Below are 64,578 nucleotides of genomic sequence, written 5' to 3'. Positions count from 1 at the left end.
CTGTCATCATAAGCAGCCAGACCATCAGATTGTCACCTTTTCCCCTGCCTCCTGCTAAAGAGTCTGGGCCAGGAGTGGATTGGTGACGTGCCCCATGACCTCCCCAGAGATGACACCTCAGGGCCCCGAGTTTCCTCAGCTGTGAAATGCCAGGCTCTGGCCAGGATGACGTCCACCCCGAACACCTGGGTCAGTGAAAGGCAACGCAGCCTCATCTGGCTGGTTCAGGTATGAAGCCCTCATTCTCCCAAACCCCCAGGTAATTTTCCACTCAACACCACAGGCCAGAACCATGTTCTCACATTCAGGATCCGGTCTCTGTCTGGGGGGGTGGGTGTCCTGGGTGCTGCCTCAGCTACAAGTCGTAGCCAGGCACCCAAAGGCTTCCAGGCTGGCACAGGCCCCAGAGCTCACCAGCCAGTTCATATAGGCTAGGCACCAGAAGTCACGCTCGTTCATTCATTCATTCTTTTATAAGTCTTTCATGAACTACCCACTATGTGCCAGACCTTGTGATAGGCACCTAGGGGACAAGACGAAGCCAATCGGATTACATCCTCCACAGAAACGAAGCAAAGCAAAACCCCCACTGAGCTTAGAAACGAGACTTTCACGAAAGTCACTTGAGAGCAGAGTAGCAAAGCAATGACAGGCGTAGAAGGGGGAGACGAAGTGCTGTCAGAGTCGATGCCACTCGCAAAGCCCCTCAGGCCCCCCAGGCCATTCTCCGCCTCTCTCATGTCCTCGTGTCCAAGAAGCAGCTGCTGGGGACCAAGAGCAGACCCTAAACCTCAGGACTAGTTGGACCATCTTCCTGAAAAAGGGCTTTTCTCTATGTTCCTGTGTCTCCGGGGCTATAAGGAGGGCGTGAGACCAGAAGATGCAAAATGTACCATCTTTTCCCAAGCATTCCCCAGCCTGGGCCCAGACAGGAGCTGGCGCCGAGCTCCTGGCTTTGCTCAGAGCCACCGCTTTGCTCAACAGTGAGTGTGGGACGGGAAGCCTGGGGCCTTGAAACAGGCCAGAGCTGCCCCTCCCTGTGTGATCTGGCTGGTCCCCCTTGTCCCCATCTCAGTGCCCCCTCACCAAGCTGAGGCCAGCCTAGACCCCAGACCTCAGGTCCAAGTTGCTGGAAGGAAAGAGGGAGGAGGGTCCTGGGTGAAGAAGTGGGAGGTGGGGGCCCTGCTGGCTGTGAGTCCTAGGTCTGGGCTCTTCCCTCCCATAAACTCAGGCCCAGAGGTGGTGACAGTGGTGAGGCCTCGGGTACAGGCCTCACCGCCCTGACCCCTCATCCCATTTGCTTTTCCTTCAGCTCTCCTTGGAGGGTAGACAGAGGGTCTGCAGGGGTGCAAACATAACGGAGGGGAGCAGGTGCCACCCGGCAGCCAGCCTGGGTAGCTGGGAGTGGGCGCAGACCCAGGCCCAGGCTCAGACCCATCTGAGCACGTCGCCTGCTGAGAAGCAGAGTCGGGTGAGGGGAGGGCGGGGAGGTGAATAAATAATAGGAAATAAAACTTCATGAAGCAGAAAATAAAAGGCAGATTATACAGATGTGGCAATTTGAAGGATCATTGCCTCTGTCCTCTTTTAACTGCCGCATCTGGAGTTTTGAAGCAGCATACCGTCTCCCCACTTTGCCAGGTCTCCGCCTGGTTGGAGGCCCCCACGGGGATAGCACCTCCAAGGGCTCGGCCGCTGGCATCTCCTCACATCCACGCTGCTGCCCAGCCTGGGCAAGCCTGAGGGGCCGGGTGGTAGGTGAAAGTGGGCCAGGTGTTTCAGGGTGCAGCACTGAGCGGGTGTGGCTGTGGCTGTCTGCGAGAGGGCAGAGGGTAGGCAAGGCCGAGGCTGGTCCTGGGAGCGTGCATGGGAAGGAGCAAGACTGGGTGAGGATTCTGGTAGGGCAGGAGCCCAGGGGGCTGGGACGAGGCATAGCGAGAGCGTGAGGTCTGAAGCTCTGTGTCTTCATGCGGGCAGCTTCTTTCTCATCTTCATCAAAATTCACTTGTCAGGCCTCAGCTTGACGCTGTGCCAGGTGCTGCACAAACAGACATGGTCCTTGCCCTTAAGGAATTTCCAGCCTAAGACACACACACTGACATTTTGTTTATCTTGTTTTAAATATTAATGTATTCTCCCACCTTGTTCCACAGAGGTTTTGAGACAACTCATAGGAAATGCACACAGTGAATCAATCAAATCCGAGGGAGAAACAAAGCGTCAGGAACAAAGCAACATGAAGTGGGGGGTCTGGCGGCCAGGGCAGCTGCAAGAGACTGCCTGTGGGCCTCAAGTGTCTTGGTGGCCAGGTGAAGGGCTCTCTGGTCACTTACCTGGCTCATTTGCTGGATGAGAGAATCCTCGCTTCTCTGTCCATTTACTTCCCAACCCTGCCTGTCACACCAAATGGAGACAAAGAGACCAAACAGCAGAGAGGAGGTGAAGGCCCACTTGGCTCTATTCTGCTCACCGCCCTGGTGCACCATCTCTCAAAGCAGGGGACGGACTGTCACAGGACCATGAATGCAGATGGGAGTCAGAGCAGACAACGCTATGTTCAGACCTAGGTGTGAGAGTAGCACCTGTCCCAACTCGACCATCCCAGGAGGGTTTGCAGAGGGGCCCTGTCCCATGGACAGTTAGAGCTCCAGGTCTAAAATTCAGAACGAAGATAGGGCAGCAGGCTAGGTTGTGAGAGGTCCCAGAAGCTCTCTAAGCTTTGTAAACAGCCCCTCATGGGGAGGCTGAGCCCAGGGGTGGGAGGAGCGAGAGGAGTAAAGACAGAAAACAAATGTGCAAGACAGCAGAGCCAGGAGCACGGGCCGCGCTGGAGCCAGGAGAGTAAGGCTTGAGGCTCATGGTTCTACTCTAGGTGTCAGCCCTGGACAAGGCCCTGGGAATGCAGCGGAAACCAGCCTACCTTTCCTACCTACTCTCCCGGGAGCAGGGAGTAGGAAAGGAGGAGAGGCGAGGGGAGGGAGGGAGTTACAGATTCACTGTGAGGGAGAATAGCTGGAGAAGAGGGCTCAAGGAAGGCTTCCTGGAGGAGGTGGCATCTGGATGTCAGGAAGCATCGCCCCTTCCAGCTCCTGGGAGAACTCGCAATTTCTCTGCTGCTGGTCCCAGTCCCCATGCTTTGGTGGGTTTGCCTCCAGCCACCCCAGTCCCTCTCAGAAAATGAGCTCCGACTGCCTGATGCCCTGTTCCTAGTGGCAGGCTCAGAGACGGGCACATGAGCCAGGCAGGCTGCTCAAAGGAGCCCTACTCTCGAATTTGAGTTTGCAGTCCTCACAGGGCAAATGTTCTCTGTGTGCTAGATTTGCACCCCAAAGAGGGGGTCTTGGGAGCTGCTGAGCCATCATGGTACCAGGAGCGAGCCTCACCTGTACAGAGACCGCCTAGTCCCTGAGGCCAGTCAAGGTCCTTTCCTGCCAAAGCCCATCTGAGTTGAGACTTGTGACTTGCAGCATCCAGGCTAGAGAGCAAAGTGCAGTGGCACAGCCTGAGAGAAGACTCTGTGTCAGAGGACCCAAAGGGTAGAGGCCCTGCCAGCTCTCCTGCTGTGCTCTTGGATATTTACATGCTTCCCTGATTCCAAGGATCCCCCTGAAGCAAGCGGGATTAGCATCCCATTTTATAGGAAAGCAAACCGGAGCATGGGAGGCTAGGAGACTGGCCCAGGGTCAGACATAGGGACAGCAGGGACCCACGCCCAGGCAGTCGACTCTAGGGCCTGCTGCCAAGACCTCATCATGGTGGCCTTGTGCAGGTTGTGAGGCCAAGGGCCAAGGTCCACAGAGAGGGGAGGGACAAGGCTGAGAAGACACTCACTGAGGGTGATCAGTAGCACTTAGGGAGGGTGGTGTTTTAGGGAGGGTGGGGTGGAAGCCAATTTGCCAGGTGTGAACAGGAACCAGGTGAGGGAGGAAAAGAGCTGGAAAGACCACCTTTTTCTTCATGATAGTGATACCTAAAGGTGTTCGCAAGGTAAGATAATGAAGCAGGTAGAGAGTAGGCCCACAGGCCTAGCTGGGACCCCCTGAGGGCGGCAGAGAAGTGGGCAGTGGTGTGCGGGCTCAGGGCAGGGGTCAGTCCCCACAATACAGAGATGCAGGAGCAGGAGAAAGGAAGAGGAAGGGACAGGTAAAGGCGTGAGCCACGGGTAATGGTGAGGGGCCCTCAGGCAAAGGCACTGGCAGCAGGGTGGTGGAGAGGCACCGTCATGGACAGCGTGGCAGTCAGCAAACGGTAAGAGTGAGCACGTGGGGAGTGAGGGAGGAGGGGGCCAGGCGTGGGACCCTCCAGGGCATCCTAAGGTTCCAGGCCACTCTGTGGACTTACAGAAGAGTCTTGCAGACAGCACAGATGGTCTCCAGACCACATTCGGACCCTGCCAGTTGGCCTTGCTCAAGCCATTTCACTTTCTTAAAGCCAGGCCCCCAGGCTGTCTCCCAAGCCATGAGCCAGTCCCTCTTCCACTGGGAAACCACACTCCTGGCCTGCAAGCAAGGGCCTTTCCAACCCTGCCTTAGCCTCCCGTTCCTCTGCAGCCTCCCCTGACCTCCCCTGCCCGCAGCCCAGCTCCTTCCAACCCTTACTTGTTGCCTGCATCTGACTCTGAGCCCCTAGAGGAAGGGACCCAGGCCTGAGCCCTAGAGACCGTTCCCTCTTCCCTAGTGCCTGGTAAACAGACAAATGATGTCACCAGCAGAAAGCCAGATGGAGCAGAGATGTGAGAGGCCAGGTGGTTCCACCTGGGGTTCCACCTGGGCCACGGCCCATGGGAAAGGAAGGTGGGGAAGAACAAAGATCAGATGTGGGCCTGTGGGTCCGTCCTGCCCCACACGCAGGGTGGGGGCTGCTTCCACTTTTGCAGGTCACCTGGGATGATCCTGCAAGGCGCTCTAAGCTAGCCCCACAAGCTCCAGAAATTTCCGTCTGCTCATCTGCAGGAAGATGCCATAGTCCCTCCCTTTGCATGGTAGAGATGTGTCCGTATGTGGGAGGCCCCGCCTGGGCCATTCCTGGTTCTAGCGATGGCAGGACAGACTTCCTGCCGGCTGCAGCTAGCTGGACGCCTGGGCCAGGAAGCCAGGGAGATGCAAGCCTGCCACCTGGCGGCCACCTGTCATGACTGCAGCCCACCAACCAGCTGTCCACCCCCCAGGCCTCAGACACAGCAGGCCTGGCAGCCACCACGCCCTGGCTCTGCAGGCCTCTTGTGCCCAGGTGAAAGAGAGGTGTGGTTCCACACGAGCAAGGAAGCACCGAGTATTACACACCCGCACACATGCACACAAACCTCTGCCTTTTATTCTGGTTTTAGAAATTAGAATACATGTTTGGTGAGGTCCCATAACCCCACCCAAGACCACCTAGCTACAAGCTTCAGTACTGGGCGGAGTTATGTCCAGCCCAATAACACGGACAATCGGACTCCGCTGTGCTGTTGCCTGCACTGCACAGTTACCCAGAAGGCTTTAGGAGTGCACATCCACACCCAGACCCAGAACCAGTGATCCAAATCCTGCGCGCAGGCAGGAATGTGTCAGCTCACCTTCCCCGCAAGATGAATGTGTCTCTCTGCTAACATCTGGGAACCACAGGGCAGAACTGCCACCTCTGAGAAGTCACGGGTATGTTCAATTCAGTTTTGAACCCCCGAGTACTGGTCCGTAAAAAGTGGCCTGGATCATTTGTGAAGTGAGTAAATGAAGGACCTGGTGAATATGATTCTGAGGTGCCCTCCAGCTTTTGACAGTTTGTAAACGTGTGACTCCTACATACAAACACACAGTGCTCTACACACATGCACAAGAATGCATACACACACGCAGACATGCATATACACAGACACAATCAGATGAAGACACAGAGACACGCAAATACACATGCACACACAGATACACAGACATGCATATAAACATAGGCATACACAACTGCAGGCACACAGACACACATGCAAACGTTGACACTCACAGATACACACTCACAGACATGCATACACAGACACAAATGTACATTTGTAGACACGCATATCTTCACAGACATACGCACACACTCGCAGACACACATACTCGCAGGCACACATATACACTCAGACACGCACACACACGCAGACACACATACACTCGGAGATACGCGTATGCCACCGGGCAGAGGGGAATGCAGCCCGACACCATGCATGTGGTGCTGCTCAGAGCTGCCTGATCCTTCCCCCCTACACACTCGTGCACACCTCCTTCTTTACAGGCCATATTTACTGCACACCCATTGGGTGCTTGGCTCAGCCCCAGGCCCGGTCAGACACTTCTTGTGCCCCCACTTGGGGGCAGTTCCGGCCCCAGGGCTGCTTACAAGCACAGCCGGGAGGAGGGCCGCAGACTGGCTGTGGAGGCAGCCATCAGCCAGCCAGCAGGCTGCAGGCGGCAGGGAGCAGCAGAGGCCCCTCTTGGCAGGCAGCCTGTGGGCACACTTGGGTGAACAGAGACAATGGTGGCTGCTCCTCCAGCCCAGCCCCCTTCCCGCAGGCACGGCCTCGGGTTTGGGAGTGTCCAGACTGCCTGCTCCACCCCCAGGGCAGGCCCAGCTGGGAGCGGCCAGAGGGCGGCTCAAGGCGGGGCGGCAGAGAAGCCTGTGAGCCCATCAGAAGGGAAGGGATCCAGAGGATCCTGGGGATGGAGCTTTAAGGAAGGAGGTGTGGCAGGGATCCGGGCCTCCCTAGGGGTCTGAACCTCCTGCCCAGCTGGCTCTGGGGACACAAAGGCCCCTTGCTCCAGGGCTCCCTGCATAGCTCTGGGAGTCCCCACCCTTTCGGGCCATTGGCCTTGCTCTGTTGGTTAGCAATTGGGCATGAAAGGCAGGCACTCTTGGCCACCTCAGGCACAGGGACACAGGGATGCAGGGATGAGTCTAGGGAAAAAGGGCCCCAGAGCCCTACCCAGAAGGCTGTCCCCTCCGCGGCCTGAGCGACCTTGCTCCCTCAGTCACAGGAGGCCGGCTGAGATCTCCCAGGGCCTGGACCAGTAGGTCACTTGATTCTCCTCCAGGGCCTCTGCTGCCCCAGGCTCTCCCGGAAGCCGAGGGCCCACCACTCTGATTCTCAAATAAAGGCCCAGGAACCATGGCCACTTGGGCTTCTGGAGGGGTGGAGAGTGGCATAGGACCAACTGCGAGTGTAACCAAATCCTTGACCTACACGCCCCCCTCAGGAGTGTCCAGGGACCAGGGCAGCCGAGGACCTGTCACGGGGGCGGGCATAGCAGTACTGGCAAAGCTCAGAGCAGGAGCCTGTCCTCCAGCAGAGGTGGGGGGCCTCGCCCTCACTGTGGGCCACTGATAGGCTCCCCACAGGAGTCATCCCAGGGACTCCGAGCGGGCCAGTCTGCCCTGTAACTGTTTCACAGCTGTTGGCGGCCCCGCTTAGGGATGACCTTCCGGTAGGTTCTACGCTCTGAGACATTGCGCTTCACCTTGGCAGTGGTGGGTGCCTCGTCCTGGTGCAAGGATGGGCTTGAATGTGACTTCTTTAGACCGGGCTTGGGCCCCTGGGTGGCTCCGACTTCCCTCCCCAGCTGCTCCTCCCACAGGTCCAGGTCATCTGCAGGGCAGTGCAGACGGGCCACCAGCAGCTGTACGTATGTCTCGTAACGGGTTTTCTGCAACACAGGTACCCCCACCTTAGCACCACCTGGCTCCAGGTGGGAGGCTGGAATCGCGAGGACAGACCGCTCACGTGTGCAGGGAACTACAGCGATAAGGGATTCTGCAGAAGGAGGGTGGGTGATAGCTAGCGTCTGCACTGCGCCTGAGCAAACGGCCTCTGTCAGACACAGTGAAGTGTGTGACAGCCCTGCCACAACCTGGACAAGGTGACAACACGACTGCTGACATGGCGGAGTGCTGGAACCAGCAGGTCCAAGACATTGAAGACCCGTGACCCACCGGTCTGAGTCCTGAACAGAGGTGGCTGTCCACACTGACCAGCATTTTGACAAGTGGCAGAGCAGGGTGCCGAATGCCCTCCCCTTGTCTGCTCAACTCCACTATGGCCTCTGTGACTCACATCCTCCAGGCCTGGTTCACAGTTTGCTCAATCAGAGTTCTCCCTCCTCCATCCCAGTGGGTCATCATCCCAGCCTGGGAAGTCAGGTAGGGCACTGTCTCCGCTTATAAAGAGAGAAAGGTGACCTCATGAGGGCCAGTGGCTGCTGAAGGTCCTGCTAGTCAACTGTGAGGAGGGGCTGGAATTTTGCAGGCAGAGCTGGGTCCTATCGGCCACACTGGGGCTCACAGCCATGGATGCAACAGAGGGACGGCCAGGAAGGAAGAGGGCAGCGCGAGGGCCCAATGGGCACAGCCAGTGGCAACACTGAGGCTCCCTTCTCTGGCATCTGCCTTGGAATGGCCTCTGCCCCCTCTGTTGTCACGCTGCCCCTCACTCACCCTTCCCGATTAGGTCTCAGACAGTGCACAGGTCAGGCCAAAAGCAGAGTTGGGAGGGCGGGGTGTTCAAAAAGTCTCTGCATCAGTCAGGGAGTGAATGATGGTCACTCCTTAGCTAAGGCCGTAAATGACTGAAGGAGCACGCAGAGTCACCACTGGACAAGCTCCTTGCTCTCTCTAGGCCTTGGGCTCCTCATCTATGAAACAAGGATCATAGCCCCTACCCCAGCCCACTGGGATAACTATAAAATAATCCAGGTCCCCCGCGTACACCCTGTCACTATTAGGTAGGCACTATGGGAATAACTCGCTAAGATAGCTTTTCCTTCACCTTAGGAAAAGCCAAGTATACCATTTAGAAGGAAAAGATAACCGTGGCGTCCCCTGAGAATGTGTCAGCCAAAAGTCTGCTCGGTCCGAGGACATGAGGACACCTTTTCTGTCCATGGCACTTCTCGGCCTGGGGGCACAGGCTGCAGGCAGATAGATGCTCACCTCATGCTCCAGATGCTCCTTCCGCAGGCGGTACTCCTCCAGCTCGCGGCTGCGGCTGCGCCCCTCCGGTAAGTTCCTCTGCAGGTCCAGCAGGTCGTCGGAGGCAGCGTCCAAGCAGTTCTCGTGGGATCGGTGCTGCTCCTCCTGCAAGCCCAAGGCAGAGAGGAAGCCGACAGGGACACACGTGCACAGCAGTGCCTCCCCTAGGCCGGCGCCCGGCCCGCGCCCGGCCGAGCTCTGGTCCTAGGGTCGCGCACACCCCGCCCACCCGCCACACGCACCGCTCTGCGGCCCTGCGTACCAGGGAGCTTTGGGCGGGGCCCGCGGGCAGGATGGGCCGCACGAATCTTCGCTGGGAGCCCACCGCGGCGGGGAAGGGCGGCGCCGAGTGCGTAGCAGCGGCCAGGTTGATACGCGCGATCCAGGAGCTCATCTCCTTGGCGGTGCTACAGGCGCAGAGGCAGTGGGTGCCTAGGGCCCCAGAGTTGGCCCAATCCCCGCCCCCACCTCCTAGGTCCTCCCAGCAGCTCAGGCCCAGGTCCCCCAGAGCCAGAAGCCCTGCCGCTGGCAGAGTGGTCTACTTCTGCCAGTGGTTTTTCTCATCCACCAAACAGGGAAGTCTGAGAAGGCAGTTGGTGTATATCTGATGCCAAAGAATGACGATGGGAGTGACTTCCTGGAACTCTCTGTTCTCAGCGGGGAAGCTGATCTGGGCTTGCAAGGAGCAAGCACACAGGGGCCAAGGGGGCAACGGGCAGGGAAGTGGGGTGCAGCCCCAGACCCCCTCCAGTTGCCCATCTAAGCTCCCAGGGCCAGCAGGGCCAGAGGTGAACAGGGCTCAGGGAACAGGGGACTGGAGCCCCCTGCTGGTCTCCCAACCCGACTCACGGTGCCTGAAAGAGGTAGAGGCGCCAGTCTGCAGTCCGCAGCTGGAAGACGTGTGGTTTCTTGGTGTAATAGGTGGCCGGGGTGGCCAGCGAGTGGTGCACTCCCACAGGCTCATCAACCATCTGCCCCTCGGGACCGTAGTCCTCTCCCTGCCACAGGGTACAGGGCTCACAAAAAGACCGTGTCAGCAGTTGCCCACCCTCCCAAACATGCGAGCCCTTCCTGGTTCCCCACCTTGCCCATCAGGAAGGAGATGACCGCTCCCTTCTTACCTTCAGGAAGTAGAGGGCCATTCCTCGCAGCAAGGTGTGGAACATCTTCCAGCCACGCTTGCCCCATGGCGCTGCTCCAGGAGAACACACACAGGTGGGTGGGCCACCCCACTCAGACACCCAGGCCCCCTCCCCCTGCAGGCGCACATAAGCACGAAGAAGCACGCACACACAGTCACAAATAGGCAAGGACCACGTCTCACACACGGAACTAGTTATGACACTCAGATAGACAGACTGTCCCCTGTCCTGACACAGCCACCCACGAGCACAGCCCCTCTCAGAAATCATTCTGGCCCTTGCAAGATGATCTTGGCTTTGGGAACCTGTCTGGAGTAACACAGGGCCTGGCCCTCAGCCCGCCTTATTCGCACAGGCCCCAAGGGGTGCCAGATTCCTGGTGGTGTCCACACTCATCTTCTCTGAGACTTCATGACTGCTCTAGTCACCTGCTGCCCTGCTCTAAAGCCTCTACCCATCTGGTCTGTGAATGAGACCGGAATGCAAATCCGGATGTTCTGGCCTAAGTGCATCATTCTCTTTTACATGCCCCACATCTGGAGCAAACTGCGCCTGCTCCTCTCTCTGTGGGGGATGCCCTCTACCCACCTTCAATTACCCAGACCTTCCATGGTTCAGCTCAGATACCATCGTTTCCCAGAAGTCTTAACCGTCCTGTCCCCCACAAACACATCCCACCCCCAAAATAATCCCAAACCTTGCCTTCCTCCATACATCTCCTACCTGACTTAGGCCTCTTGACACCACTCAGCCCCTGCCTCACCTTGGGGGCTCTGGGGGCAGGAATACTAGGCCCCTCCTGTGTCTGCACCCCTGGTGGGCACCTCACACAGCATCTGGCACATGGCCACCATTGAGGAAGAAATGTGGCTGCCTGTCCTCAACCTGTGCACAAATGAGCAGGTGCCCCTAAGCAGAGTCCCCCGCACGCCCCCGTGCACAGAGGCCCCACACAGCGGCAGGCACCCACTCTTCTTGCCGTCTGCATCATGATGCATCTTCCGAGCCAGGACGCCCTGCTTATAGGTGGGCACCGTCGGGTCCTGGACCAGCTGGAGGAGGGGGTTGCTCGTCTTGCTGGCCAGAGGGGCCGGCCGGGCCTTCTCGTGTCTGGCTGCGTCCTCTTCGTCCCTGGACATAGAGAGCCAGGCTGCTGGGGTGCTGACTGAACAGAGGCCACCAGGAGGCGCCTGCCACTTCAGAGCCCCCACCCTCTGTCTTGCTGGGAGCCACACTCAGGATATCCCAAAAAGGGTCCTTCAAAGCCAACCAATCAGTTCCTGTCATTTCCCCCATCACCCCTCTCCGGGTTCCTCCAGGTGTCACCTGGGCCCTTAGAGTCTCTCTGAGACTGGCCCAGGACCCTGCTTCTAGCTCAGCCCCACTCAGAGGAGCCATGGCCCAGGGCCCTGAATCTCCCCTCTCAAGTGGGCTGGGGAGGGAGAGGAGGGAGGAGAGAGGAATGAGAGGAGAGGGGCCCTCACTCACACAGCCCACTCCAGCTTCTCGCTCCGGATGGACCAGTACAGGGCCTGGAATAGAAGCACACAAGTGGGCAGGGGAGCCTTGGGCTACGGGCCCCAAACTCCATCTGAGGGGGTTGCTGCAGCCTGTGTCTTCCACCACCAACACAGCTGCCCTCCTCCCTTAAGCTATGGGGAGCTTGTCCCCACATCTGTGCACACACACAACTTATGGAGAATTTGTCACACACTGCCACATGCCAGGCACTGTGCTGGGAGCTGGAGACACGGGGTGACGACAGCAGTCCTCATCCCTGCCTGAGCTCAGGGAGGCCTGACCTGGTTCTCTCAAAGGGAAATGAATCACCCACATGCTGTCCTTCCCGGAGGGAGCTGACAGCAGGAAGGTTCACCAATGGGGCGGTAAATGCAGGGTGAATGAATGAATGAATGAATGAATGAAGCACTGAGCTTTGAGATGATATAACAGAGTGCTCATTTGTACATCCGCCAGCTTTCATACCCCTGGCCATGCCTGGCTCCTAGTAAGTACTCCACAAATGCTGACTAAATAGATAAGGACAAATGCTACAACTGCTGACGGTGCCAAGTCTGTCCCGGACACTGTGTGTCATGGTGACACCAACACTGTAAGTGCCTCTGCCCCAGGAAGAACTCGAGTCTCTGAGGGGTAAGTTGCCAAGACCAGGATTCAAACCCGGAGCACCTGCCCACCCCACCACACACAGACTTTCGTCTCTTGCAGCTCTGCCTTCCTTCACTCAGCGCTTCTCAGAATTTGCAGGCCTTAGAACCACCTGGAAGCATCATGACCATTTTGGGGGTCCCAGCCCAGCAAGCTGGGTCAGTAGGTCCAGGGTGGGGGCTGAGAACGTGCACACACTAAAAAACCCAAGCTGACACTTCAGTGCCCTTCACCGAACAGGCCCTGCCCTCTGAGGACATCTGGGCAGAGCCAGGCCCATGCTTAGCAGGGAGCCGGCGCCTGGGCATCCTTCTGCTTCACCTTCAGCAGCTCCTTGGGGAAGTTCCCGCCCTCCTGCAGGCCGTTCAGGTTGCTTATGAATTCCTGGCAGCTCATGCTCCTCCCGATGTTCTGTAGCCATAGAGAGAGGAGACAGCTGGCACTCCAGGCCAATGGGCACCCCCACCAGCCACTCTCCCATCCACAGGGCCATCCCTAGCCTGGACCCAGGCCAGCCCCGGTGCCACAGGCGCCTGTCCAACTGCTCACCTGTCCGTGTAGGTCCGTGTTCAGGAGCATGGTAGCGCAGGTCAGGGTGTGCACAGAGTCTGCCCCCAAGGGAGGTAGATGGAGAAAAAACACTGAACCCAACCCTGCGAGTTTCCTCTGCCCGCACTGGGCTGGGTGGCCCCCAAATGCTTCTGTTTCTCCGCAGCCCCCAATCACCCCGCCAGCCTTCCTCCAGGGAGGTCCTGAGCAGGCCCAGGGGCAGGTTGCGCCACCCTCCCGGCACCCGGAGTCCCTTGCCCGCCTACCCACTGAGGGGAAGAGTCCAGGGTTGCAGTGATGGAAGCGCCTGGAGAACTGGTACAGGACGCGCTCCCGCTCCTGGGTCTCCCCGCTGAGCACCAGGGCCTGGAGGAAGCCCCTGGAGAGATGGCCAGAGTCAGGGCCGCACCCAGACCGCAGGCCCACAGGCCCAGGCCAAAAGCGGGCCCCAGCCACCCTCCCTCCCCAGAGACCCAGGCGGTACCGGAGGGCATGGTCCAGACTCTGGCCACCAAAGTGGAAGAAGGCAAGGTACTCCTGAGCCACAGCCCTGCTGAAGTCGTTGCTGTGGAGAGGAGTGGGGCAGAGTCTGGGCTGGGGGGGGGCAGGGCTGGGGGACCCCAGGGCCTGCACACATCCCGAAGCCTAAAAGGTGGGTCCCGGGGCAGAGAGGGCAAGGGTCAGCCAGGGTCTGGTCTGCTGGGTGGGAGAGACACCTGGAGTCAAGGCAGAGGGGCAAAGTGGCCAGTCCAGTAGCTCTAAGCTGGGTCAAGAGTGTGGAGAAGGGGCGACACCAGTGTGACTGAGAGGAAGAGGCGGGCACAGCAAGGGTACGGGAGACAGGGGCCACCAGGGCAGATGCGATGGAGTCAGAGGTCAGCAGAGGGGCTGGGGGGCACAGCAACAGGGAGGGCAGCCAGGGGAGCAAACCCGCATGGCCTCACCCTGGAGCCTCGCCCAGGCTCAGAGCCCCTTACTTCTTTTGCAGGTGGGCAGCCACTTCAGACTTCCGGAAACCCTCCAGGCGGTAGAGGCGGGAGGCCAGGTCCCAGGCCAGCTGGTGGGTCCTCACACCATTAGCCAGCTTGTCTCCAGCCTGCGGGCTCTGGCTCTCCTCTGGGGATGGCATGTGGGGCGTGGGGCTCTCAGGAAGCCTGGAAAAGTCCGTCAGCCCTCAGACTCTCACTTGGATGGACACAAAGGGGCTCTGAATCAAGTCATGGAGGGGCCCTCAGTGTACCTATCTCCCCGCTGCCCTCCAGCTCCAGCCTCCACCGTTAGACCTGGAGCCAAGAAAGCTGCGCTCACACATGACGGGGGAACCGAAAGCTAGACTGGCCTTAGGAGTCACAGCAGCTGGGGCTCAGGTGGTTTCCAGTCTCTCTTCATACCAAGGGGGACAGGCAGGCGACCCGTTATGCATTGACACAGGCCGGCAGCCCCCACAGAGTCTGACACTGAGAACCTCGTAAGTCATGCCCCACCTCTATCTGACCCTGCAACATCATGACCCAGGACCAGTGGCCTGGCGGTCTGGGTGCTCATTACCCAGCTGCCACAGTTAGTGACTGCAGGGAGCAGGACTTGTAACAGAGAAACGCTCCCTGATAAGGCACTCTCTGCGCTTAACACGTCCATCTCTGGCCTGACGGGGACGGTGTCTTTTTTGGTCCCTGCTCATTGCGTCCTGAGGCTCATACACGCCTGACAAGCACGGCAAACATAACGGAAACCAGTTGAGAAGTGAAATCACAAATCTTGCAAAAAAACACTGGGGTTTTTCATAAAGCCCACGAAAGTGGTGCTGTGAGACCAGGGATCACAGGGAAAGCCACAGACTGGGGGAGCTGGGAGAGCGTGTCCACTGAAGAGCCAAGCGCAGGAAATTAAATGACTCACTTGCCCCCCCTAAAAAGAACTACTTGGACATTCAGCTGTCGAAGCCATGAAACACTTTTACAAAAGTGACCTAGTCAGCGTCGTTACCAAACCAGTGTCCAGGTGGAAAGGCTTTGGGAAAACACTGGGTAAATGCAAGTCAGCAGGGGACTGGATGCTTTACATGAGCGCATCGTAGGGCACATGACTCTATCTCAATAAAGCTGTTATTACAATAAAATAAGAAAAAACTTTATGGTCTCGCCGTGAAAGTCCAGCATGAAAGAAGGGTGTCTCACTGGACCAGCAAGCTTATGCCGGGAACGTGAAACTTCCTACGTCATGTTAAATACAAGATTCAATGAACTTATGGAATATGTGGTATACGATTTACTATGAAAGTGCGGGTCTCACTTTAGGTGTGTTTACTTATTTTATCTTGGGTTGAGTTCACTCTAATTTTGAGACAATGAACCCTCTCTGCTAAGAGGCTGGGAGATTCATCTGGTGACCCAGCCTCTGTACATCCACCTCCAGGAGCAGTTTTTCAGAGGAACGAGGGGGACGGCTCTTCGATCCTGACACTGACAGGTTCTGCGGCCACATCGCAGGGACACCGAGATGGAAGTGGGGTCAACCCTGAAGCCCATGACCTAAACAGTCACTGCTTCCCCCGGCCTCCTCAACATGACCCTTCATTAACTGACCAGGGAACAAATCTCCCTCCAGTGTAGAGACCCCAGAGGCCATCTTCACATAGCATCCAGCGGGCAGAAGGAGGATGGTCTCTCACTTGGCCTGTTCCCACTCAGCCACAGTTCGGGGCTCACTGGACCCTTCTCTGGGCCCCGACTTGACCTCTGGGTCTCAAAGCCCCTGGTGCCCGGCTTCCCCTGAGGTCTAAGTGTGAGTTTTTCCTGGATGCCTCCTCAGAGTCAGAGCAAGTGTGATCCCACATCGCGAGCTCTGACCTCCCAGACCCATAGCCACCTAGTATGACTCCAGCTCTGGGCACATGGCCCTGGTCAGTTCCCTCCCTGGATACTGTTCAGCCTTGGACCTGTCTCTTGGGGCCCTGCTTCAGCACACTCAAACTCTGCCCCATGTGTGACTGTCTGCTCTTTGCTTTCTGGTGCTTTCAAAGCCTCCTGTCTTCCTCAAAACCCTGCTGGTGCCTGGACACATAACTCTGGCTTAAGTGATGGCAGTGTGTAAACTCCCAGCATGCACTTCTCTGCTCCCAGACCAGGGGCCCTAGGCGCATCCATGAGCAGGGGCCAGAGCCACTTAGTCCCACACTCACCCTTCAGAAGCAGCCACAGACACGTCTGGCTGGCCGGCTCTCTCACTCTTCACCTCCTCTGCTGGCCCCAGGGCCTCCTCGGCCTCCTCTCTCTCCAGGGAACTCGGTTCTGCCTCGTATGTCTCCAGGAGTGAAGGACGGGCAGCATCTCCTGTCCACTCAGGGAAGATGCTGCCGGAATGGCTGCCCTGGGGCTGTGGGCTGCCTTCCCGGGAGGACTCGGGGCTGGGCCTGGGACTGGGGCCTCTGCTCACAGATTCAGGGCTGCCTGGCTCTAATGAAGAGGCTGGGCACTCCCAGGGGCCAGGGGCTGAGGTGCAGGGAGCAGAGTCCTGGGGACGCTCAGCATCTCTGTCACCTAAGGAAGAGCATGAAGTGAGGCTGGCAGGGGGCAAGCAACGGGCCGAGGGCCCAGGGGCCTAGCAGAGCCAGGACACCCTGTGCCTCCCCCCAGGCGCCCTCCCTGGGCCTCCTCCTTTACTGGGCAGCACGTCCTGTCCCTCCTTCAGGCCGTGACCTCCCACACAGAGAGGCAGAGAGCAGAAGGCTCCCAGGACTCCAGCCCCGAGGTGACCAGGGCTCAGGACTCACTAACCCACTAAGACCCAGGTGCTGAGTCTCCTACACATTTGCTCACTCACTCCAGGAAGCGAGTATTTAAAACCCAGGCTCCTGATGGTGTCACAGCGGCTGAGGCAGGATTTAACCCCAAGTCTAGCTCCAACACAGACACCGAGACTCTTAATGACGCCCATAGATCCAAGAGTGATATCTATCCCACTCCAGATGCCAAAGCCTCCCACCACCCAATTTCCCAGACCCCACAGTGGATCTCACTTCTGTCCTGGGAGATGAGAGGCACCTGAGGCCAGGAAGGACCTCGTCCTGTCTGCCAGCCCTCGGCACTGGGCAGAGCCTGCTGAGAGAGGCACAGGGTGTCCGTGAGCCCTGGAGGCCCTGAGAGGTGAAGGGGGTACAGGCGGGGGCGAGGAGCATGACTATGAGTATAGAGCCCCACATCCCGCCATTCTCCTACCCAACCTGAGCCCTGAGCTCAAAAGAGGGTCCTGGACAGGGGAAGACCCACATCCCAGGGGGCTGGGGCTGGGCCCTGGATATCACGGGGTCATGTCTCTCTTTATAGGTGGAGAAGATGAGGCCTGGAGAGGGGAAGTGACTTGCCCAAGGTCGCACTGGATGGGAGCCAGGGCTAGGGTCAGATCCAACATGTTCTGTTTCCCAGGTCAATGCTTTGTCCACAAGGGATGCTTCAGGGTCAAGACTATCTGCCAGAGAAGTCTAGAGGAAGAAAGGGGTGGAGAGAGGTACCCTGGGGGACTATCCCCAGGGCTTTTCCCACATCAAGGCCCTCCAGCCCCCTGTCCTTGTCCACTGAGTTCCAGTCTTCTCTGCCTGTCATCCTCCCTCCAGCGTCCCCCAGGTGAACTGCCTCCTGCAGCACCAACTCAAGGAAGGGCTGTTACAGGGAAGGCAACAACCCCAGGCACTGGGCGGAGTTGGCCACCCAGGTGGACCAGGTCCCCAAGGGCTCCACAGCCGCAAGGCCCCACCCACACCGGGACCCCGGACATTCAGCAGCCTCTCTGATCGCGGAGTGACAGGTATGCACTGCCAGGAGACAGGACAATCCCAGCCCTGCCCAGCCATCCTGAGCTTCCTTATCTCTCCGCAGAGGCCACCCTGGAACAACCCTGCTCCTTGGTGCCTCCCACACTCGTCCCCATAACGCGTCCTACTTGATATCAAGGACCTCTGCCATTGTCCTGTGGGCCCAGTCTGCTGCCATGGGCGGGACAGGGAATGAGAGGTGGTGAGATGAAAGTAACAAGTGCTGAAATCTCCAAGAAAAAAGGACGGGACTGACAGGCATCTCCCGTCAGGGGCAGGGCCACCCTTGGTGCTGACCCAGCAGCTCCGGCTGGGAGGTGAAGGGTTGGGATCTGAGGAGAACCTAGAACAGGTTACAAGGGGAGGAGCTGGCTGTTCCTCAGTGTGTCCAGACACCACCCTCAAGCTGCGGGACAGAGACACCGTGAATATCACGGCTGCCGTGTTCAACCAGGGTCATGGCATCTGCAAACTCTCCCACAACCCTGGAGCCCCAGCGGTCCTGCTCTCCTGCCACCTTATTCCAGGGCTCCCACAGGCCCTGGCCTCTGAAGGGTGTCCTGGGCCGGTGACTGCAGAGCAAGGCCCATCCTCTCATGTCTCCAAGGACAGCTCCAGGTCAGTTCCCAGGGCCCGGCTTACCTCACTATCTCCCCAGCCGCAAGGTGCAGTGGGAGGCCTGTCGGTGGTGGCCACTGGGGCCCAGCAGTGTGGCTGGTAGATGGGTACAGGAAATGAGGGGGTGGTGCACCCACTGGAACCAGCTGAAATGTCCCCCGAGTCTGGCTCATCTCCCAGCCCCCACGGCACCCCATCTCTCAGGAGTGGAGGCTGCAGGGTCTGTGGACTCTCAGGCCCCTCATCAGTACAGGTGTCTGGGAGCTCCCAGGAGAAGTGAGGTACAGAAGCAGAGTCCGAGTGGGAGCTCTCCAGGAAGAGGGGGTTGTCGAAGAACACTCTCTCGTCCTCAGCACCCCACTCCAGGGAGGAGCCTGGGGTCCCCTCGGCCGGCCACACAGGGTCCTGGCCCTCACCCTCAGGCCCGCTGCTGTCCTCCCCCAAAGCCTCCTCTGCAGGTGGGCTGGGGAGCAGGCCCGTGTCCAAGGGGCTCCCCCGGCTGGAGGAGAAGGAAGGGAGGGCAGCAGGGGCCATGGGGAGGCAGGACCGCAGCTCAGCCCGGAGCCCCTCTGTCTTCTCCAGCTCCTCCTCCAGGTCTAGGACGCACATCTGCGCCTGTAGGATGCCCGCCCAGAACACCACCTGGGCGGACGTGCTCCGGCTCGGGTCTGGGTTCCGCTGGGAAAAGCCATCCCCCAGGCCTGTGGGCTCCGCGCCGCAGCCCCCAGAGGGAGTGTCTCGCCTCACAGACTCAGGGGGGTCAGACGCCCAGGTCTGTCCCCGGAGAAGTTCAGGCGGGTCCGGATAGCTGCACACTCCCCTCGGGTGCACTCTTGGGTGGGGCTGCAGGTTGTCTCCCAAACGGACATTGAGAAATTCCACGGGGCTGGGATGCTCAGAGAGACTGTTGTCACCCATCATTCACAGAGTGCACGGGTGTGGGTGCCCGGGAGTGTCCGCGTCACAATCCCATTGTGTGGCTTAGTGGGAACCGGCCAGGGTGCGCTGGGAACCACTGTGCCCTGGAAGTGCCCAAAGCAAATGCATGTCAGCAAGGGGCCGCCAGCCCAGGGAGCTCGTGCTAACGTGTCCGCCGACTCTGCAAGTCCCTGCCATGTCCATAGCCCCACCGGAGGGGTACACCACATCTGCCCTCTGACCCCACTGTCTTAACAGTTCATTCTAAAGACATAAAGACACCCATCTGTGGGCTGACAGTGGCCCAAGCCGCTTACTGAAAAGGCCAGACCAGCCAAATGAGGCCATGCAGGACTTCGGACTAGAGGGCGGAGGCAGCTGCAGCCCCAAAACAGTGCGAGATCAGCCAGAAACAGCCGAATGCAGAGCAGGTGGCACCCAGACAGACCAGAGTCAAGGAGAACAGTCTCATGGCAGAAGCAGGCCCCCAGGAGAGATGGCCACGGCCCGCCATTGTCCACAGCCTGAGGCTCCTGTCTTTGGGGCCTGCGTCCTTCACAAGGCTGACCAGCCCATCCTTGTCCATAGCCTGCAGCTTGGCCCAGGTGGAAGCAGGTCAGGGTACCCACTGACCTCTAAGCTGGGCCTGGGCTCTTGGGTGGAGACTGGGGACACACAGCCACACCCGCCCGCCTTGGGCTGCACCACACCTGCCCGGAGCTGCTGTGTTCCTGCCACACCAGCACTGGCTCAACGGGACCGTGGGAGTGGGGCTGCTCCTTCACACGAGTAGCTGCTTTGATCCCCTGGACACTGAAACCGTAACTGAACTGTCACCCCTACAACGGGTGCTCAGAAGGTGCGGGTTAAGCACATGGGCCCCGTGGCACACAGCTGCAGCACCAAACACACCCCAGGCCTCGTCACTTGATCACCTCGGTCCCTTCACTCACATGTCTTTCTTAGAAACTGTGTGCCCGTAAGCCATGCTGAAACTTGTGGACAAAGGTGTGAGCATACACATGCTCCCAACCTGTACCCATGGGTCTCTCACCTGTCCACAGCCCACCTGACACACCTATAAGAGGGACCCTGGAGATGGAAAACCAAGGTCTGCAGGGGCCTGGAGTTTGGGCCCCAGAAGGCTCAGCTTGGGAATATGGGCCAGGACCGCCCTGAGTCTGTTTCCCTTCCTCTTGAGACCATCCTCCAAAAAGTTCCGCAAACACAGGGCCCCTTCCTGGGCTTCCACCTGTGCCTTTGTCCCAGCCCTATGCTCCTCACTTCCAGCAGGGATCCGAAGCCACTGGGTAGTGCCTCTATCCTCAAGTTTCGGCCCTGGGAGGCACCAGCCAGTCTTCGGGGCGCAGCCGTGGGCTCTCAGCCGTGTATTCCCGCTCTGAGTCAAAGCGATCAGAACCCACTTTGTTTTTCCCTGTCCCCTGGGGGTCTCCCAGTCCTAGCTCAGCCTCTCCATGAACCCCTTCCCCAGGCTGCAGGCAAGGGGTCACATGGTTTGCTCCCTGTGCCACCTACTGGCCAGGCCGGCTACCCAGGTCCCCAAGCCACTGTCCAGTCAATACTCTCCATGCTCTTAGAGCCAGAGACCTACTGTGGTCCTGTTCCTGGGGCCAGACAGTGAGCTCAGGACTGTGGTCTGTGCCTAGCAGCCCCTCTAGCCTCCTCTCCAGACCCCTCAGATAAAGAACGACCAAGAGGGAAGAGGCAGGTGGCCCCCACTGCAGCCTCCCTCAGCAACCATCCAGCAGAACCCCGAGATACTGGGAGGGCAGCACCACTTGGGGAAGGGGGCACAGGGACAGGGAAGCACTCGGATCTGAACATGGGCATCCCAGTGCCTTTCCAGACCCTGGCTGAGCTGCCCCTTCGGCTCCCCTGGGTGGGCCCTCGCCCCTCCACCCCCGCAGCTGCATCTGAACGCATCTGGCTTTCAGAACACCCCAGTGGGCACGAGACGACATCAGACCCTGTAGTCACTAGTGAGCTCACATGACAGGAAAAGTTCCGATGCCAGTAAGCAGTAATGGGATGAGTGCTGGGTGGGGCAGGAGCAGGGCGTCAACAAGTTTGTAAGGAGGCATCATGGGCCTATCTTTGCAAATGTGTATGTACTCACAGGCGCGAAAAGGCACACAGAGTTTGTTAGCTCTGTGCTACACCCTGGACATGCTCCCTGAGAGAACCAAGGCAACGAAAGAGAAACGAGCTCTAGGCCTGGGATGGGAGTCAAGGCCATGGCAGGAGAAGCAGACAGATGAGCAGACAGCCAACTCTGAACCAAGGAAATTCAGCCTGGCCACACCCCATCACTCCCAGACCACTTGCCCAACGTGCAGTTTCAGCAGGCCTCCTCCCCCAGAATGTAAGCACCACCGAGCAGGTTCTCGCCACACTCACTGTCTCACTGGGGACATGCTGGGTGACCGAGCCACGCTGGTGACCCGCGATGTTACACCCACTCCCACCTACAGCTCAAGCAGATTGGAGACATGAAGCTTGGTGTGGCTGTGAGACGCGGGGTCACGGAGCCTAGTGGGATGGGTCCTGGCTCTAGATGGCCAGGCCACGCCACGGCAGGGCCACCATGTTTAGCAAGTAAACATACGGGACACCCACCAGCCCTTTCCAGTACTTGGGACACACAGCAATAAAAATTACTGTCTGAAAGTGGGCACCCTGAGTTTCCGCTGCCAACCCAGCACCACAGGAGGTGCAAGGGACATGCAGTCAGCCACAGCACAAAGGAGACAAGCGGTGACATCTCCTAATCCAGACGCCAAGGCTCAGAGTTTCAGAAAGCAAGAGCACAGCAGGGAGGCAGAGGCCGGGCTGGAAACCCAGGTCAGCAGCTCCCGTGTCAGTCCTCCCTCTAAGGTCACGAACTCCCTCTGGTCAGCCCCTCACACCCATCTGTCCCCACTGTGCAGAGGAGGACCCTCAGGGCTCGCAGGTGTTTGTGAGCAAGAGGAAGGAAGGTCTGGCGGGGTGGGTGGGACTGAAGGGCACAGCCTCAACCACCTCCCTGGAGGCCTGGGAGCCTGCCACTTTGGAGAAGATTCAGCAACATTGCAACCTCAAGACCTGAGGGCAGAGCTGTCCCCTGGTGCTCCTGCCAGGCTAGCAGGCAAAATGCTCACGTGGGGCCCCACTCCCAGGGCTAGCTGGACAGAGAGGGGAGCAGAGAACAGGTTCATCTCATCTGCGCCCTCCACCTATGGAAGGAACCCTGCAATGGCAGGTTTAAGAAATGTTTGTCTGTCTATCCTCTATTATCTATTTATCTATCATCTATCTATCAATTTCTCAGTCATCTATTATCTATCATCTATCTATATCATCTATCACCTATCGATCATCTGTCACCTATCAATCATCTATGTATCTATCATCTATTTTCAATCATCTATCTATCTATCTATCTATCTATATCTATCTATCTTTCTATCTATCTATCTATCTATCTCAATCTACTTCCCCGCCTCCTACTTTTCTCTCATTTTTCTTTTAAATTTCTCCTCCCGAATGGAGGGATGGACCTGATCTGAACAGTGAGGTCGCTTATAGCCATCAAGGCTGTCCTACCAGTCACCTGGGTGAGGGCAGCTTGACCCAGCAAGAGTCAAGGAGCAGGGGTCAAGGAGTGACCGGCCTATTTCCAGGAGGTAGGATAGCATCTCTCAGGCAGAGGTGGGCCCAGTCTCCTGCACCTAGAATTTTCTTGGTTTACTTTTTCCCACTCGGGTGTTTTGTGAAATCTCAAGATCATAGCAACCTTATAACAAAGGAGGGAGAGCCTGCCACAGGCCTCCCAGGTGGGCTCGTTAGGTCTAGGTCGTTAGGTCCTCACCTCTCTCACAGCATGAGGGTGCAGAGCGCAGGGTAAGTGCTGGGAGAAGTAGGATGTCTCTTTGGAATCCAAGAAAATGCCTGATCTCAGGGAGATGGTGAAGGGTGGGCACTGAGGTGCAGGGAGAAGGCTGAGCACACTGCCAGGGTCTTTCATGGAGAAGGAACATGCTGGCTGGGTAGAGGACACAGAGACTGGCCTGGGGGACAGGAGGACGAGGCCAGCCACACCCTGCCTGGGCTCCAAAGAAGCTTCTCTTTGATCTGGGGGAGGGAGGCAGCCTTGGATTTGCTTCCCTCCACTCTGCTCCTTCCCTGCAGGAGGCTGGAGATAGCCTGCCCAGAGGGACAGGTGACAGCCTGGGTGTCCTGTGCCCCCATAGCTGAGGATTACAGACTGGACTCAAAGCCTAACTACAGCTGACCAGCCTTTGACTCTGGTCAGAAGCTTCAGCTGGTCCTTTCTCTGTAAACCAAGGGAGTGGGCCACAGCCAGCTGGTCCTTGGGCCTGCTGTAACGGGGGAGGGGTCTGTGCCTAGAGCTGGGCCTGGGCCTCACTGTGTCCTGCCCCTTCAACTCACAGCTCTGCAGGGCCGCTCAGAGAAGTGAAAACCACCGACCAACAAGCCACCTGGCAGACAGCACCAGCGGCCAGCAGATCCCTGCTCTCGGGCCCCTCCAAGCCGCCTGCATCCCCTCTCTCCTGTGAGCTTCCATATTCTCAGGCATTCCCTCTTCCTGCCCAGAACTTCTCTTTCCTATGGAAAAAGCGGAGGCTCCCGGCCTATGGGGACTGAGGAAGTGACCCAGCCAGTCCTGGGCAGCCGTGGGAGCCATCTCAGGGGTGTCTCCCCTGCGGGCAGGAGCTGAGGGTGGGGTCGTCCATTGGAGCCTCAGGACTGACACCCTGCCAGAACCTGGGCCCAAGCACCGCAAGACATGCTCAGGACAGGCCCACTTCCTGCCCACACAAGGAGCAGCATGCAAATGTGCAGAGAGTGGAGGGGCCCCCGGGGTGCTAAGAACTAGAGGGTGCGGCCAACCCATTAGGTCCAAACAAGGAGCCCCCTAATGGCCGAGCTGGCCCTCCTGCAGTGACTGCACCCAAACCCTTGCCTGCCTGGGGTCCAGGTTGAGGATCAAGGCTCACCTGAAGCCTCTGGCCCCAAGTGCACCCATGGGCACCGAGCCAAAGCAGTCACCACACACCCTGAGGCCTCCTCAGCCCCCCACCTTCTCTCCTGCAGACCCCAGGGGCTAGTGGGAAGCCGAGGAGGAAGCAGAGAAAGGGCGGGTGGGGCAGGTGGGTTGAGGAACCAGGGGGATGAAGAGAAGGAAGGGGAAGGGTTGGGGTGCCGCCCGCCAGGCATTCAGCAGGTACACAGCAGGGCCCACAGCTCCTGCCTTCCTACCCACCTGCCCCTGCCACTGGGGCACACATGACTCTCGCACACCCGCTCCCCTAGTCCCCGCCAGGCCCAACCCCCTGCCCCAGGCCCACCTTGCTCACCTCTAAAGGACCCAGGAAAGGGCCAGTGCCTGGCTCCCAGGAAGCAGTCTCTGCTGCAGAGTGTCCGCCCACGAGTGGTGAGCGTGGCGGCTGCAGCTTCCGACTTCCGCTCCCCTTGCCCCCAGAGACTCTTACCAGTCTGCTCGGCTCCCCAGCTGCTCTGTGCCTCGCACTTCCTGCCCACAGAGGGGAGCCCCCATGCCCAGGCCAGTGCCCAATGGGCCCTTCCCCATGCCCCCACTCTGGCCAGAGAGAATCCGCCACCCTTCTCCCCCCAGGGCCGGGGACAGAAAGGGGAAGGTGAAGGCCCTGTGCTGTGACAGACCCCACCCCTTCCTGCCTGTGGTTCTGTCACCAGGTTCTCAGGCCCCAGTGGCACACAGGAGGCCTGGGTCGGGCAACTGTGCTTGTGTTTTTAATAATCAACATTCAGATTTTCATGGCCTAATACAATTGTCTCATGTCACAATGTCTCCTAGCAGTGACTCAGCCACTCCTCTCACCTCCTTAAGAAGCATTACTGTGCCCATCACACCTGTCGGGATACGGGCTCAGGAAGGAGAAGCCACTGCCCAGGGCTGCTTGGCAGGGAGTCACTCAGCCGGGTAAGCACCCAGAGCCTCTGAGCACACGGACCGACTGGTGTCCGTGCCCCTACATGTCTGCGGGACAGGCTCAGGTGCGCGTGAGTATGTGACGGGCTGGGGCACCGCTGTCCCATGCCCCCCGCACAGTCCACCTCTCCAGTCTCTCCCACCACCGCCATGTCTGCTGAGGGTCCAGAGACCCGCCAACTTCATATGTGACTGCCGTGAGGCCCCTCCCACCACAGCTCCAGCCTCCGCCAGCTACACCCGGGGCGGGGCCATGGGCCCTTCTCCACATGCTGAGCGCCCGGAGCCTGGCATTCTCCGCCTCCCGGGCCCATGTGACCTCTTCCTCCCACCAGGATGTGGCCTCGCTGCTCCATGCAGACGGGCCACCACTGTTCTCCTGAGCTAGAAATGTTAGAGGCGCCTCACGGTCCACAGGACCAAACCGGGTTCACCCCCCACCTACAGCTCCTGCTGTATTTGGGTGCTTACAATGTACTCTACGTGTATGCCAGAAAGCTAGTCACTGAGGCCTACATGCAAGCCCTCCACATGCGGGCCCCCCACATGCAGGCTCGCAACGAGGACTTGGCTCTCCAGTCCCCACATGAGGCCCCAGCCCTCAGGGAGCATCCAGTCCACTGGCAAACAGTGACTAGACAGCAACAGATGAAGCAACGCCAGATTTCAAACCGCACCAAGGCCGGGGAAGGAAGGAGCAGGGAGGACAAGGAGGACAGGGGAGCCCACCCGGACGGGCTCAAGCTCAGAGTGGCCACATGAGAAGAGTGTGGAGCAGGCAATACAGGCAGAGGGGCCTCCAGGCTACGTACCCACCCAAGGCCAGAAAGGCTCCCTGAGGCCAGAGGAAGCAGGAGGGCCGGTGTGGCCTTAGCAGCCACCCTGGGAGCCCGAAGAAGATGGGGCCGGAGTGGCAGAGCCAGGTCCCAAGGGATCCCCAGTGGTCAGCAGGGCAATGACAGGTCTGGGAGTATTTCTGTCCAGTGTTTAAGGACGCTGGCTGAATAGGGAGGACGGTCGGGGGCTTGATGACCAGGGGAAGCAGGACATGGCAGAGGAAGGGAGACAGAAGACTTGGGGTACACACTAGGGCGCTTGGCAGGATCTGTTACTTTAGGACATGTGAGGTGCAAAGGACAGGGGAGCAGAGGCCACTTCTGGCTGGAGCGACTCAACCTAGGTGATGGAATCTGCTGGAATGGGACAGAATGGGAAACATGAGACCTAGAGGAGAAAATCAAGAGTTTGGTTGTTTTAAGTACTAGGTTTGCAACACCTGTGAGACACTCGGCAGGCCACTGAAAGCCATGCTGGGACTGGGCGGGCGGGGCAGGCTGGGGAAAGCATCAGAAGGAGGTCCACGCTGGGGCTGGGGGTGCCCAGGGAAGGCTGCTCTGTTGAGGAGGTGAGAGAACCATGAGTACAGTGTCGTCACCGGACAACAGAGGAGGTGAGTCTGGAAGAAGAAGTGGTCAGCTCTATCGAACGCCACTGCGAAGTCTGGGGAGATACACAGAGACCCCTGGGAGGCTATGGGGAGTTTAGGACAGTGGGGTGTAGGGCGAGTGCGATGGGAGCAGGATTTAGGTGACCATGCATGATGACGGCCAGCCTCCCAGCCCCCACCCCAGGCGCTCCATCAGCCCCGTGGTCCTGGCTCCCAGGGCTGGACAGTCCACCTGCTCCTTAACTACAAGCACAAGGTGAGTGAATGTCTCGTCCCCTCCCCCTGACCACATCCTGACCCGCTCATGGGGAAGGCATCTGCCTCTCCTTCCCCTCCAGGCCATGACCTTGGATGTGACCATGTGTGTCTGGGGGCTCCAGGCTGGGGTGCTTCCAGCTCTCAGCAACTCAAGAACAGACCCCCAGGCTCCTGCAGCCACCAGCTCTGTTTCAGCTCCTGGAATTTTATCTCCTTCCCAAGACAGCAAGGAGCCAGGCTGGGGGACCCTGTGTGCCAGTGAGGGGGGAGTGCAGCTCCCTCCAAAAGCCCCACCCGATTCAGCTTTGATCTCATGCACCCCACTGCTGGGGTTCCCTGCCTGGCCCGCAGCCCCTCCCCAGGGCCCAGAGGGCACGCACAGCCGCTGCACAGACCGCCCTGCAAGGCAGCCCTTCCTGCCGCCACCAGGTAGAGACTTCCTGTTTGCCTGCAGAGGAAGCCGCTGGGCATAGGTGAGAGATAGTGTGTGGGACCTGAGAGCAGCAGAGGAGTGGAGCCCACCCCCAGGAGAGGGGCTCTGGGGGTTTCCGCACAAGTCCTGCCTTCCCAGGAGCAATAGAGGATGGGGACGGCACCTGGCTGATCACTGCTCTTAACCAAGGGGCCCTCGACAAGCAGTGCCTCCCTCCCTTTGAGTCTGGGCAGGTGGGGGTCGCTGAGCCCATCCTGCAGACGCATGAGGACATGGAGAGTCAGAGCAGGTACTTGGGCTGGATCTGACCCCAGGACTGCAGAACCTGGCCAGCACACACCCTGCTGTGGAGATGAAGGGTCGGGCCTTCCTCTAGAGCCAACAGCGTACTAATGGGGCAGCCTGACGCATCTACCCCGCTCAGAGTTTATAAAACTCTGGTGCTGAAGGGGCTCACGCCGTGCTTCCAAGAGGGCCAGCTCCCAGGCAGCGTGACAGCCAAGCTCGGAGAAAGGGGCTTCTGTCTCTGAATGCGCAGAAGGCATAGCATGGGGTGGCCGCGCCCTGATTCCTACAGAAAAGGCTCATCCCTGTCAGATCAGCAGGAGGACACCTGCCCCGCAACGGGCAGGAGGACACCTGCCCCGCAACATCCCTCTACCAGGTCACAGTCCAGCTGGCCAGATCAACTGGACTGCGGGCTCCCTGGGCCAGAGCAGAGCTGGGAGGCAGGGCGGGCTTAGGGTGGTTAGTGACTGAGCCCATGGCTCCGGAACAAAGGTGCCCCAAGGCCTGTGATCTCAGGATGCGGGGAAGATATGTCTCTGGCAGGTCAGGGAGGAACAGGGCCAGCCCAGCACGAACTCTGTCACCAGCCTCCAGGCATATGCTGGGCTCCAGTGCTGCCCTGGGTTTCCTGGGGCAGGAAGTGATTTCGAAAGTGAATGACGAGGTTTAACAAGCTTTTATCTCTTGGACCTGGTTGCCCAATCTCTTAGGCACAGTAGCCTCGGGACTGTCCCTTTTCTGCCTGTGGACAGATGCCCAGGCCTCAGCTCCCTAGCCCAGCCTGTTTCTCCCAGGCTCCCTTCTCGGTGAGTTTTTAGCCCAGCATCTTACCTGCAGCCACCTGTCATGGGTCTGTCCTCATGCAGGCAGTGACTGGGGCTCTAGAGTCATTCTCCTCCGTCCCCAAAGCCCCCTTGGCACCCAGAAGCCGCTCGGAAAACATCTGCTGAAACACACGGCACGAAGTTACTGATGAAGGAAGGATGCTCTCCTGTCAGCATCCACAACTGGATCCTGGGTAGACAGACGGTGGCACAGCCATATGGTGAACCTCGGTGGCCTGGGACCACTTCACTTCTGCAGAGCACTTAACGAAGTGGAAACATGCTGACAGGGCATCATGAAGTAGGAAACCCAATGATACATTCAGGAAGACTTCAAGTTTTAAAACCTTGCTTGTGTGTTTAGGCAATAAAATACCAAAACATTGGTTTACGGTGGCTATCTGTTGTGTGTACACAGTTCTTTGTGCTTTTTGGTGTGTATCTGATTTTTAAAAATATGTATTATGTTTATCATCAGCAAAAATAGAGATATTAGAAAATTAAATTTGTTACATTAAATAATGATTGAATATTTCTGCTCACTTTGAAGGCTAGAAGGCTCTTTGTCAACCTCCGTCCCCTTCGATGGCGAAGGCTGAGCCCCGTGTGGGCCAGGAGAGGGCATGAGAGGCTCTGTTAGGACCCCTCACTGTCACCGTCTCTCAAGTAGCTGCCAGTGTGACCTATGTGATGTTGGTGTGGGGACCCACTTGGATCCAGAGTTGGTATGAAGATTATTTTAAGTCAAAGATGTTTGACATTTGCCAGATGTGAAAAAGCAGCCTACTCAGAGCCTCCCCTATCTGATTAAAAAACAAACAAACAAACGAAAAAAAAAAACAGCAACCTCTGGAAAACAAGCTCCAGAAATTCCCTCTCCAGGGCAGTCCTCCTCCCAGTGGGGAGCTCAGTGAACCCCCCAAGTCCCTCCTCCAGAAGACACTGAAATGGCACACACACCTGTAGGCACAAACACCACCACAAACTTCCTCAGCTCCCACTTGTTCTCAGAGCCCATCTGTGTGTCCTCCCTGCCCCGTCTCCCATTTCCCCTGCTGGGTGAGGCACATGCACCTCTAACTTCAACATAGTCAAAAGCCAGCCACTTTGATTGGTCCCGTGTGCATGCCAATAAGCCCTCTTCTGCTGTTCACCTGTCTTTAGTGAGTCTAATTCGCAGGCCCCAGTCACTAAATCTAAAAGGGCCGAGGAAAAGTTTTTCCCTCGTACACAGTAGAGATCATCTCCTCACTCGGAATCCAGGGCTGAGTTTGCCTGCGTTTGCCTTGGAAATGCCTGTCTCCACGTCCCTATCCAACCCTTACCTGGGTCCCCTCCGCCAGGACAGGACAGAGTTCGAAAGGGCAGCGGCCTCCCTGGCTGGTTGGGCCTGTCCATCCACTTCTCCCTGTATACTTGCCCCTGGCTCTATCCCCAGGCTTCCCCACCCACTGCCACATGCTCACCTCCTGCCTTCTCAATGAAGGTTCACAAACTCTTCTCTAGCCTTGAGAAGCCCGAACTGCCAGCGGAGACCCTTCAGCCGGGTGAGCAGGACTTCAAGTTTGGAGGCAAGCCCAGCATCATGGCCATGTGCCCACGAGTGCCCTCCCTGGGCCCAGCCCGCCCCTCCTGGGTCCTGTCTGTGGTGTCACATCGACCCCCACCCGCCAAGTTCCCCGCCTGACCCACTTAGACTCCTGCCTCCCGAGCACCTGGCCCAGGGGCCCTCCCTCCCCTGCCCCACTGCTCCCCACTCAGCTGCAGATTGCATAAGGCAGGGCCCTCCACCTCCCGGGTCCACATCCACAGTCCACCTGGGGATACTCCTGCCCTCAGAAACCTCTGCTAACTGTCGCCCAGTGCCTTTAGGGAAAGCCCGGCCCTGGTACTTGCAAGCCCAGACTCTCCTGGGACCACAGGCCCTCACCCCCAGGGATCCTCCGAGGGTCCCGTACTTTCAAGTCAGGTAAGCACAGCTGTGTGTCTCCATGCTGCCTCTTGCTCAGCCCTGACCCCTTCTCCGCCTTCCTCCTCATGTTCCCAGGCCCACACTCCAAAATGCCATTTCTCCAAACCACCTTTCTGACCACGCCAGTGACAACCAACTGTCATGATGATGCCACAACACCTCCAAACGTGGAGAGCTGTGCATCCACCAAGCTCACAGGTGGTCAGAGATCTTTCCGAAAACAGTATCCATTTTAAAAAGTAAGAAGACCACGATTTGCAGCACAATGCAATGTAAAAGACACACGTAAAATGCACCCAGATCCGAAGACAAACCTCTTGTAACTATGCCAGAGTGGCCGCCGCTCCCTAGCATAGGGACAAGTGGTGAGGGCCCATCTGTGGGACTAGAGATGAGAGATCGTTATAATTCCGTGACAAAAGACAAGATAACAGCCTAGTTTAAGCCACAGGCCACAGACATGAATAGTCCACAGAAAGAGAAAGACAAATAGCTTAAAACGTGTGAGACTCACAGTGCCGCTCGCTCTGAAGAAACACCTATGAAACCACAACATGAAGCGATTGATTTCGGTCAAACTGGCAAGAACAAGAAGCTGGTAACACCCTGACTGGTGGAGCCGCCAGAAACAGTCTCAGAACCAAGCCTCACTGTCTTTGGAAGCAGGTTGGCAGCTCCCACCAAAACCTAAAATACACAAGGCTTTTAAATCAGTGAGTCCACATTTACGGATCTCTCCTGCTGAAACACACAGAAGTGAGTGAATATGTAGGTACAAGGATGCTCCAGGCATCACTGTCACTGCAAAAATGTGAGGAAACAACCAGAAAGCCAGAGAGGACCGCTAGGCAAATGTGGGAACTGTGCTCATGACAGGTTTCATTTATTCGCATTTATTCAACAAGGATGAAGTGCGAACGCATGTCCTGACTCTGGAAGGTAAGTGTATTAAAGAACAAGTTTAATTAAAGTACAAGTATTCCTGTGAAGAAAGAGAGAAGGAAGACACACGCACACATGCTTGGCTGCAAGTGGAACCCGTTCCTGCAGACACCGTCTCAAGGAACAGAAGGGAGAACTGGGCTCCGAGGATTGGAGGGAACGAGATGTCGCTCTGTGTGCCTGAAGGGCTGTTTGAATTAACATTTGTAAAAATATTTTTAACACATGCAACCGTTACCTTTAAAAATATTTTTCAAAGAAATTCTAACTCATGAAAATATTAACTTAAAAAGAAGAGAAAGGTGGAACAGGCTCACAGCCCCTGAGTCTCTCTAAGCTCCCTGCCATTGGGACAAACATCTCCACTGTGACCAACCTCCAGTCAGCCACACCTCTCCTTGCCTTTCCCTGGAGCACTTGGCTCTAAGACCACCTGACTGCAGCCCTGACCTCTGCACTCACCAGCTCTGTGAAGGTGCCAGCTGTCGCACCCTGGGCCTCGGTTTTCTTATCTGTGAAATGGGAGCAGTGATGGTGCACCCTGCAGACTTGCTGTGAGGGCAACGTGTGTCTGCACATAAGGCAGTCTGGCACACAGCGTATGCCCAATAAATGTCCTGTTTTCCACGTAAGCCGACTAATGAGATCGCCAGATTAGTTTAAGAAGGAAAGATTATTGGAATTTTCCGAGAATGCTACAGTTCTCCCTGTCTCTTGTTTCCCAAGTTACTGATTTTAAAAGCTCAGGTTTGCCCTCACTTTAGCTCTTTCTTTGTTGGCTCATGATTTCTGGGCGGGTGCTGGATGTGGGAAAAGCAAATGACACTGCTCCCATCTCTGGTGGTCACCTGTCACCTCTTTGGGGTAAACCACCACCTCTGTTCCTGAATTTGCTTGGGAGCCCCATCTGCTTTCCTGGGTGTCTATGGCCTGAGGCCAGCCTGCCTCCTCTAACCAGAGGCTCTGGGAGGCCTACTAGCCTCCAACCTGTCCCTCCAACACAGCCAGTAGGCTCACGCCCCATTCACGCCTTGGGGCCTTTGCACTCTCTGTCCCCTCTGCCTGGAATGTTCTGCCCCAGATAGCCATGTGACTGTGTCTTGTCTATATTCAGGTCCTACTCAAATTTCACCCCTCAGCTCCATCCCTCCTGACGTCTCTCTCTCAGACTACGCCTCCCAGCAGGACATGCACTCTCAAGACGCAGAGGACAACCCATCACTCGTCCACCCGTCGCCGCTCACTGTCCCTTCCAGGCAGCTCCTAAGTCTTGCTCACAGTAACGGAGGCACCTCACGCTGTGACCATAGGGTACCATTCCCTGCCCCACTCAGCAGGTCAGCCTTCTGCCTCTTCCCCCTAAGGACCATGCGTGTGAGCCACCTGTTCCACCTGGTGCCCACCACTGCCCTGTTCTGCTCCACTTTCACTGCACTTGCTGCCCTGAAATAATGGGCATCTGTCTGGGTGATTCAGTCTGTATTTGCTGAGTGAGTGAATGAGTGAGTGAATGAATGAATGGCTCTTCTTCACATCCTGGGCAAGGAAGAAATGTCATGTCTGGGAGGAAGACTAAGCCGGGCAGCAAAGGCTAGGGCCTACACTGATCATGGCGATTCCTACCGGGAGGGGCTCACAGACACCCATCTGGTGGCTAAGTACACTCATCAGCTGGACGAGGAGCGGGGTAAGGAGGTTCCAGGGCAGCAGCCTTGGCTTTGATGCTGGTTATTTGCACAGGGCTCCAGCAAGGGCACTGCGGAGAAGGCAAGCCTGGTCACTGGTGCCAGAGGAGTGGGAGCAAGCCCTCAGGGTCACCCGGGTCTAACACCGGATGGCCATGGCCATAAGGGCATGGTGCCCAGATCCACTCGCCCAGCTGGTGGAGCCGGCAGAGTCACCCACGCGCGCCCCGGCCGCCTCTCCCCATGGGGCACGGCCGAGAGTCCCCTTGCTGCTCCTGCCCCGCCACTAGACCAGGTTGGATTCCGAGAGACCCCACTTGCCCTGGGCTCTTCTGCAGCCTTCTGTGGCTCTCCTGGCTCCTGGCCCCCTGACCCCAGGGTTCCAGCCCAGCCCCTGGCAGGTGCTCCAGCGGCGCACCGAACCCCGTCGGGCGGCGGGACTCCCAGCCGGCCTCCCCACGGCCCTTACCCATTTCCCGCCAGGCTCCTGCTCCGGCCACATGCCGGCTCGGGCGCCCCATGGCCAGGTGCTCAGGTGCCCAGGTGCGGGGGCAGCGAGGGCTGCGGGCTGTGGCTTCAGGGGCTGGGCCGTCAGCTCCGCGGTGTGCTCACGGGAGAGACCAGTTCCCGATTTGGGTGGAGGGCGCGGCCAGGGGCGGGGCCGCGCGGGGGCGTAGCCGTCCGACAGGTCGGACCCGGGCCGCGCGGGGCGGGGCAGGGCCAGTCTGGGCACGGCTGGTCCCTGCAGGCGCCTGTGTCTGTCCCGAGCCCTCGACCCCCACCCCACCTCCCCACGCCCCCCGAGGGCACGCAGTCACACAGGACCCAGGGCCCTGATGCTGGGTGCTAGGTCGGCAAACCTGTAATTTATCAGTAATTCATCCGTTCATTCTACCAGCATTTGCTGCGCACCTACTGTGTGCGTGTCAGGCACTGTGGGGTAGAATGGGCTGTCTTCAAAGATTGCTGCCTGGCCCGGGAGGTGCGATGCGAACTGTTGCTGGGGGTGGGAGGACTCCCTAGAGGAAACCCCTGGAAAGGAGGGAGCCCCTCCACCTGCACACACACTGCCCAGCAGATCTGCAGCTGACTCCTGGGTGAGCACGCCTGGGGCGAGAATGTAAACAACCCAAAGGAAAACAGTTAGGCGGACATGCCTGCAGTGAGCTGCCTGCTGCCAGGGGAACTGGGGGCTCAAGTCCCGCCCTGTTAGCCCGACTTGGTGAACACTTTGGATTGTCCGCTAGGGACCCAGGATGGCCACACTTATGGAGCAAAGTCTATGTCCCAGGATTCAGGGATATATCCTACAATTAGGGACAAAACCAAAAGAAATCCATTCAAAATCTAAAATCAAGACTCTACAAAACCAAAGTGAGGTTCCAGGAATTTAACTTCCTGCTAAAACAAAGCTCGCACCCTTCAGAGAAAAATAACAGAACCCAGAGCATCCATCCACAGTGTATCATCCACAATGACCACTATACAACAGAAACTAGGTATTGTAGCAAAATATCACCCCATCACCTAGGAACTCACAAGGTTTTTTTTATGAGCTCCATGTCAGGAATGGGGGGGGGGCAAATGCCAAATACGTATTTTTTTGTCATATCTCGGTATCACACGTGCGGAAAAATAAGATGTTAGACTCTCAGGGTAAAAAATTAAAAATGAAAACTATGACGAAGATGTCAAAAAGGCTACAGCAAAAGATGGATATAACGAGTGGAGAGATAGGGAGTTTCAGCAGAGATAGAATCACCATGACTTTAAAAATAAATAAGCAAGTAGACTATAGATAAGCCTGCTCCAGGCAGGGGAACCTCCCTCTGCATTACCCTGGAATGGAGACACACCTCAGTATTTCCCTGTCAGAGGGCCACAGGTGAGTTTCCCAGCATAAAATCAAGGCTTCCCAATTTGGGGGTCCTCTGCTGCAACTCAGCCCACTGTCCCTGCAGGCGGCATCTGGCCCTCGTCATGTCACCCTGAGGGAATTGGGGTCAGAGACTTGTACAACGAGGTTGCTCTGCTATTGCCATGAGTCATAAAGTGTCTCATCTTCTGCTAGTAACGATGTAAGCTATGACATGCCAACTCGCTGGCTTACTAGCAGAGAAAAGTCAAATCTCAGGTCCTTTCACACTTCCTGACTTAACAGAGATAAAGAGAAAAATCTTATAAGCAAATGGGGCAGGAGAATACACACTGCATACAGGGACCCAGTGATAAGAATGGCTGCTCGTTTCTCATCAGAGACAACATGGACCAGGGGACAATGGAACATCTATGTGAAATGCCAACAGAAAACTGGATACAGTTCTGTATCCAGTTAAATACATATTTTAAATAGAAAACCAAATAAGGACATTCTCAAATAAGCAAAACCACTGGCAGACCCAGACTACAGGAAGAGGGAAGAAACAGGATAAAACTTAGAATCTACAGAAAGGGACAAAGAGAGCTGGAAATGATAACTGGAGGAGTAAATTGAAAAGACTTTCTTGTGTTAAATGATTTAAAAGTCAACTGACAATTTAAAGAAAAAACAATAGCATGTTGGGAGTTAATAACGTGCACACAAGTAGCTGAATGACAAGAAAAGCACACAGCACGGAAGGGAAGGGGAAACACAAGCACATTCTTATACGTGCAGCTTTATACTATCCACACAGAGTGATGTACAGTACGAGATATAAAAACAATGGCTGAAAAAGAATCGAGAAAATAAAGAAAAAGTAAGCAAAAACAAATGGGATATATCAAACAAACAAGCAAGATTGAAAATTATCGATAATCACATTAAACACTCCAATTAAAAGGCAGAGCTTGTCAAAATGGCCAAGAAAAAAAGACCCACCTATTTGTTTAGAAGAGACACATTTTAAATATAAAACACAGACAGGTTGAAAAGGATGGAAAAATATACCTTGTAACCAGTCAGTGAGCCTAAAGTTTGGTGCAGTTATGTTACATTTGGACAATTATCCCTGACCGGGGTGACAGTACAGACTTCAATACAAGGAATATTCTCAGAAATGAAGTGTCATAGAGATAAAAGGATCAGTTCATCAAGAAGACATAGCAAACTTAAATATGTCTGAATCTAGCAACAGATCTTCCAAATAACATCAGGCAGAAAAAGACAGAACCAAAGAGAGAAATATAAAATCCACAATCGGAGTTAAATATTTTAACATCTCTGTCGATAATTAGTAAACAAGGACACACAGAATCAGTCGGGGTGTAGGAGATGTGAATGTTATCATTCATCTTTACCAAAATGAAACTATGGAATCTGACCCCACCAACAGTAAAACACAAATGCTTCTCAGGTGCACATGGAACATTACCCAAAACCAACTATGCAGACTGGCTAAAAACAATCTCTGGATGTTGTGAGTGAGAGTCACGTAGATCCTATCTTCTTGGTTATGGTGGAATTAAATTAGAAATGATCAACAGCATTTTATCTAGAAAATACCCTACTATTTGGGAATTAAACAGTGTACCTCTAAATAATCCATGAGTAAAAGAAGAAATCACACAGAAATTAGGAAATGCTTTCGTCTGAAATGGGGTAACGATAAACAGATCAATGTAACAGAGTTAGTGTCTAAATGCAGGCGCACACATTTATGGTCAATCGGCATCTTCCAACAACCATGTCAGGTAACTCGACAGAGAAGGAGAGTCTCTTCACAAGTGTTTCTGGAACACCTAGAAATCTGCATGGTGAAAAACAACCCTGGACTTGCATCCAGATGTGTAAAGACGTGTTCCAACTCAACAGAAAGACAAGTAACCCAACTAAAAAATGGGCAAGGGATCTGAATAGACATTTCTCTAAATAAGACATACAAATGGCCAGTAAGCACACAAAAACGTGCTCAACATCATTAGGCATCAGAGACATGCCCATTAGAACCATGAGATGCTTCTCAGCTGTTAGTCTGGCCACAATGAACAAGAGAGTAGCCAGTGTGGGGAGATGGATGGAAAAGCTGGAATCCTCACGTGCTGCTGGGGGAATGGTGAAGGGACCCAGCAGCTTTGGAAAAACAGCATGTGGTGGTTCCTCAAGAGTCAGACATGGGATCCACCATGGGATCCAGCAGCCACACTTTTGGTGTGTACCCAAGAGAAATAGATATACAAAATGGACATGACCCAATGTCGCCACTGATGTGTAAACAACAAGTAGAGTGGCCACACGCTAGGATGTTACTCCACCTGACTGAGGTGATGCTGCAGTGTGCATCAGCTTGCAAAACATCATACTCGGTGAAAAGCTCCATCATGAAAGGCAGCATGTTGCCTGACTCCACTTACACAAAACATCTGGAAAAGGCAAATCAATAGGGACAGAAAGATGAAATGTCGCCCAGGACTGAGGAAAAGAGGGAAATGGGGCGCGCCAGCTAAAAGAGGTGGGGTTTTCTATTTTTGGTGATAAAAATGATGAAATTCATTGTGGTGAGGGTTGCACAACTCCATGAATACATTTCTATTCATCGAGGTTCTCCAGAGAAGTAGAACCAAGAGGATACATGCAGACATGTATGAAAGGAGGTTTGCTACAAAGCACCGGCTCACCATCTGCCGTCCACAAGCTGGAGCACCAGGAGGGATGGGTGTGAATCCCACTCTGTGACCAAGGCCCGAGAATCAAGGATCCGATGTCCGAAGGCAGGAAGACTTGGGCATCCCAGCTGCAACAGAGAGGGCAAATGTGCCCTTCTGCCTTTTGTTCTGTTGGGGCATCAGTGGGTCGGACCAGGCCCCCCTGCACTGGGGAGGGGTCTGCTTCACTCCTCAGTCACCGATGCAAACCCAGTCTCCTCCAGACACACCCCGAAGTCATGGGTGTCAGCTCCCTGGGTTCCCTCAGCCCATGTGAGTGACACTTGAAATTAACCATCACGATACTAAAAGCCATGGGACTGTACATTTTAAATGGGTGAGTTGTGTGACATTGAGGATATCTCGATGAAGCTGTTACAGAGAAATAAAAGAAACTTATGCCACACATAAAAATGAATTCAAAATGGACCATTGACTTAAGTATAAAAACTAAAACTATAAAATATCTAGGAGGAAACAGGAGGAAATGGTTTCTTACAACTTGATGAAAAGAATTGATAACTTGAGTTTTATTTTAAGTGTTTTAAATTATGTCCATTAAAATACCCTGTTAGGAAAATGAATAAGCCCCAGATTGGGAGGAAATATTCACAAAACGTAAACCTGACAGAAGAACCATATTCAGATTATATTCAAGTGCTACTAATCAATAATAAAAAACAAAACATTCAGTTACAATAACAGCCAAACACTTGAACAGACACTTCAAACAGGTAAATAAATAGCCAATAAGCATGTGACAGATGCTCAATGACATCAGCGCAAAATAAAGCTGTGACGAGACACCACTTCACCCCACAAGGAAGGCGACAATTTAAACACTGGTAATACCAAACACCGGCAAGGAAAAGGGGCAAGTGCTGCCCTCACATTTTGCTGATATAAATGGTGTGGCCACTTTGGAAAACAACTCGGCAATTTCTCGTAAAGCTAACACGCATCTACCATTTAACCCAGACGTTCCACTCCCCACTACTTACCCAAGAGACATAGAAATAAATGTGCATGAGAAGACTTGTCCTAAAGGATATCCACAGCTGCTTTATTTATCATGCATGAGAGTGACAAAAACTCACGAGTTCATGGACACGGTAGTGAAACTGGAACGCTGCTCAGCAAGAGAAAGAAGCCATCCACCGACTCCCCTACGACAGCTGCGTGCATCTCGCAGACACTGTGTTGAGAGGAAGAAACCAAAGGAAGAGCCTGCGGTCTGAGCTCCATTCCAGGAAGTCCTTCGTAAGGTGGTGGGGCCAGGCTGTGGGTAGAGACCAAGCAGCGGCTGCCTAAGGTGGGGAGTTGTGATTAGGAGACAGAAGATTTTCCCGTGTTATGGAAAACTTCTGCATTTTTCATGAGATGGTGGTAACACACGTGTACATTTGTATGTACATTTGTATGTGAGTGGTGCAGACAGGCTAAACACTGCTAAGTCATGCAGGATGTTGCTATAAATTGTACCTCAATCAAAAGTGCTATTCAAATCCTTTTGCCTTTTAACTTAAATCCCCCTAATGGCTCCTGATGGCTCAGATCTAACTCCCTCACATCCCTAGGAGGTCATGAGTGATCTACACTCTTACGGGATTCGGTGGGGAAACAAAATGAATTTATATCACAAGAGAGAGAAAAGGAGTGCCACCTGATGTGAATGCCACTGGCTTCACCCAAAGCCACCCAGTGAGCAGGTCGTAAGTGTAATTTCAGTCTATTCCCGACGAACTGGGAGAGGGCTGAGCAGAGTGAGGGATGCAAGGGTAAACCGGTTCCTTGGCAATATTCCTGGGGGAGACTCCTTGTCACAGAGCTGGCAGGAGAGAGAGAAGCACCAGCCCTGAGGATGGAAGTCAAAGCCTAAATGAGCCCTTGGTCCCAATGTTCTTGAAAGCCTGGTGTGGTCAGTTGAAAGAGAAGCTGTCACGTCAGAGCAGCAAGCAGTTTGTCCTAGGAAAGTGAACACTTGGAAAGGCATTGGGGGCAGTTGGATCCTTTGCTCTGGGCACAGAATGCGGCATTTGGTTACGTGTGTGCGAAGCAAAAACTATGCTCCCAAAGGCAGAGATTCAAGAGCTGTCCTGGGGCAGTGTGAGTGGTGTAGACAGTGCAATGGTGTAGGTGGTGCGAATGGTGCAGACACAGAGGACGGTGTGGACAGCACGGGTGGTGTGAATGGTGACGCGAGGGAAAGGGTGATCTGGCACGTGGATTTGCGGAATGGAAAGTGGATGAAAGCGTGGATCGGCGAAGCGGTGGCTTTGGGCTGGCGGCGTGAATGTGGCGGGCAGATGAAAAGCAGATCTGGCCGTGGCGGCGTGGACTGAGCGGGTGAGCGGTGGTGTGGATTGCGGTGAGGGAGTGAGTGCAGATTGGTGCCATGGCGCGGGCGGTGGAGCGGGAGTGGCGTGGATTAGTGCAAGAGGGTGGCGTGAACGGCGCGTGATTGCGGATCGCTGGCGATGGTGCCGGACGATGGCGTGAACGCAAGATTATGCAGATCTACGCGGTGGCGTGATTGAGCGGTGGCGAGCGTGGATTATGGTGAGTGCGAACGAGAACAGCGCGATCCATCGGGTGGACGGCGCGGTGGTGTGATAGTGCAGGTGGCGGATAGCGCAGGTGGTGAACGGCGTGCAGACTACGTGGCAGTGGACAGTGTGGCAGTGTGTGGACAGTGCAGGTGCAGTGAATGGCGTGAGACAGCAGATCTGGCTAAGTGGTGGACAGGTGGTGGTGCGGATTAGTGTAGGTGGTGAATGGTGCAGACAGTGCAGACAGTGCAGACAGCATGGGTGGTGTGGATGGTGTGGTGGTGTGGACAGTGTGGCCGTGTGGACGGTATGGGCAGGAGGCGAGGGGCCACATCTCAACACACAGCTTCCATGTGTTTCTCTTCTCATCTGGTCGGCCCATACCACACCTGCACATGTTACATCTGCTTGGAAGCGAGTGTCCTACTGAAACAAATGATCCTAGGCCAAGTTTCTCACGGGGACTGTCGGACAGCATTGAGTGCTGTCTGGGGACACAGGTACCACCTAGTGGTACAGAGCTGGAGAAATATTCTCTTATTTTCTTGGAACCCCCTGGGCATCTTGAGAAAGAAGGCTTGGGGATCATCTGGAGAGATGGCCCTTGGTGTAGACACGGATGGATAAGAGGGGACAGTATGGAAGATCTGGGTGACGGGCCCCATGGGCACGAGTGAGGGCCCCTCTCTGGGTCACCCCAGAAACACTGGGTGGGGGTGGTATTACATCAGGACCAGGACACTCCGACAGAGTCATCTGCTTGGCTTTCTTCTGCAGCCGGAGGCCCTGGAGACAGTGGCTTTACAGAACACATTTGCACAGAGACTTTCACATGACAACTGTCAAAACAGCCCAACAAGTGCTGTGACCTCGGTTACCAAGTGGAATGAGCTTTAAGAAGCTTCAGCAGCCTGTTCAAAGTCACCCAGCTGCTGGCCGTGAAGCTGGACCTTACTTCTGGGCCTTCAGACTTCAAGTCAGAGACTTTTTTCTTTTATGGCGCCCAGCCACCCAAAAGTGGGCTTTTGGACACCAGCCGTCCCTACTACTGGCTGCCCTCTTCCCTGCTCAGGGCAGCACACACTCTCCCCACCAAGGGCCTCAGGGTAAAACGCACTTTCTCCAGGGAGCCGCTCTGCTCTGCAGGGGTGGAGGTGACTGTGACTTCAGAGCTCTGCTCTCCTGAAGCACACGGACATTTTGTTTGGATACCTACCGATGAGCCTGGACCTACTTGGTGTGAGGAAGTCACAGGACATGTACAACAGAAACAAGAATTTGGGAGCTGGTGGCCCACCAGCAGCACGATGGCCTCCAGGGAAAGAGTGGCTGAGAACAAGGTATAGGCCGGGCCTTAGAAGCTTGCCCAGGTGGCAAGGCCCAGAATGTTTGGGACAATGGCCTCTCATACTGTTCTCATTGTGGCTCATGCAATCTCTGCTGTGAGCTTGAATTCCTGTTCATCCTTCTCTCTCTTTGTTTGTCCCTCCACACCTCCCCACTGAGACTGACTTTCACAGCGATGACGCAGATACCCAGTTAGTGCACCTGAGTCCCCGCGTCTGCCACAGTAGAAGGAATTATTCGCCCTCAGCATAAGAGAGAGACACAATGGAAAAACACATTAACTGTGCAGAACACCACCACACACGCTGTATATGTGAACAGGCCCCACTCTTGGCCTCTGTGTATGGACTCCATGGCTGGATGTGACATAGAGCTGCTGCTCCATGATGAAGGTTGTGGAGTTGACGATAGGACACTGGTGTGGGGGACCACTCCTGCCATGATGTAGCAGGGAAATGGATGTCGGCAAGCAAACAAGCAAACGTGCATGATGTCAGGGCTAATATTGGTAGAAATAATAATAAAGTGAGGCACAATGACAAGTCAAGGAGATATAGGTGGCTTTGGGGCAGATGCCACCTGAGATGAGTGGTCAGGAAAGACCTCTAGAAGGCTCCATTTGGGCAGTAGCCTCGGCAGAGGACACGGGCCAGGTAGGTCTCCAAGACAGAGAATTCTGAGCAGACAGAAGAGTGGGTGGGAAATGCCCACGGAGCCTACACAGTTCACGACATGTCTAAATGAGCTCAGTCAGTTTCAGGTAAGAGGCCAGGTGTTCCAGAGGTTGCAAAATGCAGAGTGCTCAGTACCTATATTAAGGGTTCAAACAGCACCCCTGGAAGGCCCCATAGGCACCATGCAGATGGGGCCTGGCCATAGTCCTGCTGGGGGCTATGAGACCAGGCGACTGAGAACCAGCAGGGGGCCTCCGCGTCTCCCCGGGAAGTCACCCCAGAGGCTGGGTTTGTAGGCCACGTAGGAGTAGTCAGTGCCTAGCAAGGGATTATGTACCCTACGGAAGGCAGGCGGTGAGGGGTTAGGCTTCAGAGTGTCCCGGGCCTGTTCATGCTTCACAGTGGCTATAACATTGACTGTCACTGGCCGGGCTGGCAGGATCTGCCCCTGACAACCTTGCCCCCATCCCCATGCTCCAGCCACAGGCCAGTGACAAAAGCAGACTTCTGCAACTCACCAGGACACCACCGAAGAGAAAGGTGGAGGTGCCACAGTGACTCCAACCGCCTGGGAAGGCCACCTTGACACTGGATACAGATGGTCCTGTCCCTTGGCAAGGAGATCCTCGAGGGGAGGTGGAGTAACAAGGGGACACAGTTTGAGGTCACTGTCACCCAGATCACCCTCTGCTCTGATCATCTGACTCCGCGTGGAGTCCCCTGGGAGAGGACAGGCATGGCTGTCTCCCCCCGACCCAGTCCTCCCTGTAAGGAGAGTCCTGGCCTTTTCGTTTATGTCTTTTATGTATGCCATCCACCACCCACCAATGACAATGACAAAGCTCACGTTTCCCCTTCAGGCATGGCCTTGGGTTCTCATGTGGGCAAGGTTGGCGTGTGTGCTCCTGGGCTGGGGTATAGGAGCGAGTCCACAGGTCAGCCACCTGGCACTTAAGTCAGGAGCCATATGGTCCAGGGGTCCGGGCCCTGGCATGCTGATGTCTTGGCTTCACCCTGGCCACTCTCAAACCAGCCCAGTTGGGATCAAAGAGCAAGGCAGGGTGAGGGGTGTAGCCCACCACTCAGCTCTCCTTTAGGGGTGTGCTCCCAGGCACTTGGCAGAGGGGCCCAGGGAGCTCCATCTAGAAACCCCGTCTGAGTCACACTGTCCTGAAACAAGCCAGGTGGCCAAGATTACACTGCAGCTGGTGGCCCAGCAGGGGGTTCAGGTAGGAGGGAGGACAGCACCCCACTCGCAGACCATTTGGGGGATGTCTGATGAGCAGTGGCTCCTACACGCTTGCACATGCACCTAGTGGGGCCAAATGCGACGTCCCCCCACCAACTTCCTCCCCCCACCCTTGTTTCCCAGGTGCCCACTCCCTCACCCCCCAGGTGCTGACCTTTTATCTGTGGACATTCCAGAGTCATGAAATATGACACAAACACACAGAAGACTGGCCGGCAGCATCCATGCCAAGATGTAGAGTGCTACCAGGATCCTACAGCTCCGCTGCTCTTGCCTGACCCCTCTACTCCACCCCGTGTCACGCAGTCCCCACCACCAGCCTTCGGGGACAGCATGGTTTCCCCTCTCCTCATGCTCATCTGCATAGCCTCCACACGAGCTTTGGTTGTTTTGAACTCTACATGAACGAGCCGTGCTCTCGGCTTCTGTGAGTGGGGCTCCCTGCTCCACTGCGGGCAGCTGCCGTAGTCCCATATCGGCTGTTGAGCTGCATCATATGGACACAGGCCACCAGGTGTTCTGTGATGGGGGTTGTGTTGTTTTTGGTTCAGGGCTACTGCTGCTACACACCTTTCTTCAGGGAGGCACGTCCTCATGTGTCCAGGGACAGTGAGGCCCCAGGAGGGACGGGCTCAGAGGAAGGCGCCAGGCCCGTTGGATGAGAAAGCCATCAGCCTCCCCTTCTCCCTGCACCCTCTGCCCTGAGCCTGGGGCCACAGACATAGCTGGAAACATAGATGCATTTTCAAGGTTTTATTGTAAAACAAAGAGAGCTTAAGTCACAAGGGGCAGAAGACGCTCCACTCGACATATACGACCCACCTGTGAGCACCTGTTGAGAGTCAAGCACGTGCTCGGCCCTGCGACGACCTGAGACACATGCAAGTCACAGTCCCTAATCTAGTCTGGCGGGGACAGACAGACGCACACGCATCTCTCCAAAAAGCCTGAGTCAGAAGTGCTGAAATGGCCAGGAGCAAGTCAACCCTGAGGAGGTCAGAAGGGACTGGGGCCAGCTGCACTCTGCTTTGGGGACTGGAGCTTTGGGGGCGCTGCTGGCAGCCATGAGAGGTCTGGAGTGGAGATGGTGCTCAGGACCAGGGCAGCAGGGTCTAGACTCAGGGAACACTTAGGAAAGAAAGAATTAGGGACCAGCACGGAGTGTGTGCTTTCATTTTTACAGGTTAGGCCATCACAAAAACAAGGAAGAAAAAGGAAAAGGAGACCTGCTCTCTCTACCGTCTCACAGGCACAGGACGTCTTCCACCCCTAGGAAGGATGCCGTCACCAAGCGAAGAGCTCTCATTCAGATTGCTTGGGATGCGCTCCCACAAACACCAGGAAGCCCTTGCCTGCCGTCGAGCCACAGACCTGGAACTACTGCTTCCCACAGTTTGCAAAACAAGGTTGGGAGCCACTTGGTGAGAGGTAAGCAAGTGGCTTGAGGGAATGGGGGGAGGGTGGACAGGAGAGCAGAGGACGTCACACTGGCCAGGAGGCCTAGGTGTTCCCGGGAAGGCATGGATGACACTGAAGGGCTTTGAGCTGTGCTGGTTCAAGCTGCCCCTTAGAAAGGCTACTGCAGGGGCAGATGAGGGGCTGGACAAGGGTCCCAATGCCAGGGCTCCCACAGCCCCTGTGCTGGCAGTGGGACGGGGTGGCAGCTCCTCTAGTCTTGCTGGAAGTAGAACTTGGTGACAATGACGGCCTCCTCGGGCCTGTTGGTGAGGCTGACGGGCTGGTCTGCCTCCAGTGCCGTGCACAGAAACCAGCCCGGGCAGGCAGCAGACTCGAAGCTGGTGGTGGTGCCGCTGTCCGTGCGAATGAAGGTGAAGCGCTTGCCCTGCTCCTGGGTCCTGCTCAGGTCAGTGATGTCGACTTCCTGGGAGCCGGGGTAGACAGGTGAGGGCTCCGGTGCCACCTCCCCCTACCCCACACTGGGGTCCAGGCACCCCACAGGACCCCACAAGTCCAGGCCTTGTAGGACAACAGCCACATAAAGAGGCTGCGGCATTGTCACACCCTGGCTCGGGAAAGCCTGGCCACTCTCGCCAGGGGTCCGTGAGTCTAGTGAACACACAGCACATGAGCAGAGGCAGTGCCTCAGCATGGCCACTGTGGGTTAAGATTTGGTCCATAAGCTCCTGAGACAAAGCTGTCTGTCCCCACTGCGGGCAGCCCATCATCCTGCACGGGGCCACGGGGTACAGGGCCCCAGGTGAGGGGGACAGCCCATGGGTCTGAGTCGACAAGGACTGAGGAGGGCCTAGACAGGACTTCATGGGAGGAAGGAACATCTAAGAGGGAGCCCTGGGACAAGAGAGTGGCACACAGAAACTGAGGGCCCCACAGGAACCTCCTCCTGGTGCTGACCCCATGTAGCCCCTCCCCCGCTGAGGCTAGACTCAGCCATGTGACACAGGCTTTAGCCAAGGAGACATTAGCAGTGTGATGCAAGCAAGCGTTTCATAAGTGTTTGTGGTTCTGGAATAATCCCCCTTAGAAACCAGCAGCTGTGCTGTTGGGAGGCACAAGCTGCCCCCAGAGCTCTGGGTGGCCACGCAGAGACAGCCTGAGGGAAGGGAACCGTCCGGACGCCCCAGGGCCCGCCGAGCCCCAGCGCCCCATGTGGAAGGGGAGGGCCAGGTCCTAGCTGGCCCACGAGCCATGAGGAAGAACATGAGTGACTGTTGTCTGGGCAAGTCCTCACCTCCAACTGCAGCCTGATCTCGTCTCCCACCTTGACACAGGACAGGCATAGCTTCCCTCCATGGATCCCCAGGAGCATGGCATGCGGCTCAACCGGCACCACATTGAGCTTCTCTGAGGGGAGCAGAGCAAATGGTCAGGCTGTGGGGATGGAGAGGCCAAGACAGCCAACAGTTGGCCTCTCCCTGGGCTTGTTCTGCCCCTGACCTAAAGCAAGGTCATCAGACCAGCGGGGCCCATCTTTCTGATCTGCACCCAAACAGAAGACCAGACAAGCACATATTTAACTGCTCCCAGACACCTGACTCCGGCCAACTGGTGTGTGGCCCACGCTGGGAATCACGCACAAGTCAGAATGGGGCTCAAGATGTGGTGGCTTTGAGCCGCCTGTCCCTCCATGGCCTCTGGGCCGACAGTAGCAATGGGAGGCCAGCCTGTCTATGCCATGTGCTCATCGTGGGAGTGGGGCATCAAAGTCCAGGCACAGGGATATGGGCCCGGCTAGGCACAGGTTGGTGCATAGGCTCCCTCTGGTCCCCCTAGCCTCAGCTGTGGCCCTGGGACCACCGTGCCTACAGGTGGTGGCTCCTAGGCTCTGCCCCTCCCTGCCCTCTTGGGACCTCTCTCAAATGTGGCCCTTAGAAGCCGGGCTTCCCCAGCAGGGTCAAGATGTCACACAGAGGCCGCCATACTGCAAATCCGGGCAGGGTGACCCAGAGCCCACATCGGTGTTCCCAGCGACCTCTCACCTTCTAACTTAGTGTTTTGTCCTTGCAAGTATCCGGCAACGAGCTGATTATTTCTCAGGTAGAAGGTCTTCTGGTTAACGTCCCAGATCCTGAAACATAAAAGGGCCGCTGTGGTGGACAGCACTGGGCCCGGCCCCAGTGTCGCTTTCACACGCCTATGGCAGGAGAAGGACACAAGGGTCAGCCCGGGCTCACCCACTCCTCATCCTCAGGTCCCAGGAGGAGCCCTGGACTTGGGCCCTGAGCAGCACCAGCCTGCAGGCCCTCCAGGTGCACACACATTCTGCCTGCCACCCCATGTGGCAGCTGCCAGCCTTGCATGGCCATTGAGCCTTAAAATGCAATGTGACTGAGGGTCCGAATTTTTTAATTTTATTCTGTTTTTATTCATTTAAATGTAAATTTAAAGAGTCGTTTGAGGCTAGCAGCCACCACAACACAATGTTGGAAGTTTCAAAGGACAGAGCACCTTACAGTAACTCACTCTGTGTCCAGGGAGTGGGGGTCTGTCCCAAAGCGTATCTTCTATCCACCAGGGGCCGGCAGGGGCAGCTTCCTGTCCAGCTCATCCAGTGGCCTGTTTCTGGCCCTCAGCCTTTTCCTCTTGGGGCCCCACTGGTTGTGAGATTGTGTGACCCTCCATGTCCTGCTACCTCCAGCCTACCCTGGACCTGGGCCTGACTCCTGTCCTGGAAGTGTGGCTGACAACACCTCTTACCCGGTAGCTGCAAGGGACCACGAGCGTGGTGAAGTAGTTGGGCAAACTGTAAAGCTCTTCGCACAGGTGAGCATTTGACCTTTTGTAATATCTCCCAGTTCCAGGTGAGCGCCTCTCTGACGGGACTAAAGAGCCCCTCCTGGAGCCACCAGCAGATGGGGATGGAGAGCCCACCTTCCCACATGAGAGGGGCGCACGTGCCCCGTGCAGAGTTTGACTCGCTGTTCAGGCCAGAGGGCGAAGTCTCTGGACATGCCCAGGCCTGGCTAACAGGGTGGAGGGCAGGTGCAGACACACGGTGGCCTGTCATTTTCACAACAGTAATGGTGACATCTCGCAAAGCCTCTGACCCAATATTTAAAATTCATAATAGTTTTGGGCACTTTACAGTTCACAGAGCACTGTCACACTGTTATCTTCACGACCACCCTACAAGGCAGGCGGAGGGCCATCCTGACCCCATGTCACAGTGGGGAACCTGAGGCTCCAGGGGCCAGGACCCTCCAAGGTGTCGTCAGCACAGATACACATCACTAACCATCACCTAGAGCTGGGGGCGGCCCTGCCCCTGGCACCCTCTCTGCTTCTTTGCCGGGCACACTAGGCATAAACCCCGCCTGGGATCCTGGCCACATGCCTGTCTGTCACCTGCTGAGTTGCTCGGGTCTCTGGGAAGTTGGCTGGGCCCCCAATGCCAGCTAAGCACAAGCACAAGTTCGGACGGCCCCGCAGTGGCAGTCCCTTCCCAGCACCCTCCCAGAGGGCTATGCCGTGTCCGCCCTGCCCGCACCGGCCCTACCTGAAGGCTTGCATCTCGCTGGGCCTCTTCCCTGAAGGGCGGCAGGCTGTCTCTGCAGGGAACAGGAAGAGGAGGAGGAAAATGAAGTGGCTGGGGCTGCAGATCCCCATCCTGTGGCAGCACTGGCAGTGAGGACTGCCATTTCGGGCCCAGAGGAGCTGCTTATAAAGAAGATAGTCCCTCACCCGGACCAGCCACTGCGCCCTGCCCCACTCAGAAACGGAAATTCCTCACATTTCCAAAAAGAGAAACCTCGCTGTTGTCACCGTCGGCCCTGCGGGTGTCGCAAGTCGGTGTCGTAACTGGCCTGCCTTTTCCCCAGGAGGGCAATTTCCGCAAAACGAAGATTTCCATTTCCCTGCACTGAGCTCCCGGGCAGGACGAGCACACGGGACCCTACCCGGGGCCTCATCTGCCCACAGGTGCCCTGGGGCTGTGTGTTGACTTAAAAAACAGATCTGAGTAGAAATATCTGAGGGGCAGGGCCCCGGCACAGGGACGGTCTCATGTCACGTCGTGTCCTTTGAAGGGCGGACAGCCTTGCTGGACTCTGGACCAGGGACTGTGACCATTCTGTAAAAAGAACCAGGTGGCAGATGGGGTAGGGCTTGAGGCCACGCCACCCCATGATTACCCAGCTCAGCATCGCAGCTTGAACACAGCCAACAATCTGTCAACGGACAGGCTGCTTGGGTTCCATCTGACTTTATTTACAGAAACGAGTGGTGGTAGCTTTCCCTGGAGTTTTCTGACTCCGGTTCCCGAGCCAGTGTCCTGGAAGGGACCTTGACACCAGCTCTGTCCCTGTTGTCCACATCTCTGAGGTTACGGTCTTGGGAACGTTAGGGTGAGCTCAGCACTGGGACAGAAATGGATCCAAATTCTACCTCTGCCACTTGAGGCCTGGGTGGCCTTGAACAAGTCACCTCACTGGGAGGGAAGGGGGGATACTGGTTGGAAGGGACAGCTGTGGCCCACAGTAGACATGAGCAACACTCGTTCCTTCCCCACTACATTCTAGAGCCTTAGGAAGAGGTCAGCACCCTCCTGATTGTGGACAGAACAAAGGCAAAGAGGGCCCCGAGTGACTGTGACCAGGGTGCTCATGCCAGGACAGAAGCAGATTGTGGCATCTCAGGACTGCTTGGGAGCTTGGCCACCCCCCACCACTGCTGTCTCACCCTGTCACTGCTGGGAGAAGACCCAGAAAGGCCCAGGAAGGGAAGGACTCAGGGCCCCTAACTCTTGGCCGGGGCCTTCCTCCTGCCGCAGCCAGTGTGGTGAGCCTGATGGTTCTCCAAGTGAGTTGGAGTCTGCGCCCGAATGAGGGGTGAGCCATTGAGGAGGACGGCCAAGCTGCATGGCCGAGGGCGGCCGAGGGAGGACACCCTCAAGATTCTCATCACAAGAAAAAATGACATGACTACGTGTGGTGACGGGCAAACCACCGCATTCTGCCCTCGAAACCAATACGCCATGTCAGTCACATTTCAATAATAAATGAGAGGAAGTTCACACAGGAATCCAATTTCTAAAGAGTTCCTCATCAGAGCAAATGAAACATTTCTGCAAAAATCAAGTCACTTCCCCGGTTGTCTGAATAGAGGGGCAAATGGCTCGTACACATCCCTGCTCTGTTCTCACGTGTGACCTGGCGGGAGTCATCTGCCAAGGGAGTCATCTGGGAGTCATCTCCCAGAAGCACACATGAGAAGAGAGCGTATCTACCTTTGAGGCGTGCTCTGTTGTCTCTGTTGGTTCTGTTGTCTCTGTTGGTTCGGGAGGACTGCTTGAAGGAGGAGGTGTGTGTGAGCCCACAGTCAAGGTCTTGCCCACAGGGCATCTCCTGGTAACGCCGCTGTCCTCAACCCGAATTCAGCATGGAGGCTGGTGTCCCCACCTTTTCCAAATCTGTGCCTTCACCTGTTGTGCCTACAGGCCTCCCTGGGTCTGAGGATGGCCGTCCCCAGGACCGAGCTTGAAGCCAGGCGACTGGGCTGCATCCTCCCATGTCCTTTATGAGCTGGACCACCCAGAACATGTACACAGGCTCTCTTGCTCATGGCTTCTCTACCGCTAGCTAGGGCTAATAACAGAAGCCGTGTGACAGTGACTACCAGGACGGCACTGTGCGTGCTGTGCTGAGCCCTGACCTTGACATGCAGGAAATGCTCAAACAACAGACGGCTGCTGTGTGTGCCCTTCATCCCAGGTGAGGTGGGCAAGGTCGGTCACACGCCCCTGACCCAGTCAACCCTCCCCTTGCCCCCGGGGGGAGGGGAAGCCCCTGGCCTATCCCCACGCCTCTGGCCACAGCTTGACTCTTGGTTCCGTCCCAAGGAGGCTGGTGGCCCTATGACTTCTCAGTACAGGAAGTCTCTGACTCAACTCATTCTCAGTTCTGCTGCTCAGCCCCTCACTCTGCTTCCCGAATCAAGTATAATGGGCTCAGCCCTCCCTGCTGGGCCCCATTTTTCCCTCTGAGCTCCAGGCACCACGATTGTGTCTGGTGCCATCCACGTGCCAAGCCCTGCCCAATTAGACGTTAGTGACAGCAGAAGCGACCAAGTCCCACTTGCACTAAAATAGGAAACCCGGGCCATCCATTTCCCAGGGGTGACACTAGGCAAGGGCATGGAGGCCACAGGCTTAGCCTGCACTGTCACCTCCCGCACAGCGTTCAGCACATACATGCCAGCTCTTTCTCAATTTCAGTTCATTGCATCTCTCAGTTCTAGAATTTCCATTAGGTTCCTTTTTTGTATATTTTCTAGTTCTCTGCCAAAAGTTTTGATCTTGTCTTTTAAATCCTTGAACATGTCACTCGTGGTTCTCATAAAGGCTGCCCCTCCCCGGCTTGAACCCACCAGGTCCTCTCCTGCTGTATTTTCCTCCGGTGAACAGGCCACCTGGTCTGTGCCCAATTACATCTTACTTCTGGACTCTGCACAGAGAGCACTACAGGGATCATATGAGGCTCTGGGTGACGTCTTTATCCAGAGGACACCATGCTGGCCTCCACTGGGTAGGGAGGCCAAGGCAAGGCAGCCCAGGTACCCTCACCCCGGCGGGGCTAAAGGCCATTCCGTGGCTGTGCTAGCCACTCACACCTGACCGCCTGGGGTCCCAATCCAAATCTGGGGGTCCATTGGACCTTGCTCCTCAGTGGGAGATAAAGCACAAACTTTTTCACCAACCACCCCGAACCTCCCAATGCCGCCAAGCTTAGCGGCAGCCTTAGAATCTGGCCAAGGCTTCTGGGGTGAAGGCCGAGGCTTGGCTCCACCTCCCGGCCATTCTTTGAAGCCTCAGATTTTCAGCAATGCGTTTTTTCTGGCTTTACTAGGTACCAAGCAGGAAGGCTGGTCCTAGACAGCCTGGGCCAAATGAGGAAACTGACATGTTGTGTTTTTTGAATCTGATTATTCATGGTGTTGGAGTTAAAGCAGCATTTGGGGCAGGAGCCAGAGGAGGAAGGGCAGGGAACTTAGCTTAAAGAAAAGTGAACCAGAGAGTGACACTGTCAGATTCATTTTAAGGTTGCCCTGGGCACAGTGGACAATGGTGACACCAGGTTGTGGTCTGGGGGGCCGATCCTGGAGGCAAAGCAGCAGGCGCTGACTAGTGTTACAGCTGGGTTTCAAAAAAAGTTCCAATTTGTAGCATTCGCTGGTTCCTCCATTGTGAGTGCTTTCGCCATGGACAATTTCGAGCCACCAACATGACATCACTGAGTGCAGTCGGGGAGGGACACATACAGTCAGACCCCGCTGGCTCCAGCACCCAACGGAGGGAGGAAGAGGGGGCTGCTCCCAGACTTTCCAGAGAGAAACCTTCCCATGTCCCAACTCCAACCTCCCACCTTATCAGCCCACAGGTCCTGTTCCCTTGCAGAGAACAATCCCTCCTGATAAATCCAGTTTATCGGACACCCTCAGTGCAGACGCATTCAGCTGTGCCTCCTGGAGCTGTATCTGTGTCACCCTAGCTCTGTTGGTAAGAAGTTAAGCTGCTGTTTCGGGTAGACAAGTGTGCCCCTTAAATTGCATGGCTGAATCTTGCCCTTGGACTCCTGTGTGCCTGAGTGTCACAGCACACAGCACACAATATGGGCAGTTGTCCCATCTTGTAGAGTTTTGCTGAGATAATAGTGTAGAGGCTCTAGTTACTCTTTCTAAGACGTGGGTAACAAACTGGTATGCAGAGGAGGAAGAGGGATAATGCAGCATGACATCTTCTCTGTCATCTGCACCTGCCCAGCCCTGCTGAGGGCCGAGTCCACCTCGGCCAAATCAACAGCAGGTCAGGTGTGGAGACAGGCTCTCCTGGGCACCGCTGCCCACCAAACAACCACATGGGGTGACCAAGTCTGCCCTCTGGCCGCTGACGAGCAGTCAGGAGACTGTGTGTAAAGTCAATTGTCACCTTCACTGCTGGACAAGGAGGCTGCTCTCCCCCGGCCTCAGGGCTCACCTGGCTTAGTCCTCCAAGGCAATTTAGCCCAGTAACTCCGGGGTCAGGTGTGTGTCTGCACTGAGAGCCACTTTTATATACTTATCTTGCGTGTCTAGACATACACGTTTGCTCTTGCTGTCTTGGCTCTGGGGACGAGCCTTATTGGGCAGCTTCTCCACAGGCAGGAGAGGGACAGGAACTGGGAAGGGGACAGCCGTGTGTCTTACCTGCTCTGCTCGGGCCCTGTGGCCTCCTCTCTTATGCAGATCTCTCTTGGTCCTCCCAACACAACAATAACAAGCTGTGCCAGGCAGGCACGTTTGCACCCACTCTTGAGATGTGTGAGTACTTGCGCTCACTTTGTAGAATAAGAAATCAAAGCTCCAAGAGACTAACTCCCTTGCCCGTTCCAGGCCAAGGCGGGGTCTGAACCAGGTCCCATGCTGCCCTCTGCACGGCCATCCTGCCAGGCGGCTGCCGCTTCTCCTCTCTGCTCCATCGCACCATTCCCGAGAGCAGGAAGGGTGCTCGTTCTTACGAGATAAGCTCACATCGAACAGGGCAATGGTTTGTTCCACCAATACTTCGAAATTTGGGGAGGTTTTTTGGTCAAAATGAAAGGACAACCCCAAAGCCTCACATGGGTTGAAGAGAAAGCTCTCCATGTGCTCGCAAGCTGGGCGGCGGCCACCAGGGTTTTCTAGGACTTCCCCAGTTTTAGTGTGAGGGTCTCACATGCTGACTAACCCTCAGCCCCTGGAAAACTGAGCCAGTTGGTCGCCATGCAACACGAACCCTGAAGAGTACCGGCCATCTGTTGGCTGGTACATGCGCAGTGGTTGCTATACCTTGCTGGCCTTTTAGCTGCATGCTTCCCGCAGCCTGGGTATGGTCCCTTCATGAGACAGACAGGCAGGCAGAGCGTGCATGGCCTGCAGTGGGCACAGGGGTTGTGCCCACTTCTACAGGCAGACCTTGGGGATACTGTGGCTCAGGGCCACACCACCTCAAAGTGGCGAGTCACAAGAATTCTTGGGTTTCCCAGCGCATCTAAAAGTTCTGTTCACATTGCACTATAGTCTATTAGGTCTATATAATGTAATAGCATTCTATCTTAAACACACACACACACACACACACACATACATACCTTAACTAAAAAATACTAATTATTACTAAATTTATTACTAAAAAACATCAATCATCATCTGAGCCTTTAGCAAGTCGCAATCTTTTTTCTGAGGGAGGGTCTGTCCCAGAGGGTCTGCCCTGATGCTGATGGCTACTGACCAATCATGCTGGCAGTCACTGTAGGTGGGTGGCAATTTCTCAAAATAAGACAACAATGGAGATTGCCACACGGACCGACTCCTCCTTTCATTAACAATTTCTCTGTAGCATGTGATGCCGTTGGATAGCATTTTACTCACCAGAGATCTTCTTTCAAAGAGGGTATTAGTCCTCTCGGACCTGTCACTGCTTTATCGGCAGAGTTTATATGACATTTTCAATCCTTGGTTGTCACTTCAATAATCTGCCCAGTGTCTTCATCGGGAGTGGACATGTGACTCTTCCTTTCACTTGATCACTTAAAGACCACCATAGGGTTATTAACCGACCTAACTACAATATTGTTGTGACTTAAGGACAAAGGAGGCCCGAGGAGAGGGACAGAGATATGGGACTGGCCAGTCAGGTGGCAGTCAGAACAAACACGAGATTTGTCCACTAAGGGCACTGTGTCCTATGGGTGCAGTTTACAGCATCTCAAAACAATTGCAGCGGCCACTTCAAAGATGACTGAGCATAGATCACCGTAACACACAATAATAATGAAGAAGTGCAAAATATTGTGAAGTTTACCAAAATGTGACACAGAAACACAAAGTGAGCAAATACTGTTAGAAAAGTGGTACCGACAGAGGTGCTGGATGCAGGGCTGCCACAAACCTTCAATTCTCAAAAACACGCAGCACCTGTGAACCCCGGGGTCTGCCAGCCCCTCCTGACCTCAAGGAATTGAGACCCCGAGGGAGAAAGAGTGCACCAGGTGCACCTGGACCCCGAGGCCGAGCCCTCAGAGCCAACCTGCAGGTCTCCCCCCTGCCCACGCACACCTGCGCCCGCAGGCCCAACACTCAATATTTCATTTGCTCACCTTATCATTCTATTTAATCAAATACTGCACATACTACAATCAGAACATCTGACTCCTCTTGAGAAACGAGACGTTCTGTCCACCTGGGCCTCTTCTCAGGTGACAAGCATCGGTTGGAACAAATTTGTGACGGCTACCACCATCCCCACTGCCTGTCGGACCTATGAGTATTTTTCAGGGAGCCCGCACCATCCTCCCTGTCATTCCACAGAACGTGTCCCCGGCCCCCATGCTTCCACCAACACGGGAAGACGAGAGACAGGCTTTCCTCCCTCGTGCCAGCCTCCTGCTACCTGCGAGCCGGCCCGTGTCTGCGTGGTCCTCCCACCTCTGCCGTGGCCAAGTCTCCCACACGGGCCTGCAGCCCACGCCTGCAACATCTCCCCACGACCCTGCTCTTCCGTCTGAAAACGTTTGGTAAACACCAACAACATTTCCTCCCCAGTTTTCAGATGAAAAGGCAGAAGTGGAAGGAGCTTACCCAAAGCCATGGGGGCTTAGGAAAACGAATCTTCCAAGGTCCTCCCAGCCCCGGCTCCAGACCGAGCTGCAGCCTAAGACGGAGGACGCCGGGCAGCACCTGGGCGCCCAGAGCCTCCCGGGTGCGGCTGCGTCTCCTCCTGACGCCCACACAGGGCTGGCCCAGCCCTGCTGCCAGGAGGGTGACTCAGGCTGACAGGAGCCAGACGGGTTCTTATCTGCGGAAAACTGGAAGCTGCACTGGACCACTGGGCTGGACCCTTGTGCCCACCCAGCCCCGACTGCCACTGTTCCCGCATGTGTCCACTCCTCCAGACACTGCATGGACTGAGCCCTGTGTGTCAGGCACTGCTGCAGGCAAGGTCTTTGACACCCAAAGGGAGAAAGGTAGATAGGAAACCAGGAAACAAATCAATTTATGTGGCAGCAAGTGCTGCAGAGGAATCAACACACAAAGTGCTTCTGAGGGGTCTGGGGAGGGCGCACAGAGGCAGAGAGTCCCAGGTTTGTGCTCAAAATGTGTCCCTTCTGCGCTCCAGGCCTCAGCCTGCCGGCTGCCGAATGGCTGACGTTGCTCCCCACCTTAGGTCAGGGGCAGGCTGGCAGAAGCAGCCAGAAACAGGGCCTTGGGAGCAGGGAGGGCAGGGAGTTCACCCAGTGGCTGCCTCCCATCCTGCACCTTCGAGCCTGTGTTCCCCGTGGGGCAGGACCGGCCCCACTCACCTGCAGAAGGCCCCTCGCTCGTGAACATGTCTGGCGGCACCTGTTGAAAGCCGTCACATCCCTAACCCCATCTCTGGCCCTCAACTCGCACCAGAGGCCTTCACTAGGCCCACAGGGCTTGAGGTCGGGCCGGAGACAGGCGGGTCCTGATGCAGCAACCCAGGGACTTCCCATGCCCCCACTTCCTGCAGGGAGGATGAAGCCCCTGACCCTGTAGGGGTGCCCGAGTGAAGCGGTTTTCGTAGGGAAATGCCTATTTGCTGCCAAACAAGGAACCGGGTCTTGTAAGCCTGGAGAGTGGGGCCTTGGGACAGTGGAGCACCTGCCCACAGGACGTCTTGTCACCACACTGAGTTTCCTCTGTCACATCAGAGGGCTGCTCCATGGGGCGGGTCTGGGCCACACGTCCTCACCTCACGAGACCGGTGTGCCACACACCTCACGTTCACGGGCTCAGCCCTGCAGCCACCACACAAGCTGAGGAGCCATGTGACGCTTGTTTCACACATGTCCCCAGGATGGCACAGACGTGGTTCAGAAGGAAGCAGAGATGCAGGCAGGACAGGGCGGCCACCGTGTCCCAGGACTTCCCCTCCCAGTGAGGGCTCCTCACAAGTCCTGGTTGAAAGCCCACCGGTCGGTCTGCTGGCTCTCCTTATCTCCCCACCATAATCCTGCCCACGGACGGTCATCGGGCCCAGGTCTCAGTCATGAAAACCGGACCCTCCTGTGTCAGTAGAGGGGCCACTGGAGGGGAGGAGCAATCCCTATTGCTCTCTCCGCAGTCCCATGACAGAACTATCAGCTGGTGTGGTCCCTGCAACAGCCACCATGACAAAACCAAAGGCACATTGTCCCCTCCCACCCCGCCAGGTACTGTTAGACCCTGAGGGACGGAGGTAAGCACAGTGGGTGTGTCCTTGTCCCCTCCGTCATCACAGCACCAAAAACTGCTCCACAGGGGGACATCTGCACACATACAGGGAGCACAGGTTTTTTGGGACAGGCCCAGGGTCACCTGCCACGCTATGGGTGTGGCAGGAGGAGGGCAAGAGGAAGCAAGGCTGTGGGCTCCAGGGGGAGCCCCAGGGTGTGGGGCCTGTCACTAGACCTTCTCTGGTGACCCCTGCAAGGGCCCTGGAGGGCAGAGCTTCCAGCAGGGGAGTTGGGATCGAGGCTTTCCACTGGGGAGCGGTGCAGGCAGGGCGTCTTGCCCCCTAGACGGCTTGAGCTCATGTGTATCTGTGGGCTCATCCGTGCCACGGGGAAGCTGGGCCCCAAATGTCCTGAGGCCAGGGGCCTCCATGGATAAGTAGAGGCACCTCCACCCAGGATCCTGGACAGGCAGCCCAGTTGCTCTGTGCAGTGACAGGGGCACGTAGATGCCCTGCGGTCTGCTGTGCAGGATGGAGTCACAGGGGAGGCTGTGCCCAGGAGCAGAACGGCTGGTGTTGTTGGGGCTTGCTCAGGCCTGGGGGCCGCCCCAGTGCCCGCCTGAGCCAGGTCCTGGGCAACAGGGCAACCGGCTTGGTCTTTTGCAAGAGCACAGCTGCACACCCAACCCAGACCAGCCCCGACCACTGGGAGGGGCCCTGTGTGACGGTTCCACGCAGACACCCACTCCCTGAGCTCGAGACCGAGCTCACAGCACCCAAGCACCTTTTCTTTTACTCTGGGACCATCAGATGTGGAGACCAATCACAAACGAGGTCGCGGGTGTGGATGTGCTTTGCACACTGCTAACTTCACACACCTGCAAGATAGAGTTCTCATTGCACATATGATGTAGGGGGTGGCAGCGCAAGTCCCCCAAAGACTCTGAGGAGGCCCGTGTCCTGAACCTTTTGGACTCTCCGACTGGCAGATGTCAAATGCAAATAGAAAGACAGAGGTCAGTGCAGGGAAGTCTGTAGACGACTCAGGCCAAAATTAGCTCTCAGAATCCATGTTCCACATGGCCTTAGTGTGGCTCTGATGCCACCAAAAAAATAACGCCCACCCATCCGAGCGTACAGACTTCCCGAGCCATGTAGAAGGTGGACAACCTTTTTTAAATGCCCACCTGCACTCGACTCCCAACCAGGTGCTTTACACAGGAAGATTTTCACCCCTTCAGCAGCCATAGGCACATGACAGCCAGCAATTCTGTGATGTGTTCGGAAGTGCAGGGTAATGAATTAGGGGCACAGAGAGGGAAGGGCAGGGCCTTGGCCTTCTCCAGCACAACTGACTGCCTGCTGTCAGGTGAGAGGCTCGTCCCGATGCCACAGGCAGGAGCTGTCACCGAGGGGTGGGGAGCTGTACGTGCTGGCCAGCACCTGTGCCTGTCTCCACCCAGCAGTCTGAGCTGTGGGAGACAGACAGGCAGCCTTCGATGGGGTGCCAGGGGCCTGATGTAGTTGAGCGGGGAGAGTAGAGGCCGGGAGCCAGGGCTCCAAGTCCCAGCACAGGAAGAGCCCTCTGGGCGAGGACAGGGCACAGAGGAAGGGCCTCTGTCCGTGAAGGGGGAGTGACCACAGAGCTTCGACGGGCGCATAGAACTGCTGGTAGCAACGCAAACACAGTAAGTACAAGCCAGCTGACTGCCACGGCCTCGCCAAAAGTCCGAGGGCATTCCTTTCCGCTCTGTGTTTTGCAGTCATGCACGTTCAGAAGTTTCATCTGTTTGGTGGATTAAATACTTGGTCACTGTGTGGTGGCTGTCCCCTTGCTTTCCCCGAGGAAGCTCTACACTGAGTGAATGAAGTGGCCCAGCTCCCGGCTAATTAGTGCTCGCCTCTGTGTTCTTGTCCCTTTACTTTCAACTTCTCTGTTTAATATTTTGGGCATGTCTCTTGTAAACAGCATTAAGCCGGATTTTAAGATCCAATCTGACATGCCGTCACTCAACTTGGAAGCTTAGGTCACGTTCTCTTTTTTGTAATCTTTAATTTTGTAATCTTTGTATTTGAACTTGCTTTGTTATCTACATTTTCAATTCTTATTTTAGCCCTTCTTCAATGTTTCTTAGTTCGCCTCTCTTGTCTGATTTTTTTTTGGAGAGGGGAGGGGTCGTCATTGTTTTTTATTCTGGTCCCTCCTCCCTTACTGGTTTAGAAGTTACATACTGTGTTTCTGCCCTTCTCATGGTCACTGTTGACATTTCACTGTGAGTATTTTACGTTTCAGGGTCTGCAGGTAATCAGCAGGTGCGCTTCCTCTCCCCGAGCCCGTGGGTCTGTGAGCATCTTTAACTTCAGTCCTCTCCCTCTCAACCTGGTGATGGTGTTGACACTTTAGCTGTGTCCTCTTCCGAACCCCACGTTTATATGTATAGTTTTTCGCAGATAACACGAGGCCTGTTCAGGTTTTCCTACACGTTTGCCGCTTTCTTGGCTCATCATTCTCACTTACACCGCAGGTCTTATGTGACAGGTAGAAGAATGGCCCCCAAAACCATCCACGTCCTGGTCCCCAGACTGTGATATGTCAGGTCACATGGAAGGCGGGGGACTGGGGGTTAAGGTTACGGGTAGGATGGAGGTTGTTAGTCAGCTGACCCTAGAGCAGGGAGCTGAGTGGACGGCACAGTGACATCGCAGGACCCTTCAGGCACAGAAGCAGGACAGGAGAGAGTCAGCAGTGTGGTGTGCACAGGGCCCCCCGGCAATGATGCAGAAGTCACCAGAAGGTAGAATAGCTGGGGAAGCGGGTTCTCCTGCGAGTCTCCGGCGCCCGCTGACCCCTGACTCCAGCCGGGGCGCATGGGCCAGAATTTCGACAGCAGAAAGGGACAGTAGCAGCTTGTATTGTTCTCAGTCACAAAGTTTGTGGCAGTTTGTTATAGCAATTAATAAAAAAGACGTAATATACTTAATTCTGGGATTGTTCTCTTCCTTTTAAAACATGTTTCAGACATTCTCTTAATGAGGGCTCCTTGGTGGTAAACCCATTTATTGTTTCTCTGGAAATACTTTTATTGTATCCTTTTTCTTGACAGATAGTTCTGATAGGTACATAATTCTGTATTAACAGTTAATTTTCTCAGCATGTGGCCACCATGGGAAAAAGCTGCAAAAAGTTAAAATCAGACAAATAACAGAAATATAGAAAATGCTTAGCTTTCTTCATTAAGGAGGGAATCGTAGTTAAAATAAGGCTTTTACAGCTAATGAATTAGTAAAATTCAGGAAAAGCATGTCTCCCGGCACCAGCGAGGTTTCAGGGAGATCTGATGACAGCGAGAGGCTGCCAGTCGAGCTTCCGAAGGTGAGCGCGTGTCATGTGCCCAAAGCCACAGAATATAATGGCTCTTTGGTCCATCGATCCCGTTTCAGGGAAACTTTCAACAGAAAATAGTCCAAAGGATAAAAGCCACGTGATTATTTCAGTAAAGATGAAAACAGCAAACAGGAGAAACTTCCGTGTTCCCAAAGGAAAAATGAATCACTAACGTGACCTTGGTGGCCTGGGTGGCAAACATGAGAAGCACTCATAACACACTGACAGTGTCACCACACCCACTGGGCTCAGAGGGAGGGAAAGTTCTGAGGTTCTCTGGGATGCAGAGTGAGGATGCAAATTCCCTCCTTTTCAGAGAAGTTCTGAGCAGCTGGCTGTGCTTCTTGGTTGATGTGACAAACTGGGGGGTCCGCGACATGAGGCGTAGACTTCTCAGCCCTGAGCAACAGACCTCACCCAGAACCCCACACTGACACGCACTTAATGAGCAGAGGGTTTGTAATCACGGAACAGAGGGCTAAGTGACCCAGATGTCCACCCTCTGGGCTCTGATGAGAACTCAGCTAGAAGGGTTAAGGGCTTCTTGTCATCGTCATGCCAACAGTGTCCCCTGATGCCATGAGCTTTTGAGTCACCATTGTGGTCACTGCCCTTCCCACTCTCCCCACACATGCCTGCCATCTCCCTGCCTCTGCTCAATTCTCCCTCTACTCAGAAGCTCTTCTCCTGGCCCGAAACTCAGGCACCCCACATTCTGAGGCCACTCCCTCAGAGAGCTGGGCCCAGGCACTCCAGCCAGGGTCTGTTCCCGGGCTTCCATGCCTGTCTCCGATGTCCCCATCGCTGTGCCATGCAAGGACATGCTGGGTTTCCATCGGTTTCCTCACTACTACTGGGAGTTTCTTAAAACCAGAACCATGTTTAATGAAAAATGGATCAAATATGGGATATGGAGTTGGATAAACCTGGTTTTCAGTTGTGGCCACACCACTGACTATCTCTGTGAGCTGAGGTAAGTCACTGAGCCTCCCCGAATCTTTCTTTCTTCGCTAGTATGATGGGGCCAGAGAAAGCCTGTTTCACGGGCTATGGACATGTGCTACATGCCCGATGAGTGCCGGCTGTGCCCAGGCTGTAGACTCAGAGAGGGCCAAGGCCAGGTACTTGGGGTCCCAGCTCAGGGCCACACCACGTGGGCTGGGGTGGGTGTGAAGCACAGGATGCCCCAGCCCCCTGGGCCAACAGGAGGCCAACTCTGAGTGTGGAGGTCAGAAGCTGCTTCCCCTATCCCTTCAGACACTGGGGAAGTCCCTTCACACACTTCCTCCTGAACACTCGTGGAGGCCCAGGAATCGACACGAGGCCAGATACCCCAGCCACTGCCCCACCTCCCGCCCCTGCCCCTGCTTGGCCCACAGACAGTGAGTCACTATTGACATCACCGTGACACCCACTGGTCTGGGACTCTGTGACCTCAAGGCGTGAAGAAACTTTCCTTCTCAGCAGCATCTCCTCAGGTGGCCAGCGAACCATCTGCCCTCCTCCAGTCACCGCTCTGAACCTCACTTACCACTAGCCTCTAGGAACGGCAGCCCGACATCCTGAGGGGGCCCCACCTATTGCCGAGAGGACTGGGACATCTGTCAGGGCTGCCTTCAGAGTGCAGCAGAGTCATAACCCCACGAAGCCATAAAAGCCACACAGTCTGCAATCGGATCGGCCCGGACACAAGTCTGCGTTCTGTCTGTTGTCACATGAGGACTTCGAGTACATCTCCTGACTCCGGCCGCTATCTGGGCTACTCACCTGTGAAAGTCAGGTTTAAAAAACCCACCTCCAAGATGGGGATCAAATAAAACAGCTCGGTGAGAGAATCAGGGACCGAGTAGTTTCAACAGACAGTGGTATAAAACCCACTTCTCTTCTTTTCGAAGCACTGTTGTCCTCTCCTCTGCCCCTGGAGTCCTAGTTGTTGGGTGGCTATCTCTCCACAGTGTGCACCCTCTGTGTGACACGCAGAACCCCCAAGACAGAACCATTAGCTGCCCACCCTCTTAGGCTACCTTCTTCCTGTTGGTGACAGAACCCTTCTTGTATCAGCTTCCTGTTGCTACTGTGACAAATCACCACACACATAATGGCTGACAACACAAACTCATTATGTTACTGTCCAGTAGGTCAGAAGTCTCTCACAGGTGTCACCGGGCAAAAGTCAAGGTGTCAGCAGGCCGAGTTCCTTCTGGAGGGTCCAGGAATCTTCTCTGGATTCTAGAGGCTGCCCTCTTCCTGCCTCATGGCTGCACGTCTTGACCCCTCCTTTTGTCATCCTTGGGCTCTCGCCTGCAAGGTGGACATTGGAGGAGGAGCATGGCCTTTGATAGAGGAGAGTGTTGGTCCGACTTTATGCCGTTAGCGGGACGCCCAGCAAGCCCCGCACGTCCAAACCAGTGGCCAGGCGGGAGGGTGGGGGTGGGGAAGGCACCTGCACGGGACTTGCCTAGTCTCTGCGGCCAGACTCAGGCCACTTCTGGCCCCTGCCCCTCCGTGGAGGTGGAAGGGGCCTCAACGTCCCTCCAGCTTGTCCCCTCAGTGCTTAAAAAGCTGAAAAGCTCATTTCTCAGACCCCCTTGCAGCTAGAGGTCCACATGCAATCTCAGACAACCCATGGGAGCCTCAAGCCTGGATGTGTCCTTCAGGCAGAGTCGCTGTCTCTCCCTGCAGGTTTTGGCAAACACAGCTCGCCTCATGGGGGCAGCTTTCCGGTCTCCAAATGTGGGTGACGCCGTGTGCCCCTGGAGCTGACAGCGTGGCCGCCACTTCCTGGTGCCTCCCTGGGCGCCGGCAGCGTGAACTGAGTCCTGACAAACATTACCAGCATCCGCCATCATCCCCGCCTCTGTGCCATGCCTTGTGTCTGTGGCTCCGTGGACAAATCTTTTTGCCCTGACTGCCCCCTACTTATGCCCAGCATGGACTGGCTCCTGCCCCCATCCCCGTTCCTCAGTCTCTCTCTTCCTTGCATCCTCTACTTATTCTTTTACCGTACATTTATTGGGCACTCACTGCAGTGCAATCACTGAGACACAAACGCACAGGGCACAGCCCAGAAGAGGCTCATGATTAAAATGTGGCATGTCGCCTATGGGATGCGTGACCCTGGGTCTCGCAGGAGCATGGAAAATCAAGTCCTCATATGGCAGTGGAGCCCCACACCGTTTCCTAGCGGAGTGCGGTCCTTAGCTCTGCCCCAAGGTGTGACTTCCAATCAGAAGGAGCCTCGTGTGCAAACACAAAGCTTGGGAGACTACATGTGCCCTGAGGGCCTGCAGAGGCTCATGGTGGCTGTCGCGTGCTGCATGTGTGGAGACTCGTGAGAGCAATGGAGAGATGAGCTGCGGGCTGGCAGGACCCAGAATGGGAGGGAACTTGTCTGTGCCCCAAGCACATGGGGACCACGGGCAGAGCGGCACATGCAGTCAGGGGCTGGCGGAGCAAGTCAAGCCCATTCTTGGCTGGGGCCTACGGGACAGGGACTGTAGAATCCTTATTGAGAGAAAAGACAAAAGGAGACAATGAGACTGTTTCAGGGTGGTGCAGGGAGTGGTTAATTCAAGGAGGTGGTATCTGGGATGCACGGGACTTAGATGGAGGTGTGTGTGACAGCTGAGGCCTGAGAGAGAGAGTGAAAGAGGAGGGCAGGTGACATCTCAGCTCACGATATTTCACAATGCCTTTTGTAAAACCACCTGCTCTCACTTCCGGAAGGCAAACATCGCACTTTTACCTTCGAGTCTGTTTTCTACACTAGAGTCTTGAGCAGAGTGAGAGCTGGATGTATCTGAATGTGTTAATTAGTAATGAGTGCATTAACACCTTTTTAAAGGGGAGGGCTTCCACTGTAGCTAGAAAAATTCATCTTCCTCATGACCTGCAGGACAGTGGGGTCATCACACAGGAGAACCAGGCAGGCTGGGGCAACCTGGGCAGAGCGGTGGCCCCGATGTCACCCAGAGTGAGGCCCCCCAAAGTCCTTGTTCTTGTCACCAGTCAGTTACCGTTCTGTTGCCCAGTGTGGACCCTGGTCCCCTGCCGACCTCA

At 55.7% G+C, this 64,578-nt stretch overlaps 2 protein-coding genes across 16 annotated transcripts; both read right to left on the bottom strand.

Moving 5' to 3' along the window:
* Positions 1–5,291: 5,291 nt before the first annotated feature.
* Positions 5,292–38,845, bottom strand: PSD4 (pleckstrin and Sec7 domain containing 4). 11 transcript variants are annotated; one of them, XM_039851621.1, is made up of 19 exons: positions 38,651–38,845; positions 37,623–37,778; positions 28,435–28,549; positions 18,292–19,289; positions 17,203–17,319; positions 16,858–16,939; positions 16,021–16,378; positions 13,817–13,993; positions 13,324–13,404; positions 13,106–13,218; positions 12,840–12,898; positions 12,612–12,701; positions 11,610–11,653; positions 11,092–11,252; positions 10,101–10,171; positions 9,829–9,977; positions 9,242–9,386; positions 8,941–9,084; positions 7,401–7,658 (listed from the first exon to the last, which is right to left on the bottom strand). In XM_039851621.1, the coding sequence occupies exons 4-19, from the start codon at positions 19,186–19,188 to the stop codon at positions 7,401–7,403; spliced, it is 2,946 nt and encodes a 981-aa protein (XP_039707555.1). In that variant the 5' UTR covers positions 19,189–19,289; positions 28,435–28,549; positions 37,623–37,778; positions 38,651–38,845. The 11 variants fall into 11 exon arrangements, with proteins under 11 accessions (XP_039707561.1, XP_039707555.1, XP_039707551.1 ...); XM_039851617.1 differs by having other exon boundaries at positions 28,435–28,546; XM_039851620.1 differs by having other exon boundaries at positions 28,435–28,546; positions 37,623–37,738.
* A 4,896-nt stretch (positions 38,846–43,741) lies between these two features.
* On the bottom strand, positions 43,742–56,302 carry IL1RN (interleukin 1 receptor antagonist). 5 transcript variants are annotated; one of them, XM_039851630.1, is made up of 5 exons: positions 56,260–56,302; positions 48,444–48,495; positions 46,927–47,015; positions 46,179–46,291; positions 43,742–45,350 (listed from the first exon to the last, which is right to left on the bottom strand). In XM_039851630.1, the coding sequence occupies exons 1-5, from the start codon at positions 56,285–56,287 to the stop codon at positions 45,138–45,140; spliced, it is 495 nt and encodes a 164-aa protein (XP_039707564.1). In that variant the 5' UTR covers positions 56,288–56,302; the 3' UTR covers positions 43,742–45,137. The 5 variants fall into 5 exon arrangements, with proteins under 5 accessions (XP_039707564.1, XP_039707565.1, XP_039707563.1 ...); XM_039851631.1 differs by lacking the exon at positions 56,260–56,302 and adding an exon at positions 55,538–55,641 and having other exon boundaries at positions 43,743–45,350; XM_039851633.1 differs by lacking the exon at positions 56,260–56,302 and adding an exon at positions 48,629–48,880 and having other exon boundaries at positions 43,918–45,350.
* Between the last annotated feature and the right edge of the window lie 8,276 nt (positions 56,303–64,578).

Source organism: Pteropus medius, unplaced genomic scaffold (genome assembly GCF_902729225.1).
Source record: "Pteropus medius unplaced genomic scaffold, Ma_sr-lr_union100, whole genome shotgun sequence".
Classification (NCBI taxonomy): domain Eukaryota; kingdom Metazoa; phylum Chordata; class Mammalia; order Chiroptera; family Pteropodidae; genus Pteropus; species Pteropus medius.
The sequence above is the reverse complement of the archived record's forward strand: the minus strand, read 5'-3'. Positions and strand labels throughout refer to the sequence as shown.

Excerpts from the sequence above, each read along its gene's own strand:
- PSD4 (XM_039851621.1), bottom strand. The coding sequence starts at position 19,188 with ATGATGGGTGACAACAGTCTCTCTGAGCATCCCAGCCCCGTGGAATTT. Across the intron at positions 12,702-12,839 it reads ACACGGACCTACACGGACAG|AACATCGGGAGGAGCATGAG; the intron begins GTGAGCAGTTGG and ends CTATGGCTACAG. Across the intron at positions 7,659-8,940 it reads AGGAGCATCTGGAGCATGAG|AAAACCCGTTACGAGACATA; the intron begins GTGAGCATCTAT and ends CCTGTGTTGCAG.
- IL1RN (XM_039851629.1), bottom strand. The coding sequence starts at position 48,553 with ATGGGGATCTGCAGCCCCAGCCACTTCATTTTCCTCCTCCTCTTCCTG. Across the intron at positions 47,016-48,443 it reads AGCGAGATGCAAGCCTTCAG|GATCTGGGACGTTAACCAGA; the intron begins GTAGGGCCGGTG and ends TTTATGTTTCAG. Across the intron at positions 45,351-46,178 it reads AGATCAGGCTGCAGTTGGAG|GAAGTCGACATCACTGACCT; the intron begins GTGAGGACTTGC and ends CCCGGCTCCCAG.